Here is a 72089-nt window from a genome sequence, read left to right on the forward strand (position 1 = left end):
GTAGTCCGCAGGCCCGACGTTCTCTTCTATATATTTATATGTTATGTTTTCATTTGTATCCGAGACAGACTGTATTTCCTTTTTCAGACTTTTGTATGTAGTATTCATAGACAGTCCATGAATATTGTGACACTGGATTCCGGGTAGAGGAGTATATTGGCATTGTAGTACTGATTTTGATCCTTTTTAGTTGTTTAAGTCTTCCGCTTATTCTATTATCATTAATATTTAAATTGTAGATTTCCTATTAATTCAAGTTGTTAAAAAGATTAAAATGATAGAGTTAGAATTTCTGTATTTCGTGGCTTTCCTAGCTTCTTCAAGTATGCGCCATCACGACTCCCGAGGGTGGAAAATCCGGGTCATGACAAGTTGGTATCAGAGCTCTAGGTTATATAGGTCTCACAATTCATAGACAAACTTAGTTGAGTCTGAGGGATCGGTATGGAGACATCTGTATTTATCCCCCAGAGTCTACAAAGTTAGGAAAAACTTCACATTTATTCATTCCTATCGTGCGATTTGGTTTCTTGATGCTAATTGAATTTCTACTCTATTCTTTCGCAGATGGCAAGAACATGCGCTTCCTCATTTACTGACCAGCAGCCCGAGCCCCCAGCAGCATCTCCCACGAGGGGCAGGAGGCGAGGTCGAGGTCGTGCTAGAGGCCGAGGTAGGGGCAAAGCTCAGCCTAGAGCAGCAGCACCAGCGGCGGAGCCTCAAGTTGACTTTGATGATGAGGTTCTGCCCATGACAGTTCCGGTGGACCCAGCTCAGGTCCCAGAGGGGTTTATTGCTACCCTAGTTCTTCAGGATGCTCTGGTCTGTTTAGTGGACCTCATGGAGAGTGTCACCTGAGCAGGCATGCTTCCTGTAGCACCAGCCATTTCTCAAGCTGGAGGAGGAGCCCAAACAAATGCTACTCGCACTCTAGAGAAGATAACTCCCCAGTTTCAGACTCCAGCGGTTCAGCCGGGTGTGGTAGCTCAGGCTGGCGATGGAGCAGCTATGTTTGTCGATGCTTTGTGGAGGTTGGATAGGTTCACCAAAGTTTTCACTACTACTTTCAGCGGTGCATCTAGTGAGGATCCCCAGGATTATTTAGATAGTTGTCACGAGGTTCTTAGGAACATGGGGATAGTTGAGACCAATGGGGTCGATTTTGCCACTTTTCGCTTGTCTGGATATGCTAAGACTTGGTGGAGGGAGTACTGTTTGGCTAGACCATCCGGATTGCCGGTTTTGACTTGGGAGCAGTTCACTTAGCTATTTCTAGAGAAGTTTCTCCCCGTCACTCAAAGAGAGGCCTATCGGAGGTAGTTTGAGTGCCTCTAGCAGAGTTCCATGATTGTTACCCAGTATGAGACCAGATTCATCGACTTGGCTCGTCATGCCCTTATCATACTTCCCACCGAGAGAGAGAGGGTGAGGAGGTTCATTGATGGACTTATTCAGATAATTCGTCTTCAAATGGCTAAGGAGGCTGGGAGTGAGATCTCTTTCCAGGAGACAGCCAATGTGGCCCGGAGAGTTGAGATGGTTCTATCATAGGGAGGTGGTCATAGGTCGGATAAGAGGCCCCGTCATTCAGGCCGATTCAGTAGTACCTCGTTTGGAGGTAGGGATTCATATGGTAGAGGCCATCATCCTAGGCCTTTTCAGTCAGCACTTCAGGTTTCTCATGGTGCTTCACGTGGCCGTGGTTCTCACATGTAGTATTCTGATCAGCAGCCCTACGGTGCACCACCAGCTCCTATCAGTGCACTTCCGCTCTAGAGTTTTCAGGGTGGTCATTCAGGTCGCCAAGGTCAGCCTCAGTTTCCTCAGCCGCATCACTCAAGTAGATGCTATGAGTGTGGTGAGTATGGTCATATCCGGAGGGCCTGTCCGAAGTTGGTGGGTACTCAATCGCAGCAGCAGGGTTCCCGTGCTATGGTTCGGGCACCAGGTGTTCCACAGCCCACCCAGCCAGCTAGAGGTGGGGGTAGAGGCGCTAGAGGTGGAGGTAGATGTGCTAGAGGTGGAGCTCATACCACTAGAAGTGGAGGCTAGCCAGCTGCAGGCCGTCCCAAAGAGGTAGTCCAGGATGGTGGGGCCAACCCCGATGTTATGCTCTCCCAGCCATGCCCGAGGCTGAGGCTTAAGATGCAGTTATCACAGGTACTGTTCTGGTTTTGTGATAAAGTGTTATTTGATCCGGGGTCTACATACTCATATGTGTCATCTTATTTTGCACCGTACATGGTCATGCCTAGTGATTCGTTGAGTGCTCCTGTTTATGTGTCTACACCAGTGGGTGATTCTATTGTGGTAGATCGAGTCCATCGCTCTTGTATAGTTGTGATTGGGGGTCTTGAGACTCGTGTAGATTTGTTGCTTCTAGACATGGTCGCTTTCGATGTTATATTGGGGATGGACTGGTTATCACCTTACGATGTTATCTTGGACTATCATGCCAAGACTGTAACCTTAGCCTTGCCGGGTTTACCCCGTTTAGAGTGGAGAGGGACTCCTGGTCATTCTACCCGTAGTGTTATCTCTTATGTGAAGGCTCGGCGTATGGTTGAGAAGGGGTGTTTGGCATATTTGGCATATGTTCGTGATTCTAGTGCTGAGGTTCCTTCTATTAATTCTGTGCCCGTTGTTCGTGAGTTTTCTGAGGTATTCCCTTCAGACCTGCTGGGTATGCCACCCGACAGGGATATTGACTTTTGCATTGATTTGGCTCTGGGCACGCAGTCCATTTTTATCCCGCCGATCGTATGGCCCCGCCTGAGTTGAAAGAGTTGAAGGAGCAGTTGCAAGACTTGCTTGAAAAAGATTCTATTAGGCCTAGTGTTTCACCTTGGGGTGCACCAGTATTGTTTGTTAAGAAGAAGGATGGGTCGATGAGGATGTGTATTGATTACCGGCAATTGAACATGGTTACAATAAAGAATAAGTATCCATTGCGGAGGATTAATGATTTGTTTGATCAGCTTCAGGGTGCCAAGGTATTTTCGAAGATTGACTTGAGATCTGGCTACCATCAGTTGAGGATTAGGGCATCTAATGTCCCTAAGATAGCTTTCCGCACTCGGTACAGACATTATGAGTTCTTGGTGATGTCATTTAGGTTGATGAATGCCCCAGCAGCTTTTATGGATTTGATGAACCGAGTGTCTAGGCCTTATTTGGATTCATTCGTGATAGTCTTCATAGATGATATTTTGATATATTCCCGCAGCCGGGAGGAGCACAAGCAGCATCTTAAAGTGGTTCTTCAGACCTTGAAGGATAGTCAGTTATATGCTAAGTTCTCAAAATGTGAGTTCTGGTTGAGTTTAGTTGCATTCCTGGGTCATGTTGTATCATCAGAGGTTATTCAGGTTGATCCGAAGAAGATTGAGGCAGTCAAGAACTAGCCTAGACCAGCATCAGCTATAGAGATTCGGAGCTTCTTGGGATTAACAGGTTATTATCGTCAGTTCGTGGAGGGGTTTTCATCTATCGTAGCCCCGATCTAGGTTGACCCAGAAGGGTTCCTCATTCAGATGGTTGGATGAGTGTGAGGCGATCTTCCAGAAGCTCAAGATAGCTCTGACTACGGTACAGATATTGGTTTTGCCCACAGGTTCAGGGCCTTATACAATTTATTGTGACGCATCTCGCATTGGACTTGGTGCGGTGTTGATGCAGGATGGCAAGGTCATTGCTTATGCTTCACGGTAGTTGAAGATTCATGAGAAGAATTATCCGGTTCATGATTCGGAGTTGGCAGCCATTGTTCACGCGTTGAAGATTTGGAGGCATTATCTGTATGGCGTGGCATGTGAGGTGTTCACGGATCACAAGAGTCTTCAGTATTTGTTCAAACAAAAGGAGTTGAATTTGAGACAGAGGAGGTGGTTGGAGTTGTTAAAAGATTATGATATCACCATCTTATATCATCCAGGAAAGGCCAATGTGGTGGCCGATGCTTTGATAGGAAGTCAGCCAGTATGGGCAGTCTTGCTTATATTCCGGTCGGTGAGAGACCGCTTGCTTTGGATGTTTAGGCTTTGGCCAATCAGTTCATGAGGTTGGATGTTTCTGAGCCCAGTCGTGTGTTAGCTTGCACGGTCGCTCGTTCTTCTTTATTGGAGTGTATATATGATCGGCAGTATGATGATCCCCATTTGTGTGTCCTTAGAGACACGGTGCAGCACAGAGGTGCCAAGCAGGTTACCTTAGGTGATGATGGAGTTTTGAGATTGCAGGATCGAGTTTGTGTGCCTAATGTGGATGGGCTCCGAGAGTTGATTTTAGAGGAGGTCCATAGTTCCAGGTACTCTATTCATCTGGGCACCGCTAAGATATATCAGGATTTGTGGCAGCATTATTGGTGGCATAGAATGAAGAAGGATATCGTTGCATATGTGGCTCAGTGTTTGAATTGTCAGCAGGTTAAGTACGAGCATTAGAGGCCCGATGGTTCGTTTCAAAAGATTGAGATTCCTGAGTGGAAATGGGAGCGTATCACTATGGACTTCGTTGTTGGTCTCCCACGGACTCAGAGGAAGTTCGATGCAGTGTGGGTTATTGTTGATAGGCTGACCAAGTCAGTGCATTTCATTCTTGTAGCAGTCTCCTACTTTTCCGAGAGGTTAGCTGAGATCTATATCCGGGAGATTATCCGTCTTCATAGTGTTCCCGAGTCTATCATTTCGGACCGAGGTACGCAGTTTATCTCGCATTTATGGAGGGCAGTTCAGCGAGAATTAGTCACACAGCATGAGTTGAGCACAACATTTCATCCTCAGATGGATGGGCAGTCTGAGCGGACTATTCAGATTTTGGAGGATATGCTCTGAGCTTGTGCCATTGACTTTGGAGGCTCGTGGGATCAGTTTTTGCCCTTAGCAGAGTTTGCCTACAACAACAGCTACTAGTCGAGTATTCAGATGGCTCCGTATGAGGCTTTATATGGTAGGTAGTGTCGGTATTTGATTGGATGGTTTGAGCTGGGAGAGGCTCGGTTGTTGGGTACGGATCTGGTTCAGGATGCCTTGGACAAGGTTAGGATTATTCGGGATAGGCTTCGTACAGCTCAGTCCAAGCAAAAGAGTTATGTTGACCACAAGGTTCGTGATTTGGCATTCATGGTCGGTGAGTGAGTATTGCTTCGAGTGTCGCTTATGAAGGTCGTGATGAGATTTGGAAAGAAGGCAAGCTTAGCCCTAGGTTTATTGGCCCGTTTGAGATTCTTGATCGAGTGAGAGAGGTGGCTTATAGACTTGCATTGCCGCCGAGCTTATCAGCCGTGCATCCAGTGTTTCATGTGTCCATGCTTCGGAAGTATCACGGCGATCCATCCCACGTGATGGATTTCATCACTGTCCAGTTGGACAGGGACTTGTCTTATGAGGAGGAGCCGGTAGCTATTCTAGACCGGTAGGTTCGTTAGTTGAGATCGAGGAGTTTTCCTTCTGTTCGTGTTCAGTGGAGAGGTTAGCCTCCTGAGGCACTGACCTGGGAGTCTGAGCCCGATATGCGGAGTCGTTATCCCCATCTTTTTCCCGACTCAGATACTTCTTTCTTCGGTCCGTTCGAGGACGAACGGTTGTTTTAGTGGTGGAGTATGTGATGACCCAAAAGGTCATCACTTTCTTTAAAATTGAATTCCATGTTCTGAGGGCTTAAAAATCTCTCTTAGCATCACCTCGATTTGCGTGCGTAGTTCGGGCACGTAGCCGGAAAGCCTAAATGTGAAAATCTGTGAAAAATGATAAATTTTGTCTAATAAATGAATTAATTTGACTTTGGTCTATATTTTGGATAAACGGACCGAGACCCATGATTTGACGGTCTCAGAGGGTCTGTAGGAAAATATGGGACTTCGGCGTACGCTCGGAATTGAATTCTGAGGTCCCAAGCCCGAGAAACAAATTTTTTAAAGAAAATTATTTTTTGAAATTGTTTAAAGGTTTTGGAAATAAATTTTGATTAGAACATGTTGGTATCGAGCACATATTTTGGTTCCGTCCCCGGTACAGGTTTTATATATGATTTAAGATAATTCTGTGAAGTTTGGTAAGAAACGGAATCCGTTTGACGTGATTCGGATCTTAAATGCAAATTTGATTATTAAAGGAGTTTTGAGAAATTTCATTGATCTTGAGGTCTAATTCGATGTTCATGATGTTATTTTGGTGATTTGAGTACACGAGTAGGTACATATGATATTTTTGAGTTAGTAAGCACATTTGGTTTGGAGTCCCGAGGTTTCGGGTAGGTTTCGGGATATCGTAGGCTTAAAAAAATATAGTTGTTGCAGGTTCAGAGAAGTGGAAGGCCTCTGAACAAACCAGTACGGTCCGCACAAAGTGGAGTGCTACCGCGGAGGGGCTTGTGTGGCTGCACTGGATTTTGTGCGGACCGCGGTGGGGGCTTTGCGGCCGCACTAGTTTTTGTGATGTCCGCACTGGTGACTGTGCGACCGCGGTTGACTTTGTGCGGTCCGCACAGGTTCATGGGAGTTGTGTGGCCGCAGTTGATTCTGTGCGGTCCGCATAAGCGGCCTGAGAGGGGTATATTAAGACGGGATTTTCAGTTATTTTTCATTTTTCAAAACTCGAAAAACCTAAGAGGCGATTTTTCAAATACCTTTACTTCTCCAAAACATTGGTAAGTGATTTCTAACTTGTTTTCTTCAATCATTAACATCTTTTCACATGGTTTCAACTCAAAATCAATGATTTTCACGGGGAAAATTGGGTGTTTTGGGTAGAACCTAGGTTTGTCAAAGATTGGGGATTTGGACCTCGATTTGAGGTCCGATTTCAAAACAAATTATATATTCGGACTCGTGGGTAAATGGGTGATCGGGTTTTGGTCCGAACCTCGTGTTTTGACCAAATGGGCCCGGGGTCGATTTTTGACTTTTTGGGAAGAATAATTAGAAAGCTATAATTAGACATTGAAATTGGATTGCTTAGCATTTATTGATGTTATTAAGTCGATTATGTCTAGATACAATTGATTTGGAGTTGAATTCGAAAGGAAAGGCAGTGTTTGAGGATTGAGTTGGCCATGGAAGTTCGAGGTAAGTGTTCGGTCTAACCTTAGCTTGAGGGATTAGGAGTTGTGTCCTATTTGTTATTTGCTTCTTGTTGAGTACGATGTATAGACATGGTGACAAGTATCTATACGTTGGTGTCGAGCATGACCGTGAGTCTTAAATTGATAATTTATGTTCTTAAATGATACTACGGATTCTTTAATTAGTGATTCTCGATATTAAGCAAGGATTTAGTTTATTGTTGTGGAAATTACTTATGATTGAGTATTGGTGTTAGCTAAGACGAGTAGGAGTTGAGTTAAGATTGGTTATAGCTGCTTCTCCCTTGCCGGGACGTATATACTTTTACTGTTGAATTTCCTTGCGGGGATAGTGTAGTTTATTGTTGATCCCTTGCCGGGACTCGTGGTAGGATTGAGTTTAAGGTATATAAATATATTGGATCAGGTGGCACGCCGCAACAATATTATATTGGATCGGGTTGCATGCCGCAACAATGTTATAATTATCGGGTTGCACGCCGCAACAATATTATATTGGATCGGGTTGCACGCCACAACAATGTTATAAATGGATCGGGTTGCGCACCGCAACAGTGTTATTATTGCTTTGACGTAGATTTTGAATTGTTTCTCTCATATTTCTCTTTATTCCTGCTGGACTTGATATGTTCCCTGAAGCATGTACCCCTCTCCCATTTAAACTGCTTATTCCTGTTTATTTTCCGTCGTACATTATGTAATCGCACAGGTTTATCTGCAGTCTGGTCCTAACCTCGTCACTACCTCGCCGGGGTTATGCCAGGCACTTACCAGCACATGGGGTCAGTTGTGCTTATGCTACACTCTGCACTATGTGCAGATACCGTAGCAGCATTTAGATAGTAGCACTTGGGGAGCCAGCCTTCAGTCCGCCCAGAGATCCCGAGGTAGTCCTGCAGGCGTCCGCAAGTCCGGCGTTCTCTTCTATCTATTTATATGTTCTATTTCCACTTGTATCCAAAGCACACTTTATTTCCTTTTTTAAACTTTTGTATGTAGTATTCATAGACAGTCCGTGAATATTGTGACACCGGATTCCGGGTGGAGGAGTATATTGGCATTGTAGTACTGATTTGGTTATTTTTAGTTGTTTAAGTTTTCCGCTTATTCTATTATCGTTTATCTTTAAATTGTTGATTTCTTGTTAATTCAAGTTGTTAAAAGGATTAAAATTATAGAGTTAGAATTTCTGTATTTCGTAGCTTGCCTAGCTTCTTCTAGTAGGCGTCATCAGAACTCCTGAGGGTTGGAAATTCGGGTTGTGACAGTGAGCTGTCAGTATGATTTTGTGATCTGATGAGGGCACAGGATGCCAAGTATTAGGGTTGAGGTATTGAGACTCGTATTGTATGATTATGAGATGAGGTGTCATCAGGTGACTTATATTCGAAGGTTATTTATTTGAGAAGATTATACTCGAAAGGTATTTACTTTGAAAGAACTATTTTTATAAAATATTCATCTTAACGAAGTATATTTTGAAACATTTTTATCACTTAGAAAGATTTGACTAATCGATTGAAGTTTTCTAGCTAAGACCAAATGTGAAAAATAAAAATTGTCGTAGTTGTTGAGTTATGACTTGTCTTTGCTGTATTTGTTATTTCGGATTTGGGTTTTTTCATTCACTTTTCTGTGTTCTTATTACGGTGTTCCGCTGTTACTTGTTGTTTTCTTTCCTTATTGCAATTTCTGTGTAGTTAGCCATATCGCGTGGTCCTTATATAGATATTATGTTCTGCTATTCTACACTTATATTTGTTCAGTTTATTAGACCAGTAGGTGTCTCGACTGTTCCTCGTCACTACTCCATCGAGGTTAGTCTTGATACTTATTGGGCACCGCTGTAGTGTGCTCATACTATACTTCTGCATATTTTTGTGCAGACCCAGGTATTGTTCGTTAGTAGCTGTGCGGGCCGTTGCTGTGGAGACTCAAGGTAAACCTGCTGATGCGTTCACAGGCTTTGGAGTCACCTTCCTATATTTGTATTCACACTGTTGTACTTATTTCCATACAGTTGTATTTAAAAATTTTAGCAAAACTCTGTAGAGCTTATGACTTATACTATCGGGTTTTGGGAATATGTCCATTGTATAAAGGATTCATTCCAGAAGAATTTTAAGATGTTGCGTATTATTGTTGTTCTTCCGTAAATATTAGGCTTACCTAGTCCTTAAGACTAGGTGCCGTCACGAAACCCAACGGAGGGGAAATTGGGTCGTGACAAAAAAAAAGATGTCATATTTCTAATTTAATAAATTCTAGCATTCTCGTCTTAACCTTAATAACACTTTTTTATAGAAATATTATGTTATGTTTAAGATTACAAGATTTAAAAAATATTTTCATTGACACACATTTAATTTAAAATAATAAGATTTAAAAAATTAGCTTAAAGATTTAAAAAATATTTTCGACATGTGAGACACACATTTAAATTTAAGACCATAGAATTCAAAGATCATAATTACATTCTTAAACTACATAATTCGTATATAATCAAACTAAAATACATAAAATAAAAAAGAAAAATACTACTTACTAACTAGTTACCAATATCATATGGTTTGAATTATAAAATTAACTTAAAGATTTAGAAAATGTTACTGTGTTGATAATCATGGAAATAATAAATAGAAACAATACATAAAATTTGATGGAAAGTGGTTTAATAAGAATTCATATCTGATTTTTAACTAAATTAGAATATCTCTTATGCCAAAATGTATAATTGACCTTTCTTTTTTCTTTTTTCTTTTTGGGTTTTGGAAAGTGAAGTTCAAGATTGGAATTTGTCAGCTGAAAGTTATTGGAGACAAGAATGCTAACATTTCTCAGGCTCGAAATTTTATCCATGCTGCTGCAGAACAAGGCGCAAACCTTATACTATTGCCTGTGAGTTGTTTTGTCCTTTTACTAAATATTTAAATTCTTGGCTGTATATTCACAAATATTTAGTTGCTACTCTGATCCTGACTTTACATTCTTTTTCTCTTCTTTCCTTTTTCAAATGTTTTTTCTTTGCAAAATTCTTAGAACTTTTACATGTGTGTTATTTATGCTAACTTGCTTACAAGGGCGAAAACAGGATTTTTTATAAGGGAATTCAAAAAATAAAAAAAGTAAACACGCGGTAAAGCTAAAAGGATTCAACATTAAATATATATATATATATATGGAAAAAATTAACTTTATATACACAGTGTAATTTTCGGCGAAGGAGGTTAGGTTGAATCCCCTTCTGCTCACCTAGCTCCGCCCGCCCTTGCCTGCATACACTAGTTTAATTAAACTGTCATCATTGTTTTCTTCTTAAATATTTTTCACCATTTATCCCCTTCCTCAATTAAGAAGCTATTATAATTTTTGTCCTTGTTCATAGATAATAATATGTTTTGTATAGAGCTTTGATCAGAAATTGTCATTAGTGATTGCTTATTATTTTCGGACAAATGAGCATTCCTTGCTTATTATTTTCAGAATATTAAGGCAAATTTTCCCTTATTTGTCATTTCTGCTAAGGTAAAAGTTGGAGAACACTATCAATTTGGATGTGTTATGAAAGTGGGTTAAGAACATCCTGGATAACCGAGAAGATGAGTTGGGCTGCTAAAGAGTATGATATATATATATATATATATATATATATATATAGACTTTCTGGTGAATTGTCATTTTGTCTTGTATTATCGTCTAAGTAACCAAATTCAAGGAGCACCGTTTGTTAGTAATATGTATCCGAAAAATATTCTGGAAACTCAAACAACGTAAAACAGAAATGTGGAAGAAGCATAATTATATTTGAGCCTACCGAATTCACAGTATTTCCTTAAAGAACATAATCCCCTCCTAGTACCCGAATTTAGGATTATTTCCTCCCAGAAGAACAAACAGCACACTGGTGTAGCTGTACTTCAAACATCAGTATATAACGAACACAAATGGCGGCAATGAATCACACTTTGTTTTTATAAGAAAACAATGCAGAAATGGATAATTCAGAATTTTCGTAAGGAAAATCTAAGGAAATGGCCTGGTATTTATAGCCAACAAGTTGAGTTCAATGAAGAGGTGCAACTCTTCTGAATAGCCTTTCGCGTAAAACAGCTACAACAAAAACGGCTATTTACGCAAAATAAAATGGGAAAATAAAATCGTACAGAAACAATTGATTTGGATTAAAAATATTAATATAATTTTAAAATTTAACAAATGAATTTGGTTCAAAAAATTAATCAATCAATCAGATCCAACGACGATACAATGCTTGACTTTTTCTCAATTCTTTAAAAGCTACAAGAAGTGCAATTATATATATACCCAACAAATGAGGTTTCCTTCTCCAATACGGGACAATGTTACTTTGTAAAGGAGGGAAATTCAACATTTCATTTTCAAATTCAAAAGATATGATCAAGATTCAAGAATGAAAGACTGTCTCGTTAAATATAGCTTATTAGCAATGTCAGATGTGATGATTCAACGAATTCTCAACCAAATTTTTGTAGGAAATGTGGAACTGCCCATATTCAGCTGATCTGTTTGCAGAGTTTGCCGAGAACTTGAATGATATAAACAGCTCGCCTTCGTCTCTAATGTTATCTGAAGTGGCTTACTCTCTAGGAGTCACCATTATAGGTGGATCAATTCCAGAAAGGGATGCGAGTAGCAGTAGATTATACAATACTTGCTGTGTGTTTGGACCCAATGGAGAGTTAAAGGCTAAGCACAGGAAAGTAAGTTCTTTTGGTTAATTGGAATCAGGAAGCTCCATTATGGAAGAAGAAAATGGAAATGTTATTTTTGCTGTGTGTTTGTGCAGATACATTTGTTTGATATGGGTAAGCCATTACCAGGAGATGTTCACTTTAAGGAATCAGATAGTTTTTCAGCAGGTGAAGAGCCTACCGTCGTTAAAACAGGTAAGCAATGGCTTAATCTGTTGAGCCAGAGCTAGCATTTCAACTCTGTGAGTTCTAAATTTTGAAACGACAACTGCAAGTGTTACTAATTGGGTTCTAAATGTTGGGATATACTATTAACCATGTGGTTTAGACATAGTATTATATTTTATTCTTTATGGAACAATTGTTTATTTAATTTATTCAATTCAATAAAGTACTATTTTAAATAGATCATTTGTTACATGTGTGTCCTTTTAATTATGTAGTAGACAATTTAGTGTATGGAGTCTTAGCTCATGCATAGAAGATTAAATTATTGGTTCTCATAATTAATAAACTATGTTCACAATCAAAGATATTGTTTGACAAAATATCTTAATGATTGTAGCACAAGATTATAGTATAATTTGTCTTGATTATGGGAGTAGTTTTACTCCAACTTCTTGTGCTAGTATACTCAGTGTATATTGAACGGACCAAGTAGAGAAAAGATGTTTTTGTACTGAATACATAAAAAAAATTCTCTAATTCATTAAATGAGCTTATACTCCTAATCTTGATATAACTATTATGATCAATGTAATTTGTTTATTGTTTTGATTTATCAAAAGGTACGACTCTATTTAGAGTTAGTGTATGCCTAATAGATTGGACAATAACGAATAACATTTGTGAATAATAATTAGTTGATAGAATCCATGACTCGTTTTGAGTTTGATGATACCCCTTTTATGTAAGCTTATAAGTTTTCATGTGAAAACCCGACCGGTGGATTTTGTATCCATCACATGAAATGTTTTAAGCGGAATTGTAAAGGATTTAATTAGTTGATTAAATTAAATTTTCAGTGATTTAATTTAATTAACTGGTATTTGAGATCTTAACATGGGGAGTTAAAATAAGTGTTATTGAATTATCGAAATTCATATTGAGGAGTTCAATTGCAGTTTTTTAGTGGAAGAAAATTGCAATTTGTTATAGTAAGAATTAATTCATGCTAATTTCGAATTAATACTATAATTGGTAGCCTCTTATTATTTCTGTGGTCCCTGCTATACCTAGTAAAAACCTGGACAAGACTTGGGTAAAAAGTGACTTGGGAGAAAAGTCATCTAATAGAGTTGGAGTAGGATTCTACTTGGAGAAGGAGAATCCTACACGTTTTTGGAGGAGGATTTTCGTCCAAAAATAAGTCTATTAAAGGAAGACTAGTTTCACCTAATAACTTACCTTTCAGTTGTATTGTTCTTGCCCACCCAATAGCAAAATCGTCCAAAGGTTTTACTATAAATAGCAGAAGACTGCAGCCCTGGATTCTTGCTGCTTGGAAGGTTTGTGCAAATACTTCAAGAGGTTAGTGCTTCTAATCTCGTTATTATTGCGTTGTCTAGTTCACATGTATTTGATATCTAAGTTGTATGCTTGCTTCCGTTGCGCATGTTCTAACAATTGGTATCAGACGTCGTCTTACATATAGCTAGCTAATGTAATACAACATGCATAGATTAAATTAAAACGTGTTATTTATTGAAACATGTTTGGGATGATTATTCTATGTTAAAAACGTGATTGTATTTATTAGTATCTTAATTCTGTAATTATGAATTAATATACACATGTATAAACAGTGGTGTTATATTTAAATAACAATCTGTTTAAATTACGTTTTTTGCTGAATAGCAATTTTTTTTGATAAAACGTGACTGTTTTTGAATGCTATTACTGCTGTAATTATGGATTAATACACATATGCATAAATAGTGTATTAATATCATTAATCTATTTTAGTTACGTTCTGTCCATAATCACAGTGTTATATTAAAAAAACTTGACTGTTTTGTATGATATTAGTTCTGTATTTTTGGATTAATATACAGAATTATGAACAGTATAGTTTTTGACTAGTGAAAACATATTGTTTTTACAATTCTGTCTAAACACGTTTTTATTAAATAAAAAAATTATTTTGAGTTCTGAAACCATGTGTTAACAAACATCAGTATATTATGTGATTTGAACAAGTCAAAATAATTAAAAACCCTTAAAATGCCAAAAATAGAATTCTAGTCACGCGTAGAATTCTGAAATTCTGTCGAACCCCGATTGACCTCAAATTTGGTAGGTTCATTGGAAATGACCCAACTTAAAAAGAACACATCAGCTTTGCTGATGATGTACGTCGTTGTTTGGGCATTCGGGTTCGTTTAGATGGAGTTTTGGCCTTTTTTCTATTTTCTGGAATTATTTTTAATAAAAAAAATATTAATAGAAACCTGTGATGGTAGGGTTCAATTCCTATTGTTTTCAATCATGTTTTACAGTAATATAATGAATTTATATGTTGACATAGGTCTTCCTCCACATCGGATAAATTCATTATAGATGATTACTGTAGTTTTGCCTCTAGTTATTTCATTACTTGTATTAACTCTCCAACTGAGTTACATGTTGATTGAATGAAACTAGAGTTTATAAAAGTAATATTTACCTATCTTAAATTAACAGTTTACTCTCCATCTGAGTTGGTCCTGTTTAAATTTATGGGGTTAATATCTAACATCACTCATATATTTTGCATGAATCGTTAAGTTTCCCTAACGAATCTAACTGTTCAATGAGCATGGTTATATGTGTAACGTGCTGTTTTGAATGTAATCATTCTAAATACATAACTAATGATCTATTTAATGTGAATATCTCTCAAATTAACCATGTCTTCATTCAATCCACTTACCTTAATTTTGAACCAAAATAAGTTAGAAGGACTGAATTATGTTGACTGGAGAAGGAACCTTGATATTGTCCTAACTGCTGAAGGTTTGAAATTTGTAATCACTGAGGAATGCCCAGAAAAACCTAAAAATGCTACTGATGATCAGGTTAAGGCCTATGACAAATGGGTTAAGGCTGATGAGATGGTGCGATGTTACATTCTTGCCTCTATGGCAAATGTTTTGCAACATCAGCATCAGTCTATGGGGTCTGCTTATGATATGCTCGAAAGTCTTAAAGAGATGTTCAGTGAGCAAAATCGTGCAGCTAAGCAGACAGCCATGAAAGTCCTTTTGAACACAAAGATGGCTGAAGGATCATCGGTCAGGGACCATGTTCTGAAGATGATGAGTCTTCTAAATGAACTGGAGGTCCTTGAAGCTATGATTGATAAGGAGTCTCAAGTTGAGATGGTCCTGCAGACTCTGCCTGACAGTTTTCAACAGTTTCGCTTGAACTATAATATGAACAAAATGGATTTGTCACTAGCGAAATTGTTGAATGAGCTGCAAGCGGCAGAATCTATTATCAAACAACAAGCTCCAGTTGTGGCACTCAATGTTGAGAAAGCTTCGGTTTCTAAGTCGAAAGGCAATAAGAAAAATAAGAAGGCTCAAAAGGTTCCGGCACCTGGTGGTGCGGCTGGTGTGAAAAAGCCCAAAGGCAAGTGATATCATTGCAAACAACCTGGGTATCATAAGAAGCAATGCCCTGCCTATCTGGCAAAGTTGAATAAGCAAGGTAAATTCAAATTTAAATGTCGTTGAAACTTGTTTAGCGGCTGTTTCTACCATGTTTTGGTGTGTAGATTCGGGAGCCACTAATCATATCTGCACTACTTTGCCGGGGCTTCAGGAAACGCGGCGGCTAAGTGAGAATGAAGTTTGCGTTTTTCAAGCCAATGGCGAGCCAGCACCAGCTTTAGCTTTAAGAGATATTAGAGTTTCGTTTAGTAGTGATAGAGTTTTAGTTTTAAAAGATGTTCTCTATGTACCTTCTATTAGAAGGAATTTGATTTCGGTTTCGAAAATGGATGTTGGTTATAATGTTTATTTTGCTAATAACTCTGTTGTTATTAAGTTTAATAAACGTTTTATCTACATTGCTGCTAGAGTACATGACCTTTTTATTCTTGATATATCTCCTCATGTGCTACAACAACCAAAAGAACTAAATAACATTAATCTACCACATAAAAGAAAACGTATTTCTGAATTGAGTCAAACTTATTTATGGCACTTACGTCTAGGCCATATAAATCTAAATAGAATTTTGAGATTGGTCTCTGATGGACCTTTGAGTTCATTGAAAGTGGAGTCACTACCAACATGAGAATCTTGTTTAAAAGGCAAAATGACCAAGAGACATTTTCCCTCAAAAGGAAATAGAGCCAGTGATAAGCTAGAATGAATTCACTCTGATTTGTGTGGTCCAATGAATATACAAGCAAGAGGTAGTTTTAAGTATTTGTGACTTTCACAGATGATCACTCAAAATATGGATATATTTATCTGTTGCGACATAAGTCTGAATGCTTTGAGAAATTCAAAGAATTTAAGACGGAAACGGAGAAACGACATGATAAATACATCAAAACATTGCGATATGATTGTAGTGGTGAATACCTTTCTGCGGAATTCATAAATACTTATTAGATAATGGAATTACATCTCAATTATCTTCCCCAGGAACACCACAACAAAATGGTGTGGCAGAAAGAAGAAATAAGACCCTTATGGAAATGGTTAGATCAATGTTAAGTTATTCTGATTTGCCTTCTTCCTTTTGGGGATATGTTTTAGAAACAGCAAACTACATTTTAAATTTGGTTCCTTCAAAGTCAGTACCTTCAACTCCAATAGAATTGTGGACTGGGTGCAAGCCAAGTTTACGGCATATTCGGGTTTGGGGTTGTCCAGCACATGTGCTGAAAGGGAAAGCAGATAAATTAGAATCAAGGACAGAAGTATGCATTTTTATTGGATATCCAAAAGGAACAAAAGGCGGTTTGTTTTATTGTCCCAAAGAAAAGAAGGTAATTGTTACGACAAATGCCAGATTTTTAGAAGAGGACTATCTAACGAACCATATTCCTAGAAGTAAACTAGTTTTACAAGAATTAAACAATGGAGTAACTAAAGAACCATCTTTGGAACGTATCCCGGAAGCCAGTATTGACATACCACTGCATTATCGTGGTGGGAGAAATGTCAATAGGCAGCAGATTGCACAAGAGCAATTGCCTGACATCTCACTACCCCAAAGTAGTGGGAGTAATGTTGAGCAACCTCAGATTGTTGAACAACCTGAAATTATTATGCAACCTGCACTCCAGGAAGAAGTTAATGACATCCCAACATTGCAAGGTGTGGAGGATAACATTAAGGCTTCAGTTCCAGGAAATAATGATGTGATTCAACAACAAAATCAACCTTCACCTGCAGTGACTAGTCAGTGTGGGAGAATTATTAGAAAACCTCTCTGGTTTGCGCTCTTGGGAGAATCTTATGATAGAATCCCTGAAGAACCCAACAGAACCTATTAATTACGACGAAGCACTACATGATGCAGATGCTGATAAATGGGTTGATGCTATGAAATCTGAAATAGATTCCATGTACTCCAATCGAGTCTGGGATCTTGTAGAACCACCTACTGGAGTCAAACTCATAGGTTGTAGATGGATCTATAAGAAAAAGAGAGGAGTGGATGGAAAAGTGCAAACTTTTAAAGCTAGACTTGTTGCAAAAGGGTTTACTCAAAAAGAAGGGATCGATTATGAGGAAACGTTTTCGCCAGCAGCCATGCTTAAATCCATTAGGATTATCTTATCCATTGCTGCTCATTACGATTATGAGATATGGCAAATGGATGTCAAGACCGCTTTTCTAAATGGAAGTCTTTTTGATGAGTGCATCTATATGGCACAACCAGTTGGCTTCATAAAAAAGTGGCAATGAGCACATGTTGTGTAAATTAAATAAATCCATTTATGGATTGAAACAATCTTCTAGGGCATGGAACACTTGTTTTGACACATCGATTAAGACCTTCGGTTTTGATCAATGTGAAAATGAGTCTTGTGTCTATAAGAAGTGGAATGGAGATAAAGTTACATTTTTGGTTTTGTACGTAGATGATATTTTGCTCATAGGAAATAATGTGAGCATGTTGAATTCAGTAAAGGAATGGTTGTCCTCACGTTTCGATATGAAAGACTTGGGACAGGCAGCACATATCCTTGGGATCAAGCTTTTGCGAGATCGCAAGCAAAGGATATTAGGCTTGTCCCAAGCACTTTATATTAATACTATTCTCACCAGGTTTAGCATGCAAGATTCCACGAAAGGGTTTCTCCCCTTTAGACATGGAATCTCTCTGTCAAAAGATCAGTTCCCAAAAATGACTGATGAGATAGATAAGATGAAGGTGGTCCCTTATGCTTCTACTGTAGGGAGTCTTATGTATGCTATGCTATGTACTAGACCTGATATCTGCTTTGTTGTTGGCATGGTTAGTAGATTTCAGTCTAACCCTGGTCGAGAACACTGGCCTATTGTTAAGCATATAATCAAGTACTTGAAGAGGACTAGGGATTATATGTTGGTGTATCACTCAGGTGATCTTGCACCCATTGGCTATACTGATTCAGATTTCAAGTCAGATAGAGACTCTAGAAAATCTACCTCAGGATATGTTTTTACCTTAGGAGGTGGAGCCATAGGTTGGAGGAGCATCAAGCAATCATGTGTTGTTGATTCCACCATGGAAGCCGAATATGTGGCTGCATTTGAGGCAGCTAAAGAGGATGTTTGGCTCAGGAACTTTCTGAAAGAACTTAATGTGGTTCCTTTGGTTCAAGCACCAATTGTACTTTATTGTGACAATAGTGGTGCAGTTGTAAACTCGAAGGAACCAAGAAGCCATAAAAGGAGTAAGTATATTGAGCGTAAATATCACTTAATTCGGGACATAACTTAGAAAGGTGATACAAGAGTGTTGAAGATTGCGTCAGAGGACAATTTGGCAGACCCGTTTACAAAGCGCTTGACACAGAAGATTTTTGACAAGAATGTAGAAGGAATGGGTGTTAGAGTAGTAGACACATGGTTATGAGTCTAAGTGGGAGATTGTTGGGATATACTATTAACCATGCGGTTTAGACATAGTATTATATTTTATTCTTTATGGAACAATTATTTATTTAATTTATTCAATTCAATAAGGTACTATTTTAAATAAATCGTTTGTTATATGTGTGTCCTTTTAATTATATAGTAGACAATTTAGTGTATGGAGTCTTAGCTCATGCACAGAAGATTAAATTGTTGGTTCTCATAATTAATAAACTATGTTCACAATCAAAGATATTGTTGGACAAAATATCTTGATGATTGTAGCACAAGATTATAGTATAATTTGTCTTGATTATGGGAGTAGTTTTACTCCAACTTCTTATGCTAGTATACTCAGTGTCTATTGAACGGACCAAGTAGAGAAAAGATGTTTTTTGTACTGAATACATAAAATATTTTCTCTAATTCATTAAATGAGCTTATACTCCTAATCTTGATATAACTATTATGATCAATGTAATTTGTTTATTGTTTTGATTTATCAAAAGGTACGACTCTATTTAGAGTTAGTGTATGCCTAATAGATTGGACAATAACGAATAAAATTTGTGAATAATAATTAGTTGATAGAATCCATGACTCGTTTTGAGTTTGATGATACCCTTTTATATAAGCTTATAAGTTTTCATGTGAAAACCCTTGCTGGTGGATTTTGTATCCGTCACATGAAATGTTTTAAGCGGGATTGTAAATGATTTAATTAGTTGATTAAATTAAATTTTCAGTGATTTAATTTAATTAACTGGTATTTGAGATCTTACATGGGGAGTTAAATAAGTGTTATTGAATTTTAGAAATTCATATTGAGGAGTTCAATTGTAGTTTTTAGTGGAATAAATTGCAATTTGATATAGTAAGAATTAATTCATGCTAATTTCGAATTAATACTATAATTGGTAGTCTCTTATTATTTCTGTGGTCCCTGATATACCTTGTAAAAACCTGGACAAGACTTGGGTAAAAAGTGACTTGGGAGAAAAGTCATCTAATAGAGTTGGAGTAGGATTCTACTTGGAGAAGGAGAATCCTACACGTTTTTGGAGGAGGATTTTCGTCCAAAAATAAGTCTATTAAAGGAAGACTAGTTTCACCTAATAACTTACCTTTCAGTTGTATGGTTCTTGCCCACCCAATAGCAAAATCGTCCAAAGGTTTTACTAGGCAAATAGCAGAAGACTGCAACCCTAGATTCTTGTTGCTTGGAAGGTTTGTGCAACTACTTCAAGAGGTTAGTGCTTCTAATCTCGTTATTATTGCGTTGTCTAGTTCACATGTATTTGATGCCTGGGTTGTATGCTTGCTTCCGCTGCGCATGTTCTAACACTAAATTCAGTGTTTGTATATATTTAATGAATTTTTAATGCAAATACACTGTTTGAGCAAAAGTTACTGGATTAGGCCAAACCCGAATACGAACTTCTAGCTCCGCCCTTGAACATTGTAAGACATCTTTCAGAAGTCCTCCATTCTTTATTAGGGGAAGTGAACTTTGGTTATACTGCAGATTTTGGTTGCATTGGCATAGGAATTTGCCATGATCTTCGTTTCCCTGAGCTCGCGGTTCTGTATAGAGCAAGATGTAATGATAATTTTCATATTTAAACAAGTGTTTAATCTTGTTAGGCTATGTAATCCATCGTCCATATTTACTAGAAACTTGTTGCTGGTGACAATCAGGTGCTAATTTAATTTGTTATCCTGGAGCTTTCAACATGAGTACAGGGGAGGCTTTGTGGTAACTGGAACAGAGAACAAGGCAAGACTTTTGGCAAAATCATAGCACTTTCTAGTGTCCTTGTCTTGTTTTTTCAATGGTATTACATATGCATAATAAGAAGGCAGCTTTGGAGCAACGGTAAAGTTATCTCTGTGTGACTTGTAGGTCACGGGTTCCAGCCGTGGAAGCAGCCACTAATGCTTGTATTAGGGTAGGCTGTCCACATCACACCCCTTGAGGTGCGACCCTTCCCCGGGATGCCTTGTGCACCGGGCTGCCCTTACGTATGGATAATAACACAGTCAATCCCAATACAAGAAAGTGTCTTGTACTCTTATGCGTTGTTTGGATGGTTGTTTCCGGTTGTATTGTATTGTATTGTATTTTTCCTCATTTACAGATTTTCGTGGAGTTACTTTTCTGTCTGTTGAATTGTGTGGATTGAGTTCATCTAAAGGTTTACCTATATTTAAAAAAAAATGAGAATTAATTACAACAACAAGGAGATCTATAGGAATTAGTAATGGTTTCTCATTTGGATGTGAAAACAAAATGGAGAATGTTATTCACATGAATGCATGTTTTAGCATGTTCTTACATTTGTTTTTTCTATGTATACCTTGTTTAAAATAATTGAGGGTATTTAGTAAACTTAGCAGTGCAGTACAGTTAAACCAAACAATAAAGATGTTATTTAACAACAGCAAATGATACGGTCTATCCAAACATTGTATCCATCAAAACGATACAATACAGTACAATACAATACAATACATTATCAAACGATGGGGAACAATGATCCAAACACAGTGTTAAGGATCCCATTTTGTTGATTGAGATTTGAGATGTAACAAATTTCACTTAAACTTTTGATTTTGCAGGGCAGTCGATAACCAGGTAACTACACTTAAATCTCTATAAAGTTCAAAGTTAGAGGCTGTAAATTGACTCAAACTTGGTGATAGCTTTATGTGGCAACTTGCTCACCCTGTCAGAGACTCGAATGGTAGCTACATGATATGGGGTCATTCTACTGTGGTTGGACCAGTATGTCAACAAACTGTATCGTTCATCTGCAATTGTTACCTTCATAAGTTCAAGACTAACACTGTGATCTGTCTATGCAGATGGGTGAAATTATTGGAACCACAGGGCACGGCGAAACAGTTCTTATAGCTGAGATTGATTATGCTAAGATTCAACACACAAGGTGATCTGCATAATTTTCTGTATATCCCAAGTTGCTTCAGTATGAGATATTGCAGTTATCTTAACTTCATTAAAACCATTTGCAGGGACAGCTTTCCCTTAGAGAATCAAAGGCGCAACGATGTCTATAGATTTATTGACTTGCATCAAGAAAGTCCTTAAGGCTTTGATATATGATACAATAATCTGGTCATGTAATAAGTTTGAAATGTTAATCATTTTAAGGGAATTAATAGATTTGCTTACTAGTAAAGGGGGATCAATAAGGGCCTTGATTTTTGGTCGATATAAATTTGTCTATTCGCATGTTACAGGCTTCCTTGAATTCTGAAACTCTAATATGACCAAGTAATGGCGTCGAGAACAAGATCCTTGCAATTTTAACTTATTGAACCTCATGTAAATAATATACATATACATAGCAATGGTGTTGAACGTCCAAAACCTACACAATTACACAGTGGCAAACCTTTTAAAAAAAAGGGCAGCCCGGTGCACTAAGCTCCTGTTATGCGCGGGATCCGGGGAAGAGTCGGACCACCAGGGTCTATTGTACGCAACCTTACCCTATATATCTGCAAGAGGCTGTTTCCACGGCTTAAACCCGTGACCTCCTGGTCAGATGGCAAACCTTTAGCACCAAGTAAAAACTTCAATGCATAAGGATAAAAACACTAACCTCCAAATATAGAAAGCCAAAAACCTGGCACTGATCCATACTAATGTTACTTGTTTTGAGGAGCACTGATCCATACTAGTCTTGGTAATATGGAGTTGCAATACAAATGTTTGCCATTTATTCGGAGCTATCTGTGCTTGGTGGGGTTGCAACATTGGCCTACTCTCGGGACGGTAAACCACCTGATATCAGAATCTGGAAAGCCTTTGCTTCTCTTGTACGAAACGAGGACTATTACTCGTTTGAGATGATGAAATGCTGCTGCCCCTTTTCCGATAATGGAACATTTCTGAACCAAAAATAAATCTAAAACTTTAAGTTCTAGAAGGTGGGCGTTTGTAAGCTTAGCCCTCTTCTAATCTCATGCTTCTTCCTTCTTGCTTTAGGCTTAGAGAGTTAGAGGCAATGCCATGAACTTGTGCCATAGCTCTTCTCTTTGCAGTGTTTGTGGTGGCAGGTCTTCATTCTATTCTTCTGGAGATCCTTCTCAATATCAAGCATGTCAAGTGGCAATTCAATTCCTCGGTATAGCACCTTTGGGAGCCTACATCTGTCTACATAGTACATCAAAGTAGAGATGCAATTATACATCGCGACAATACCCTTAGGGAATTCTCATATCAGGACTAGTAGTTGATCTTTATTTTTAAGATCATGTTTGGGATATTTGACAAGATTATAAGCAAACAAACTACTGCCTCCAGTGGGAGCAATTTGTCCAAAAGAAATGGCAAAATGAGCACCTCACAAATATTCGAAGATAGACATAGTCATAGTTCTAACATCCACAAGCCTAATGGGTCTATATCTTCATCTGACATAGATGTGCTCTTCCTGAAACAGAGATGAAATTCATTCTTCTACAGAAACAGCATTTGCCTGCCCTGCCCTGCCCCCCTCCCCCCCCCACAAAAGAAGAGCATTCAGACACCCATCACCAGATTCCAGCAAGACAGACGGAAGCCATCATAAGCCTGCGGATTAGTGGCTATAGCTTCAACCATAGTCAAGATATTACTTCATTGTCCTTTCCACAAATGGCTTCTTTCAGCTGTATCAAATTATAGCTGAGAATGAATGCTAGGGCACTAATAGCCTGTTTGGCCAAGCTTCTTTTTGGCCAAAAGTGTTTTTTTTTTTTTTTGCGAAAAGCACTTTTGGCCAAAAATTGAGGTGTTTGGCCAAACTTTTGGAAGGAAAAAAAGTGTTTTTGAGGAGAAGCAGAAGCAGTTTTGGAGAAGCAGAAAAAAATAGTTTCTCTCCAAAAGCATTTATTTGAGAAAAAGGCACTTAGAAGCAGTTTTTTAAAACTTGGTCAAACACTAATTGTTGCTCAGAAGTGTTTTCAAACTAATTAGCCAAACACAAACTGCTTCTCACCAAAAGTACTTTTGAGAAAAGCACTTTTGAAAAAAAGCACTTCTCAAAATAAGCTGATTTTTGCAGCTTGGCCAAACGGGCTATAAGTCCACTATATCCACAAGATGAATGACATAGAAATGTGAATATTTAAAAAAGAAAAATAAAAGAAGTGTGACAATACAAGATTAGACAAAATCATTTGTCAGAGAGCAAATTTAGAATTTAAACACATACACAGAGCCGATGCAGGGAAATTAATCAAGAAACATAACTTCAGCCATTGTTGTTCAAGTGTTCAGGGGAATTGCCTTTGAAACTTTTAGCATAAACCTTAGGGAGCCTTCTAGCCTGTGCCTATCGTAGGAAGTCGGGCTGATGAAATCACAGGCGTATTTATACGTAGGCTAGGGACTCTTAGGCAAATACTTTAGCCTTAGGGACTTCTCATTAAATTATAATTACCCTAGGGACTACTAATATATGGTAGTTTCTTTCCATCAAAAAAATTATCATATATGCATAACTACAGAATATTATCTGATATATTATTTCTTTTGAGAGACCAAGTAAATAATTTATTATAAATTTCTAACATTCTCCCACTTGGCCCACATATTAAAATCAGATAATCCTTTAGGAGAGATAAACATATAATATGGCCATAGACTTTAAAACTCAACTAAAAATTATGCAACAATCACTTTAGCTAGAACATATCATTACATGAATCATGACGGTCATGCTCTTAAACAAATACTTCCTTCCATGGATTACTATGCACAATACATTCTAACAAAGTGTCCACAACTTTATGAATGAACTTAATATAAGTCATTTAGAGTCCAACTTTATTGATCCAATGATCACAAAATAATACATGAAAAACCAAAGTGTGCACTATCATGTATATCAAAATAAACATTATGACTAGACAATCTGTTAGAGAATAAAGCAAGGCTAAATTGAGCTACTAAGACCCATATGAGTTACATGATCCTTGAAAATATTAGTTGGCAGGCCTTTAGTCATAGGATCAACAATCATCAAAGTAGTACTAACATGCTCAAAACTCACATCTTGCTTCTTCACATAGTTTTTAACCATCAAGTACGTTATGTCGATGTACTTGCTTCGGCTGCCACTTTTGTTATTCTTAGAAAAGAATACTGCAGCTGAATTGTCACAGAAGATTCTTAATGGCCTTGAAATGGAATCGACAATCCTAAGGCCGGAAATAAAGTTCTTCAACCATAACGCATGTGATGTAGCTTCATAGCATGCTATAAATTCAGCTTCCATTGTGGATGTTGCAATAATGGCCTGCTTGACACTTCTCCAAGATACAACACCTCCAGCAAGAAGGAAAAAAATGTATCATGAAGTGGATTTACCAGTGTCTTTGCATCCACCTAAATCAGAGTCTGAATATCCAATCACCTCCAATGAGTCAGAGTATTTGTATGTGAGCTTAAAATCCTTGGTTCTTTGCAAATATCTCAAGGCCCTTTTACCAGCTTTCCAATGGTCAAGACCAGGGTTACTTTGATATCTGCCAAGCATTCCTACCGCAAAAGCAATATCAGATCTAGTACAGACTTGTGCATACATAAGGCTCCCAACAGAATTTGTCACCTTTAATTATGGGTGCTGCTATAGGTGAACAATTTTTCATCCCGAATCTTTCCAGAATTCTTTCAATATAGGCCTTTTGACACAGTCCAAATAATCTTTGGGATCTGTCTCTGTGAATCTCTATGCCAATGACATAAGAAGCTTCACCCATATCCTTCATCTCAAAATTCTAGATAAGGAACTATTTAATCTCGTGCAGCAATCCCACATCACTACTTGCAAGCAAAATGTCATCCACATATAGGACTAGAAAAATATATTTGCTCCCACTTATCTTAAGGTATATACACTGATCAATGATGTTCTCCGTAAATCCAAAAAAAGAAAGAACATTATAAAATTTAATATGCCATTGGCGGGAAGCCTGCTTTAGCCCATAAATGGATTCATTCAACTTGAAAACAAGGTGACCTTTGCCCTTTATCACAAAATCCCTCAGGCTGACGCATGTATACCTCCTCTTCAAGATTTCTATTCAGGAAAGCGGTTTTCACATCAATTTGATGCAACTCTAAATCAAAATGAGCTACTAATGCCATGATTATTCTCAATGAATCCTTCTTTGATGCTGGAGAGAAGGTTTCATGGTAATCAATGTCTTCCCTTCGAGTAAAACTCTTAGCTACAAGTCTAGCTTTATATCGTTCGATATTACCCGATGAGAATCTTTTAGTTTTAAAGACCCACTTGGAACCTATGGTAGAGGATCCCTTTTGGTAATTCGACGAGATCCAAGACTTTATTTTTAGCCATAGATTCTAACTATTCTTTCATGGCATCATACCAAAGTGTAGAGTTTTCTCCACTCATGGCTTGTGAACACGAGCATGGATCATCTTTTAGTCCAATATCATAATCAGACTCTTGGAGATATACCACATAGTTGCTAGAAATTGCTTAATTTCAAATTCTTGAGGATTTTCTCACTCGCACTGGTTTAGACACTTCTTCAGTGGGTTCAGGTACAGAGGGTTGATCTTCATGTGGCTCCTCAAGTGGTGGTGGCTCTTTAACTTGTTGTTCAAATAATTCATGAGAATATTTCTGAGCAACATTCAAGTTCCCGGTGTATAAAGGTACCACAGGTGGTTACCTTATTTCTTCCAATTCCACTCTTTGAGTCAAACCACTCCCACTTTCTTCATGTTCCTCAAGAAATTTAGCATTTCTAGCCTCAACAATATTAGGAGAATGAGAAGGACAATAAAACCTAAATCCCTTAGAGTTAACTGCATAGCCTATAAAATGACCGCTTATTGTTCTTTCATCCAACTTCGTTAGTCGTGGATTATAAACCCTCACTTCAGTTGGACATCCCCAAACGTGTAAATGGTTTAAACTACGTTTCCATCCTTTCCATAACTCGAAAGGTGTCTTGGAGACAGCCTTGGATGGAACCCTATTTAAAATATACACAGCAGTTTTTAAGGCTTCACTCAATAAGGATAAAGGTAAACTTGATCTGCTAATCATGCTTCTTACCATGTCCATTAATGTCCGGCTCCTTCTTTCTGCCACACCATTTTGTTGTGGTGTTCCTGGCATGGTATATTAGACAATTATACCTTCACTTTCAAGGAACACAGCAATTGGACCCTTAACTTATCCCTTATCTGTGTACCTACCATACTATTCTCCACCCCTATTAGATCTTACAATTTTGATTTGAGCACCAGTTTGTTTCTCTACTTCTGTTTTGTATACTTTAAAAGCATCAAGTGCTTCTGATTTGTTAAACAGAAATAGAGATACATATATCTTGAATAGTCATCAATAAATGGAATAAAATATCTCTCACCATTCAAGCAACTGAGAACTCCTTTTGGCACCTTTAGTTGATTTGTTGGTCTGCTTACCTTTTATACCATGCCAGAATAGACGTATTGTTCACTTCCTATCGGCTTTCTCTGAGTTAGAGAGCCCTGCGTGATTTTGGCAATGTAAATTGTAGCACCAAAATCAATCCACCATGTATTATCAGAAACTTCAGCAAAATTTGATTCATAACATACAAAGGTAAAATTACCTTTCTTCTCAAGTCATTTCTTGTATTTCAGGCAATCCTTCTTCCAGTGTCCCTTCTTCTTACAGAAACGACAAGCATCTTTGTCAAAGGTGTTTTTCTTCTTCATAGGAACACTTTTGCCCTTCTTTGCATTTCTCTTACCATGAGCCACCATATTAACACTTTCAGGTATCTCATGCTTCAACCTCTCTTCTTCTTGAACACACATCGTCAAAAGTTTATTGATTGACCATTTATCCTTATGTGTGTTGTAAGAAATCTTAAACGGACCATATTCCGCAGGAAAGGAGTTGAGAATGAAATGCACAAGAAATGGTTAAGACATATCAACTTCAAGGGACTTGAGTTTAGCATCAATATCTCTCATCTCCATAATGTGCTCACGCACTGTACGACTTCTGTCAAAAGTCATACTTGAGAACCTCTTCATAAGGATGTTGGGCAATGCCTTGTCAGAGCTTACGAATTGTTCATCAATTGCCTTCATGTAAGCTTTGACCTTATCGCTATTTAGGGATAGAACCCCTAATGCTTTGGCTTATATGGGCTTTTATGAGCATTAAACTTAAGCAATTGGATCGCTCCCACCGCTCATAATCAACATTAGCCGTTGGCATACTTGATTCCGTTGGAACAGGTGGTTCATCCACACGGAGTGCCAGGTCCAAATCCAAGCACCCTAAAGTGAGAAGGATTTTCTCCTTCCATTCAGTATAATTGTCACCAGAAAGCATTAGAATTCGAGCATTCTCATTAAAAATAGTGGTAGGAAAAGCGGTAAAGACAGAAAAACAAGGATAAACATACATAAGCTATGAAGTACAATCCATCAAAGGTGAATCGCGTAAAATACCGATTCTAAGTAAATTCTAAACCCTCCTGTGGGCAGAGGTTGCAACTTGTAACCCATGCATAGAATTTACTTTACTTTATTAGACTAGTAAACCAAAACACAGAAATTAATCCGTACCAGTGGGCATAAGATAATTTTCTAACTTAAAGGTTTACTGTCTCATTCCAATTAATTTCACCAAAACGGTTACCTCCTTGTAGGCCCAGGTTACCATTTTAATGAGATAATTGGACTAAATAGATGTCACTATAATTTTAATCACTAAACTTTATGTGATTGAACAACTTAATTTCTTTTGTATCAAGTACTCAAGATGTCGTGGCTACTCCTAAGTACATCACACAAAAGAAAACTCAAATATGACATCTCAAAATAATCAACTTAACGAAGATGTTGATTAGTTTCAAAACATGAACATAAAATATAAGCACAATGCCATTGTTCCAAAAACCAAGTCTCAATTCTTATAATTAATCTAAATATCTAAATATTACAAAGAAACAAACACGTCCAAAAGTGACATGATTGCTCTAAGTACTTAACTGAATAAATGTTTCCATTCACGTCTAAATATACAACTAGCAAATAATGATCATAATGATTCTGAACAAAACATGATTCATGTCATCATGTGTCTAGAAAGTATTACTTCCACGATTATCGTTTTCTAGGAACAAAGCATGACTCATAAAAAAAAAATTGATGAATCTAAACCAATGGAACATTAAAACTACAATACCAAACTTTATTCCAGTATTGCAAATGGGTAGGAGACAATATCATAGAGATGCGAAGAGTCTGGGGCAAACAACATGAAATAGTGAAACATATCACCACTAGTATATACTATTTATATCATGCTTTTATATGATCCACTCAGTCAAATTAATCGGAAAGCCCACAGAAGACCCAGAACAACTAGATTATCACCATATATTGCGACAAGAATTTCCCGAATAAATTAGCTAAAGGGAGGCTCTGATACCACGATGTAGAATTTAAACACATACACAGAGCCGACACAACGGAAATTAATCAAGAAACATACCTTCAGTCATTGTTGTTCAAGCGTTGTAGGAAATTGCCTTTGAAACTTTTAGCAGAAACCTTAGGGAGCCTTCTGGCATGTGTCTATCGTAGGATGCCGGACTGAAAGAGTCACATGCGTATTTATAGGTAGGCTAGGGACTCTTAGGCAAATATTTTAGCCCTAAGGACTTCTTATTAAATTATAATTACCCAAGGAACTACTAATATATGGTAGTTTCTACTTTAGCCCTAGAGACTTCTTATTAAATTATAATTACCCAAGGGACTTATATGGTAGTTCTTTCCATCAAAGAAATTACCACATATGCATAACTACAGAATATTATCTCATATATTATTTCCTCTGGGAGACAAGGTAAATAATTTATTACTTACCTTATATGTGGGCCACACTAGAAGTCTCTAGAAGAGACGGTGAATTTCTAACACAAATAGCACATGAAGAGAAGAAAAAGAGAGAAAGGTTGTCCAAGATGGTTTGATCATGTCCTACGTGACTGCACCTATCCGCAAGTGTGATACTATGAAAATGGGGTTGACCTAAAATTACATGGAAGAATGTTATTTCCAAAGACCGACAATCTCTTGGAATTCATGCGAAAACGAAGAATAGAAAGTCAGACTGCCAATCCACAGACATGGGGCTTTCTATCAACCATTAGGGCTCAGTTACCCTAATATTTACTAATTCATAAGCCATATAATACACCACTAAAAACAGTGCAATTCCGTCCACTATTTCCGACCAAAATCAGTCAGAAATTGATAATTTTCGACCGAATTCCGACCGATTTTAATTGGTCGGAAAAATGACGGTCGTAAACGTGTACTGACCGAAATCGGTCGGAAATTTCTGACCCAAGTCTGTCGGAAATTTCAAAGTGTTGACTGACTGTCAGACTTTAATTTCCGACCGAAATCAGTCGGTAACTATTAATTTTTTTTTTAATTTCTGAAATTGATCGGGAAATATAAAAAAAATATTTAATTAAATAATTAGTTGTAAATTTACTTAAAAAATAAATATAAATTCATAATTTCTGACCGAATATATTCAAAAAAATTGGAGAATTTATTTGAAATCTACGACTGAATTCGGTCGGAAATTATGAATTTCTGGGCAAAAAATTAATTTCCGACCTATTTCGTTCGGAAATCTGGGTAAAAACTAGGCAGAAAATGCCTATTTTTAAGCTACACTACCTGCCAATTACAACCAATATCAATCCTATAATGGCAGTATTACATTGCTGCCATTCAACCATAATTAATCAACAACAATGAATATACTAACAACAACAATTAACTAACACTAACAACCATTATCTAACAACAATAACTAATAACAACCACAACTACTAAAATGTTTAGCAATACAATCATCATTCAAAATTAGTTTCAACAAAATATTGACAAGTTCAATACTTTGTTTAGCAATACACAACATTCAATGAATGTTTTATCTATCATCCTCTCCATCTTAACTCCTAGAACCTTTATCGTCGGCACATGCGGAAGGCTCTCGAGACCTGGGAATGCGGAAAGCACCACTAGCAAGAAGATTGGTCAACTGACCTTGAAGGAGATTAAATTGTTCGTCCCTCCTTTCTAGTTGAACTTGAAGGGTACCAAATTGTTCATCTTTCTTTTTTCTCTAGCCTTTGTCTCTTCAAGCTCTACTGTCAGCTTTGCGATCTTCTGTTCCATAGACGATATAGCCGACCTATCAATCGCCTTACCTTGGGTCGAAGTCCCTATACCTTGCAATCCAGCCCTGTAGCGCCGAAATGATTTATTTGGAATCTTCTGTTCCATAGACGATATAGCCGACCTATCAATCGCCTTACCTTGGGCCGAAGTCCCTATACCTTGCAATCCAGCCCTGTAGCGCCGAAATGATTTATCTGGAAGGTCGTATGCTATCCCCTTTTAAGGACCACCGACAACATCCAACCATATCCTCTGTGCTTTTACGTCTGAAATGGGTGGTCGCCTTGCTCATTCGGTGGCAAGCTCTGAGTGTACTCCTCCACATTAATCTTGTAGCGATATTACTAACTATATAATATTATAAACATTTATAGTTATGAAACTTACATGTGTAGTCTCCGCCCGGTCCTCGACCCATCTAGTTGGATCTGTCGGTGCCTTCTTCTTCCAGATGTAAGTCTCCATGAAGAACTCATCATGAGACATCTTCCTCCCATATTTTTTTCCTACAAATATAATAAAACGTGTTAACGAAATTAACATATGTAAATATAGTTCGATAAAAATAGACCGAAATACTTTAAGGAATTACCAGTTGTCTCCTCGTATCCCCATCTCCTTGAACCCAAACAGTGCAATGAGCCACCCTTCTCAGATGCTCGGTCCTTCTTTCCCAGTTCACTCTACTTCTCGAATTTCTCGGTGGCCTAATACCTCTGCAGATCCTCCCATAAATCCGGTAGAACCCATGAAGGCTTCTTGTTAACCTTTCAAGCGGAGCAGAAGGAATTAAAGAGTCTCTTACGACATTTGTACTCCCAATTTGCACAAATTTCACGGTTATACCGGTCCTCCCAGGCATACTTAGTCTGCATATAAAGTATGTAACGTTAGATGAAAATATTAATAATATAATGCTTAAATAGATAAGAATTGTATTAAAACCTTAAATTAGTTGAACATTTGTTGCACGAGATCCTCTGGAAAGTCACTCCAAGTCGAATAGGATACATTATACAACCCGCCAAGAATATCAGTGATTATCTTTATAACCTGATGATTAGGAATGAACCTGCAACATAGCAATTACATTATATAAACAAGAGTAGCTATTATAATTCAACAAAAATAAAGAAGTAATAAATAAATCTTACCCATTACCTTCAGGCTTGATGATCATCATATGATAACGATCATAACGCATTTCATCTGGATCATCATCCTTCGATGAATCTGAAGCGTGCGCAGAAGTGAGGGCATCTGGCTCAGTGCTACTATCCCGAAGACGAAGTCTTGAAATGCTAGGAGACGTACTCCGTGGGGAAGGAGACGGGGTCCCTGATGAAGATGGATGTGATCCACACCCATGCATCGACCTAGACCCCTGCTGCGATCCAGTCGGCTGAAATCTAGATGGATGCGATCCAACTGGAGATGAAGCAAATGGAGCAGATGACGGGTGTACCACATCTGTGACTGGTGACTCGATGCACCCATGTAACTACTTGTAGGATCATGTGGAGGAAGCAGGGCACAGCCTTGTGGCGGAGAATGGTGATAATACTGCTGGGCGGGCGAATGGTGGGTAGTATGATGAGTAGATGGATGTGGTGGAATAGTTCTGTGCCTAGAAGATTGCTGCCGGCCATCAGCAGCAGAGGGATGCAAGTCTGGAGTGGAAGCGAGGATGTAGCACCATCATCATGAACAATAGGCCTTTTATCCTTCCTAGACCGACCTCGACCCCTACCGCCCTTTTGCATAAATTAAAGATAATGTTAGAATTGAGAATATAAATCTATATAAGTTGAGAGCGCTTGAAAAAACTAACATGCTAGTCGTCTTCGTCGACGTATCCTTCCTTTTCACTTATTTCATTTTCATTAGGTGATTCTTCATCCTCATTTGGATTGTTATTTCCTCCCTATCAACTTCTTCTAATATGCATTGAGGATGCTCCAAGTAATTTTCTAACTGATCATCTACCATTTGGTTAACACTTGAGGTATCGTTTTGGTAAGCAACATCTAGCACGTTCTCAACTTTCATCCTACTAACAGGCTTTGTTTTGATTACAACCAACCAATCAGCCGTATCCCTCCGCAATGGATATGGAGCATAGTACACTTGCCTAACTCTTTCTGCAATTATAAAAGGATCATACTCCCTCTTTTTATTAACCTCAATTATGTTGTACTACGAGTGTACATTTGTACCTCTTCTAGGTGTTGGGTCAAACCACTTGCATCGGAAAAGTATGCTCTTCTTATTTGGCCAGCCTGAATATGACAATTCCAGAATCTCTTTGATCACACCATAATAATCATTTTCTCCCTCCTGGTTGCCTTCACCACCTTTGACACACAACCCATTGTTATTGCTTTGTTTTATACTTAGAGCAGTCCTCGGTGTGAAATTTGTAACCATTCACATAATACATAGACATAGTCGTAACCGTAGGTGTAGGTCCCCAAGATATGTCTTTCAAAAATTGATTAACATCGTTGTTTGGATTATTGACCTACATGTAGCGTTAAATATAACACAAGTGAGCAAGTATATTCACAAGTATGTATATTCATATGTGAGAAAGTATGTAAGATGCACTTACACACTCTTTAAAACATGCCTCAAATGTAGAATATACAACACCATGACCAAATTGACTCACGAAGTCACTGAGCGACGCATTGAAAATTATTTGTTAGCTGCATCAACCAAATTAAATAGTAGCTCATGTAAATTAATCTTACGTCAACACTTACTTAAGAAAGGGTTGAACTTCCGGACAATTTAGCAACACATGATTTGTACTACATACTAGTTAGGCCCATTTTTGTTCGATCTTTAGAACCTCGGCCTGGTTGATTGAATATGGACATTGATGGATGTAATGGATCAATCACCACATTGTGCCGATTGGGCCTATTTCTAGCACATGGCACATGACTATCAAAGTAGTAAGAACAAAAATGGGCAATTTCCTTTCCAAGATAGGCTTCGCATATGGATCCTTCAATCATAATCCTCTGTTTAACAAATCGTTTACACTTGCCGATAGTCCTGCATGATCGTCTAATATGACAATGTGCATGACTATCGGCAAGTGTAAATAATTTGTTAAACAGAGGAATAGGATTGAAGGATCCTCATGCGAAGCCTATCTTGCAAAGGAAATTGCCCATTTTTGTTCTTACTACTTTGACAGTCATGTGCCATGTGCTAGAAATAGGCCCAATCGGCACAATGTGGTGATTGAGATTGATCCATTATATCCACCAATATCCGTATTCAATCAACCAGGCCGAGGTTCTAAAGATCGAACAAAAAGGGGCCTAAGTAGTATGGAGTACAAATCAGCTTCAAATCATGTGTTGCTAAATTGTCCGGAAGTTCAACCCTTTCTTAAGTGTTGACGTAAGATTAATTTACATGGGCTACTATTTAATTTGGTTGATGCAACTAACAAATAATTTTCAATGCGTCGCTCAGTGACTTCGTGAGTCAATTTGGTCATGGTGTTGTATATCTACATTTGAGGCATCGTTTAAAGAGTGTGTAAGTGCATCTTACATACTTTTTCACATGTGAATATACATACTTGTGAATATAATTGCTCGCTTGTGATTTATTTAACGCTAGATGTAGGTCAATAATCCAAACAACGGTGTTAATCAATTTTTGAAAGACATATCTTGGGGACCTACACCTACGGTTACGACTATGCCTAAGTATTATGTGAATGGTTACAAATTTCACACCGAGGAATGCTCCAAGTATTAAAAAAAAGGCAATAACACTGGGTGTGTGTCAAAGGTGGTGAAGGCAACCAAGATCGGGAAAATGATTATTATGGTGTGATCAAAGAGATTCTAGAACTGTCATATTCAGGTTGGCCAAATAAGAAGATCATAATTTTCCGATGCAAGTGGTTTGACCCAACACCGAGAAGAGGAACAAATGTACACTCGCAGTACAACATAATTGAGGTTAATAAAAAGAGGGAGTATGATCCTTTTATAATTACATAAAGAGTTAGGCAAGTGTACTATGCTCCATATCCATTGCGGAGGGATATGGCTGATTGGTTGGTTGTAATCAAAACAAAGTATGTTGGTAGGATGAAAGTTGAGAACGTGCTAGATGTTGCTAACCAAAACGATACCTCAAGTGTTAACCAAATGGTGGATAATCAGTTAGAAAATTACTTGGAGAATCCTCAACGATATTAGAAGAAGTTGATAGAGAGGAAATAACAATCCAAATGAGGATGAAGAATCACCTAATGAAAATGAAATAAGTGAAAAGGAAGGATACGTCGACGAAGACGACTAGCATGTTAGTTTTTTCAAGCGCTCTCAACTTATATAGATTTATATTCTCAATTCTAACATTATCTTTAATTTATGCAAAAGGGCGGTAGGGGTCGAGGTCGGTCTAGGAAGGATAAAAGGCCTATTGGTCATGATGATGGTGCTACATCCTCGCTTCCTTCCACTCCACACTTGCATCCCTCTGCTGCTGATGGCCGGCAGCAATCTTCTAGGCACAGAACTATTCCACCACATCCATCTACTCATCATACTACCTACCATTCGCCCGCCCAGCAGTATTATCACCATTCTCCGCCACAAGGCTATGCCCTGCTTCCTCCACATGATCATACAAGTAGTTACATGGGTGCATCGAGTCACCAGTCACAGCCATGTGTACACCCGTCATCTGCTCCATTTGCTTCATCTCCAGCTAGATCGCATCCACCTAGATTTCAGCCGGCCGAATCGCAGCAGTGGTATGGATCGTAGCAGGGGTCTAGATTGATACAGGGGTGTGGATCGCATCCATCTTCATCAGGGACCCCGTCTCCCTCTCTACGGAGTTCGTCTCTTAGCATTTCTAGACTTCGTCTTCGGGATAGTAGCACTAAGCCAGATGCCCTCACTTCTGTGCACGCTTCAGATTCATCGGAGGATGATGATCCAGATGAAGTGCGTTATGATCGTTATCATAGGATGATCGTAATGGGTAAGATTTATTTATTACTTCTTCATTTTTGCTGAATTATAATAGCTACTCTTGTTTATTTAATGTAATTGCTACGTTGCAGGTTCATTCCTAATCATCAGGTTACAAAGATAACCACTGATATTCTTAGCGGATTGTATAATGCACCATATCCGACTTGGAGTGACTTTCCAGAGGATCTCGTGCAACAAATGTTCAACTAATTTAAGGTTTTAATACAATTCTTATCTATTTAAGCATTATATTAACAATATTTTCATCTACGTTACGTACTTTATTTGCAGATTAAGTATGCCCGGGAGGACCGGTATAATCGTGAAATTTGTACAAATTGGGAGTACAAATGTCGTAAGAGACTCTTTAATTCCTTCTGCTCCGCTCGAAAGGTTAACAAAAAGCCTTCATGTGTTCTACCGGATTTATGGGAGGATCTGCAAAGGTATTGGGCCACCGAGAAATTCGAGAAGCAAAGTGAACTGGGAAAGAAGGCCCGAGCATCTGAGAAGGGTGTCTCATTGCAGTGTCTGGGTTCAAGGAGCATGAGGGATACAAGGAGACAACTGGTAATTCCTTAAAATATTTCGGTCTATTTTTTTCGAACTATATTTACATATGTTAATTTCATTAACACGTTTTATTATATTTGTAGGAAAAAAAATATGGGAGGAAGATGACTCATAATGAGTTCTTCATGGAGACTCACATCCGGAAGAAGGCACCGACAGATCCAACTAGATAGGTCGAGGACCGGGCGGAGACTACGCATGTAAGTTCCATAACTACTATAAATGTTTATAATATTATATAGTTAGTAATTTTCTATCTTCTAAATAAAGGGTCGCTACAAGATTAATATGGAGGAGTACACTCAGAGCTTGCCACCGAATGAGCAAGGTGAGCGACCGCCCATTTCAGACGAAGAAGCGTAGAGGATATGGTTGGATGTTGTCGGTGGTTCTAAAAAGGGGATAGTATACGACCTTCCAGATAAATCACTTCGGCGCTACAGGGCTGGATTACAAGGTATAGGGACTTCCGCCCAAGGCGAGGCGATTGATACGTCGACTATATCGTCTATGGAACAGAAGATGGCAAAGCTGACAGCAGAGCTTGAAGAGACGAAGGCTAGAGAAAAAAGAGAGATGAACAATTTGGTACCCTTCAAGTTCAACTAGAAAGGAGGGGCGGACAATTTAATCTCCTTCAAGGTCAGCTGGCCAATCTTCTTGCTAGTGGTGCTTTCCCCATTTCTCGGTCTCGTGAGCCTTCCCCATGTGCCGACGATGAAGGTTCTAGGAGTGAAGATGGAGATTATGCTAGATAAAACACTCATCGAATGGTGTGTATTGCTAAACAAAGTATTGAACTTGTCAATATTTAGTTGAAACTAGTTTTGAATGATGATTGTATTGTTATTTTGTTATTGAACATTTTAGTAGTTGTTGTTGTGGTTGTTATTAGTTGTTGTTGTGGTTGTTAGATAATGGTTGTTAGTGTTAGTTAATTGTTGTTGTTGTTGTTAGTATATTCATTGTTGTTGATTAATTATGGTTGAATGGCCATGGAAGCATATATGGAAAACCAAGATTCCCTATAAGGTAGCTTGTTTCACTTGGCTATTAGCATAAGATGTTGTCTTAACCCAGGATAATCTCATAAAGAGAGGAATCTCTTTGTGCTCAAAATGTCTTCTATGTGGGAAAAGTGCTGAGACAGTTAGCCATCTATTTCTACACTGCAAGATAACAAACCAACTATGGAAAATTTTTATTAATCTTAGGGGTATTTCATAGACAATGCCCCATAAGATCACTGAAGTTCTTTTTAGTTGGGAAGAAGTTGGAGCTGAAACAACTAACAGAGATAGATGGAGGATTGTCCCAGCATGCATCTGGTGGACAGTCCGGAAGGAAAGGAATGCTAGATGTTTTGAAGACAAAAGTAACTCAGTGCAGAAGATCAAACTCAATTGTATTCTTCTTTTTTGTTTTTGGTGTAAACAGATTTATACAGAAGATACATTGTCAATCATAGACATATTAGGATCTTACTAGGATTGCACACTAGTGCATCTAGTTAGCATTTACCTGTAAATATGGTTTTTAGTACAACCCATGTACTGATTTTATAATATAAACAAATGTTATCATTTAAAATTATGGTTGAATGGCAGCAATGTAATGTTGCCATTATAGGATGGATATTGGTTGTAATTGGCAGGTGGTGTAGCTTAAAAATAGGCATTTTCTACCCAGTTTTTACCTAGATTTAATTTTTTTTGCGCAGAAATTCATAATTTTCGACCGAATTCGGTCGGAAATTATGAATTTATATTTATTTTTTTAAATAAATTAACTAATTATTTAATTAAAAAAATTAATAGTTACCGACCGATTTCGATCAGAAATTAAAGTTTGACAGTCAGTCAACGCTTTGAAATTTCCGACCGAACACGTTTGCGACCATAATTTTTCCGATCAATTAAAATCGGTCAAAATTCGGTCGAAAATTATCAATTTCCGACCGATTTCGGTCGGAAATAGTGGACGGGATTGCACTGTTTTTTAGTAGTGACAAAAGCACATATCATGCAATTAGTTTCTTATCTTAACAAGTAGACGGCACAGGCACCAGCCATACTGCCAGAGATTAAGGATTATCACGTTCTCAAGCATAAACTGAAGAGAGCAGCACCATCCTTACTGATCAATAAATCAAACTAGTACATGAAAGTCCAGCAGACAGATTTTAAGAAGCCCAATCTTAAAAGAATGGGCTTGCAGGATATCTAAACAACTTTTTTCTTTTTGTTTTTTGACAAACAAGGACTTAAAGTATTTATCACCCAGCTAAACACCTCAAACCTACAATCTTTCAAGGGTATAGGTCTCCAAATGGAAAATCCTGCAACCCTATCAACCCAAAATCCACCTCCACACACAAGAATGAAAAGATGAAGGAACAAATGAGGAGATAAAGAAGGGAATTATTTGCTAAGCAAAGAAAGTTGCAAGTCTTTAAGAAGCTAAGGAATGTTGAAGTGATATGTACAAGAATTTCTTCAGACATATAGGAGTTGTATATGCCATATATCATGAGATTAAATGTAGGCATGAGAAATTAACTTGACCCTGAAATTTCACTCTGCAAGCAGAAAAGATAGAAAATACAACTTACCCTCAAAGTGACATCACCGAGATCCAATTTTAACGCAATACTCATATTCACACATTTCGTGTTTTGCTTATGTACATATTTCCAATTTTAACGCAATACTCATATTCACACATTTCTTCTAAGTTGATAAAGGTACATATATGGATACAAGATGCACATAAGCAAAACAAGGTAAACAATGACAAAACTCTGCAAAAGGCATTACAAAGATGACGATTCAGGGAAAAAAATATATGAAATTGCTAAAAGCAAATAGGAGATCGAGGGTAGGGATATACCTCCAGCAGCAAGTCTATGACACGTTTTATCTGAGGCCCCACGGGAGCTTTTCTTATGCTATGTATGTGTTGAAGCCTTTCTGAGTCATTTGAAAATTAAACGGCAGGGGCAGGAGGTTTAGCACTAGCTGTCACTGTTGCAGTTGGCAATGTATTATTTTGACGGAGTTGGCATCGGAGGTCCTGCTTTGGCAGCTATACTCTAAGTGTAGATTGGCACTTCTTCTGCTGCTTCTAGAACCTCTGCAAACTTTCTTCCAGTGAAGCCATCTGGTAAAAAATAGAGCTTACTTCAAAAGAAAAGAACACTGCTGCAGAATGAACTGGTACAACATCCTAATCTATCGAATTATTTCTGAAAGAACTATACTTCTCCGCAGAACTTAGAAGCTAAAATTTTCAGAAACTTGACAAAAATTAATAATTCTAGGGTCCTTTCTATAAAAAATAGAGTATGTTGCAAAAGAAACATCACCCAAAACATTTGACAGGGCTGACTCCACCTCTTCATGGTCCTCACAATACAAAGAATAAATTTCCAACATCTCTCTTATGATTATGAGAAATGGTAGTCCTTTTTAACCTCTTACCAAATGCATATTGCATGATATTACTATGTCTATTATCTCTATAATAATTATGAGAAATGGTCATGTCCCTCTTACCAAATGCATACATGATATCACTGTGTCTATTATCTCTATAATTATGAGAAATTGGTTCACGGGCATTAAATGGATGATATTACTGTGACTATTATCTCTACAATTATGAGAAATTGGTTCACGGGCATTAAATGGATGATATTACTGTGACTATTATCTCTATAATTATGAGAAATTGGTTCATGGGCATTAAATGCATGATATTACTGTGTCTATTATCTCTAGATTAGAACTTTGATCCTTTAAATTATTACTGGTTAACAACAATTAGGTGAACCATGAAAGACTACCATTATCTAAAACCAGTAAAATAGTAACTATCATAAATTATTCCAAAGAATTAATCACAAAAAAAAAATACAAACAGAAACAACAGATTTTGAAGCTTCCATAAAATATACAGCGCCCAAAAAGAAATTTTATGATAAAGCATAAAAAACAAGACACATTTAAACACTCTATTCTTGAGGGCATGGAAGGCAACTGTGGTGAACTGACCTTAACCAAATTAGAGAAAAATTGAACGCCGGTAGTAACCCACCAAGGCGGACGGCGGACGGCGGACGGCGGACGGCGGGGACAGCGGCGGCGACGAGATTGTTATTTGTATGGGATCAAAAAGAAGAAGAAAAGAAACAAGATAGGTTAATCCAAGCAAATAAGTTAGGGGCTTAAATACTCACTTAGACCCTTTAAGTTTGAAACCGACACTTCTACGCCATCTTGTTTAAGGATCGAACAACTTTAACCTTTTCAATAATAAAATGTAAAAAAATAACTAGGGGTTCATGGTTCGATTTAGATCGGTTTTTCTCTAAAAAGAAATCAAATAAAGTAAGTTGGTTCTTTAAATATTGGAACCAAACTAAATCAAATAAGTCGATTTTTTACCGATTTGATCTTTGTCGGGTTTTTGGTTTTTTGGTTATTTATCGATCTTTCCTTAAATATGAGACATACACCACCAAACACATATTCCGGCGATCACATTTTTAACGTAACACTGTCAAATCAATTGATTTTTGTGAAATCTATTATTTACCAAGATATATTGATGATAAATGAATCAAATAGTAATGAATAATTTAAATACTCAATTAAAAATCGATTATTTTTAACATAAAATAAATTCTTGTACTTAACAAAAGAAAAGTATCGGTCAAACTAGAATGTAAAAGCAATCAATTAGATTATTATAATAGTAAAGAATTAGACTAAAAATACAAATGATTAATATGTACCATAAATTTTAAAAACTTTATATAAAAATATGCATAGATATAAGTACAACAACAACAACAACAACAATACAGTATAATTCCACTAGTGGAGTCTGGGGAGGATAGTGTGTACACAGACCTTACCCCTACCCTGGGATAGAGAGGCTGTTTCCAAATAGACCATCGGCATCCTTCCCTCCAAAAACTCCTCACCTTGCTTTTGGGGTGACTCGAACTCACAACTTCTTGGTTGGAAGTGGAGGTTGCTTATACATAGATATAAATGTAATAATAAATTTAAATAGTTGCTTCTATAGTCGGTTCGGTTCAATTTTTGTCATTTTTTTATTAAACCAAAACCAGACCAAGCTTGATCGGTTTTTAAAATTCAAAACCAAAACCGTTCAAACCTAAAATATATCATTTTTTGATCGATTTGGTTCGATTTTCGATTTTTCCGGTTTTTATGAACACCACTAAAAATAGCTATCATGTTTATTTCCATCACGTTTTCTTTACATTAAAGGTACACACATATATAACATGTTCAATCTTTGTAATTCCTATTATACACGCGCTTACCTACTATTAGAACTATACTTTCTCACATATTTTTAAATTGATTGTACCCCAACTAATAGCTTGTTTGGATGGTTGTTATATATTGTATTGTATCGTATTGTTACTTTAAATACGATATTTGTTTTGATTGTTATTTAAATTTTATTGTATCGTGTCATTAAATCCGTTGTTATGTAGCGACGAAATGTGTCACTTTATGTAACGATCAATTTGGTGTGGTCGCGTCGCTACCTTGTCTTTTTCTCTCATCTTATTCTTCATTATTATTAAATAATTTTATTTTATCATTTACCCGATTTTTTATATAATAATTTTACCCCTTATCATAATATTTTTTTAAAATATTTCAAGTTTATTCTTCATATTGCTGGTGTGCGATATCATAGAATAACGGCAAACGATACAATATATCCAAACATTGTATTCATTAAACGATACAATACAATACAATAGATTATGAAACAATATGTTACTACCATCCAAACAAGTTGTCAATGAATAATTTTTTAAAAAGACTTACATAAATATTATTTAGAAAACATATTTCAGATATAAAATAAAGGTTAAGCTCTAGGAACATATTTCAGTTATAATAAAGATTAAGCTTTAGAAATTGAAAAATATTCATTATATATTGCGAACTCAATGAAAAAAGAAATTATGTCTCGTAGAGTCCTCAATCATCATTCAAATATATTCACCTTAAATTTTTGTTCCACTATTATAATTTTATCGGTATAATTTCACAAGTTATTATACTTCCTTTTTGTTTCAGGAAGAACACATCACTTTTGAAGATGTAAGAGTTTTTCTAAAATATATTGTATCAATTTTTTGAAGAAGACAAAAATAAAATTAGCTACTTTCATTAAAATTCTCAAAAATTTGTGAAATAACATAAATTGAAGAATTGACTCTTACGTCTCCTCAATTAATTTTCCTCAATGGTTACAATGTTACCTTTGTAGAGAGGCTTTAGTTACTAAAAAATAATAATTAATGATGATTCAGTTTGGATAAATTTGGTTTATACTATTTCATTCTTATTTGTTCAAGTTTGAGAATTAACTAAGTTAGCTCTTAATATTATGGGTGTGTTTGGTATGAAGGAAAATGTTTTTCATAGAAAATATTTTCACGGAAAATGAGTGGTTTTATCACTTATTTTCCCTTGTTTGGTTGGTGAATGGAAAATTTCTAGTATTTGGTTAGAGAGTAGAATTTTTTTTAGGAAAATATATTTTTATACTACTCTTCTCACCCCTCCCCCTTCCCCCAAGTCTTTAAAAATTCACATAAACCCAAGAGAACTAATGTGCTGCTTTACTTTTTTACGCAAAAATAATATTGAAATTTGTGCTCCATAACTAAAAAGAAAATACTTTTTTGTTGTTGAAAAAGAAAGTACTCTTTCTACAACATAAAATAAAGTACTCATTTTAGTGAAATAAAAGAAAATACTTTTTCTATATCATGAAAAGAAAAATACTCATTTGGCTGAAATGAAAAAAAATACCTTTGTTACATCATATAAAGAAAATATTTTTTTGTGAAATGAAAAAAATACTTTTCTACATAAAAAGAAAGTATTTTTTTGTAAAATGAAAAAAAATACTTTTTTATATCATAAAAAACACACTCATTTGTTAAAATGAAAACATAAATCTATCTACAACATGAAAAGAAAGTACTATTAATAATTTTTATTTAGGGAAGGGTGGATGGTCACGTGGGGATGGGGTGGGGGGTGGGGGTGGGGTAGGTTTGGGTAGGTGGTGGTAGGGTGTGGGGGTAGGTTGGTGGGGGTTGATAGGGAGTAGGGTGAGCAAGGTTGAGAAGGGGTTTTGAAAAATATTTTCCTCCAATGAGTTCTTGAGGAAAATATTTAAGCCGACCATACATGGAAAAATTGAAAAATATTTTCCTTCATACCAAACACGCCTTAAATTACAACTGATTTTGCTCTATTTTCTAATTTCTTTCATCACTGGTGATCTTTTCGAGGAAATAAATTTATGGTCCCGGGATAAATTTGACCTGATAGTATAACGGAGGTTAAACGTAGACAATACCTGAAAGTAGAGGGATATATTTAGCCCATTTCCCTTTTAATTGTTTAAGTATCCCTTCTATGATATTGGGCTCGGAATCAGCGCATAAAGAAAAGGAATTTTTACCTCCTATAGGAAAGGTTAACACCTTATTTATTTTAAATAAATACCATTTAAAAAAATTATATTCTATAGATACCTTTTAAGGGTTATAGTAAAATATTTAATTTTGGTTATCTCCTTGCCCTAAGCCACTAAATACGCTATTCAGTTACACTATTTTCTTTCTCTCTCTACTTTGATGCATCCCATTCTCTTCCCCATTCCCTGAAAACACGATGCTCCATCTCAAAATTCCTCTCACCCATACTATTTTCTTTTCATTCCGATCAATTCTTGCACCGAATTGAATATCACTAAACTCATGGTACTTCTGATTGCTCAATGCTTTCAAAGTTGAAGTATAAATAACTCTCTGCTTATCCCTAAATGCCATAGCGATTGCGTACCCGACGATAGTTGTTTTCCCGACGGAGGTATGTGCCAATACAAGAACTGATTCTTTACGTCCTAAGCACGCGACGGATACTTCCTGAAATGGGTCGAGCTTGAATGGGTAGGTTTTGGCCATTTCGCCGTTATAGGAAGGGTTTGAGAGGATTCCGTGGATTGTTTGGTCGTTGGTTGAAGTGTATTGCTACGGCGGATTCGCCGGAAATTAGGGTTTGTTCTTGAACAAAGACGACGGAGTTTGGGGCTGAGCAACTTGATTTTCTGTTAATATATTTCAATGTATTTTCATGTATTTCATTGTATTCATTGTCTTTTTTTCCATTGTAATTCAATGTATGTTGTTGTATTCGATGTATTTCATTGTATTCACTGTCTTTTTTTTCATTGTATTTCAATGTATCCTACTGTATTTTATGTATTTTATTGTATTCACTATCTCGCTATATAATTCATATATTTTTTAATTAATATAATTTATGTATTCATGTGTATTATATAATTTCTCTGAAGATTGCTATGTTTTGGGGTATTTTTCGGTTGAAAATCTTTTTTATAACTGAAAATACAATTTTTGTGTGTTATAATTGAGTTTGTTGAGTTATATTAGGAGTCTATTATGTTAATTGATTCACTTTCCGTTTTAAAAACAGTGTAATCCCCTATTTCATGCCGTGAATACAGTCGAATACAATAATCTGTCCAGCTATAATCTCATATTTTACTCCATGAATACAGTCGAATACACTCAAATACAACAACAACTGATTAGCTGGACTTCCCTGATTCACGCCTATTTTTGCTACTGTATTCATGAATACAATAACTTAAATACATCAGATACATCTTATAACCATAGAAAAGGTATTTATAATGCGTAATATAGCAAATGGTATCTATAGATGACTAATTACTACTAAAAGATAGTGTTTTATGTACTTTAAAATCTCACTAATGCATTTGCTTATCAAGGGATTGAACAACTTTAACCTTTTCAATTATAGAGGGTATAAGTCTCCTAGTCTCCTACATGATTTTTAAAATTTTCGGTATTTTGGTATACCGAATTGTCAAGATCCTAATACCGAGTACCGAACCGTTATACCGAAAATTTAGTACTGAATTGAACCGAAATACCGAAAAACCTGAAACCGAAATACCGAATTAATTCGGTCCGGTTCGGAATTCGGTTTTTCGGATTTTATGCTCACCCCTATAAATAGCTTTCATGTTTATTTCCGTCACATTTTTTTTTTTTGGAATTTTTTTATTAGTCAAAAACACGTTTAATCCTAGTTAATTCCAATTACAAAAGAAAATGAATTCTATTGGATGGAACTCTCTTATTACTATGCTTTACTTGCGTATTTTTGAAAGGATTACATCGAACGCAATATTAATGAGATAATAATACCAAAATCAAAGTAACCTCTTACTAATTTTTATGGGCCAAGCAAATACTCTACATGATAATTGCTAACATTTATTAAAAAAGGTAATTTAACACATATTATTAGTTAAGTTATACTCTCCTAGTTTGTTTTAATTATCGAATTCATAATTAAATATTTATATATATTTAATATAAATATAGAATCCAAGCAAAACTAGATTTGTCTATTCAAGAGTATTTTTGGCCCTTTCCCTACAACAAAAAAAACGTTATTAGTCACAACTGTTTTTGTCGCGTCATACTTTCCAAAAGTGTGTCCATTCAAGGATATTCATAAACCAACGGTGGCCTCGTGAATACGGTCTTTCTTATTCTCGTGTTCTTCCTAGTTCAAAGTCTGTCATTCACCATTCAAGAAAGTGTTTTCTGTTATTGTTCTTCAAATGCTTCAAGAAAGAACCAAATCCATGGAGAAGATTGCTTAATTTCGTACCTCCGACACTGATTTGATAATGCAATTGTTGAAATTTGTGGCTGGAAAATGCTTACCAACTGAAGGATTGATTGACTTTGCAGATGTTTACAGCAAAGAGCCATGGCAATTAATTGGAGACAGTTCCAAGAAAACCCATTACTTCCTCACTCAATTGAAGAAGAAGAAGCCCATTGATGCCAGATTTAACAGAACTACTGGTAATGGGACTTGGACACAGCAGAATAAAGGCAAGGAAATTTTTGATGAGGATGAGAGTCTGATTATTGGGTATAAAAGAAGTTTGAGTTACAAGAATAAGAAAGACTCCTTTTTGAATGGCCGTTGGTTGATGATGGAGTATTTCTTGGCTGACTTTGTTCTTCGGGAGTTGAAATCTAAGGAAGTGATATGGTGTCCATCTCATTCAAATGAGTTGGTAGCCAATTTTGTTGACTTGGTTTGGTAGCCAACCTTGTTGAATTTGTATAATTTGGTAGTCAATTTTATTGACTTGGTTTGGTTTGGTAGCCAACCTTGTTGAAATTGTGAAAATGGTGTGTAAATTGTCAAATATTGTAGACTTTAGAGAGTGAGGTTTTGGCTATAAAAGGAGAGCTTTAACTCTCATTTCGACACACCAACAAAGAGAGAAAAAAAGAGAGCAAGGTATTCCATAAACTATAAGAAAATAGTTTGTGAAGAAAAATAGAGTGTGAGAGATATTGTAGTGAGGTGGAAAAAGCAAAAGAGTGTTTATTTCTTTTGAGGGTGTAGTAGTCTTAGGAGTATTTTTTACTCGTTACTACACAGTGTAAAATTCCTCGCTATAGTGATATCAGTTGCTCTTCTTGGCCGTGATTTTTTCCCTTATTCAGAAGGGTTTTCACGTAAAATCTTGGTGTCATTATTGCTGCATTTCTATTCTTGCTGATTTAACCATAACTTAGTGTTCTGCGTTTATCACTAATACCGTGAATACTATTTTTATGGGGTTTATTCCCAACAAGTGGTATCAGAGCCAGGTTCTATCTGAGTATGCTATGTGGTTGCAGCACAGTCTGAACTTCCACATCAGAAAAGAATTACTTTGGTCTCCTAATAAATAGTATTTGTATTTGTGATAAACGATGGAAGCCAACACTAGTAGAATGGTTACCTTGAATGGCACAAATTATGCCATTTGGAAGGGCAAAATGGAAGATTTGCTCTATGTCAAGAATTTTCATCAACCTGTCTTCGCCACTGTAAAGCCTGATAATAAATCAGATGAAGAGTGGAATCTGTTACACAGGCAGGTTTACGACTTTATTAGGCAGTGGGTTGACGATAATGTTTTGAACCATATTTCTGGGGAGACACATGCTCGGACCCTATGGGAGCACCTTGAAATTTTGTATGCTCGGAAAACTGGAAACAACAAGTTGTTTCTAATAAAGCAGATGTTGGGTTTAAAATACCACGATGGTTCCGCGATGACAGATCATCTGAATAATTTTCAGGGGATCATGAACTAGTTATCTGCTATGGGCATTAAATTTGATGAAGAAATTCAAGGCTTGTTTCTACTTGGTTCCCTACCAGATTCTTGGGAAATTCTTAGAACTTCATTATCAAATTCTGCTCCGGATGGTGTGATCTCTATGGATCTTGCCAAGAGCAGCCTTCTAAATGAAGAGATGAGAAGAAAATCTCAGGGTTCCTCCTCATCAGATGTCTTGGTGACTGACTCTAGGGAGAGAAGCAAGAATCCAGGTTCTCAAAATAGAGAACATAATAGAAGCAAATCCAGAAGCAGACTTAAAGATATTGAGTGCTATCATTGCGGGAAGAAAAGGCACACAAAGAAATTCTGCTGGATTTTGAAAAAGGAGAATAGAGACAAGGAAGAACAGAAAGAAGATGGCAATCGTGTGGCAACCGTCACTACAGAAGATCTTGTTACATTCCTTGATGCAAATCTGATAAATATTGCTTGTGATGAGTCAAGATGGGTTGTGGACAGTGGTGCCGCATCTCATGTGACATCAAGGAAGGAATTTTTCTCATCATATACTCAGGGTGACTTTGGAACTCTGAGTATGGGTAATGAGACTATATCTAGGGTGGCTGGTATTAGAACGATTTGTTTGGAAACTAGTATTGGAACTAAACTAGTTTTAAACAATGTAAAGCATGCACCTGATGTTCGTTTGCACTTGATCTCTGTTGGTGTTTTGGATGATGAGGGATATGTCAGTACCAATGGTGCTGGAAAGTGGAAGCTCACTAAGGGCTCCATGATTGTGGCTCGTGGGGAAAAGCGTCGTGGTCTATACTGGACTACGGCCTCTACCTATGTTGATATGGTGAATGCCGTTGAGAGCCATAACTCTTCAACATTATGGCATAAGAGGCTTAGCCACATTAGCGACAAAGGACTAAATGTTCTGGCCAAGAAGAAATTGTTGTCAAATTTTGAAAGTGCAAAATTAGAAAAATGTGAGCACTGCTTGGCTGGAAAACAAAAAAGAGTATCTTTCCAGTCTCATCCTCCTTCAAGAAAGATAGAGTTGCTTGAGTTGGTGCATTCAGATTTATGTGGTCCAATGAAGACAAGAACTTTGGGTGGTGCACTTTATTTTGCTACCTTTATTGATGATTGTTCAAGGAAACTTTGGGTCTACATCTTGAAGACTAAAGACCAAGTGTTGGGTGTCTTTAAGCAGTTTCAGGCTTCAGTTGAAAGAGAAACTGGAAAGAAGCTGAAGTGTATTCGTACTGATAACGGTGGTGAATATTGTGGACCGTTTGACGAATATTGCAAACAACAGGGTATCAGACACCAGAAGACTCCTCCTAAGACTCCTCAGCTTAATGGTTTAGCAGAAAGGATGAACAGGACATTGATGGAAAGAGTCAGATGTTTGCTTTCTGAAGCAAAGTTGCCGAATTCCTTTTGGGGTGAGGCTTTGTTGACCGCCGCACATGTTATTAATCTATCCCCTGCGGTTGCTTTGCAAAGTGATGTTCCAAACAAAGTTTGGTATGACAAGGATGTCTCCTATGACCACTTGAAAGTGTTTGGTTGCAAAGCTTTTGTACATGTGCCTAAAGATGAGAGGTCAAAATTAACTGCCAAGACAAGGCAGTGCATCTTCATTGGTTATGGCCTTGATGAGTTTGGTTACAGGCTATATGATCCAATTGAGAAGAAGGTTGTGAGAAGCCGTGATGTTATCTTCGTGGAGGATCAAACCATTGAAGATATTAACAAAGTGGAGAAGTTAAAATCTTCAAGTTCTGAAGGTTTAGTTAATCTTGATCAAGTTCCTCATACAAATGGGGATGACACTGATGGGCTCAATGATGATGGTGATGCCCAGAACCATATTCCTGATCAACATATTGATGGTGATGGGGATAACAATGCTAATGTTGATGAGGTATATGCTCCTACTCACGAAGCTGTGGACGAGTTAGATATTCCACTCAGGAGGTCTTCTAAACCTCGTACTCCTTCCTCCCGTTATTCACCCAATGAATATGTATTACTCACTGATGGGGGAGAACCAGAATGTTATGCGGAGGCTATAGAAGATGAGCACAAGGATCAATGGATTGAAGCTATGCAAGATGAGATGAAATCTCTGCATGAGAACCATACTTATGAGTTGGTGAAATTGCCTAAGGGAATGAGAGCTTTGAAGAACAAGTGGGTATTCAAAGTTAAAGCTGAAGAACATAGTTTGAAGCCCAGATACAAAGCTAGATTGGTTGTCAAGGGATTTGGTCAAAGGAAAGGTATTGACTTTGACGAAATATTTTCTCCTGTCGTGAAAATGTCCTCCATTCGGACAGTTCTTGGTTTGACTGCTAGTCTTGATTTGGAGATTGAGCAAATGGATGTGAAGACTGCTTTTCTTCACGGTGACTTAGAAGAGGAGATTTATATGGAACAACCTGAAGGCTTCAAGGCAAAAGGTAAAGAAAATCTTGTATGCAAACTTAAAAAGAGTCTATATGGATTGAAGCAAGCTCCCAGACAGTGGTACAAGAAGTTTGAGTCTGTTATGGGGGAGCAAGGCTACAAGAAGACTTCTTCAGATCACTGTGTGTTTGTACAAAGATTTTCTGATGACGATTTTATCATCCTCTTGCTATATGTGGATGATATGTTGATTGTGGGCAGGAATTCTTCTAAGATTGACGAGTTGAAGAAACAGTTGAGTAAGTCTTTTGCAATGAAAGACTTGGGTCATGCTAAGCAGATTTTGGGTATGAGAATTACTCGTTCGAGAAATGAAAGGAAGCTTTACTTGTCACATGAGAAGTACATAGAACGTGTACTGGAGCGCTTCAATATGAAAAGTGCTAAGTTGGTTCGCACACCTCTTCCTGGTCATCTGAAGTTGAGCAAGAAGATGTGTCCAACAACAACGTAGGAAAAAGAGAGAATGTCCAAGATTCCTTATTCCTCTGCCGTTGGAAGTTTGATGTATGCAATGGTATGCACTCGACCAGATATTGCTCATGCAGTCGGTGTTGTTAGCAGATTTCTCGAAAATCCAGGAAAAGAGCATTGGGAGGCTGTAAAGTGGATACTCAGGTATCTAAGTGGAAGCTCACGTGAATGCTTATGTTTTGGAGGATCAAATCCAATTTTGAAGGGCTATACAGATTCTGATATGGTAGGTGACCTTGATAACAGAAAATTCACTACTGGATATTTGTTTACTTTTTCAGGGGGAGCTATATCATGGCAGTCGAAGTTGCAGAAGTGTGTCGCACTATCTACAACTGAAGTGGAGTATATTGCGGTTACTGAAGCTGGCAAAGAGATGATATGGCTCAAGAGATTTCTTCAAGAACTTGGATTGCGACAGATGGAGTATGTTGTCTATTGCGACAGTCAGAGTGCAATAGACCTGAGCAAAAACTCCATGTACCATGCGAGAACAAAACACATTGACGTCAGATATCATTGGATTCGTGAGCAAGTGGAGAACGAATCACTTCAAGTCAAAAAGATTCACACGAGTGAAAATCCTGCAGATATGTTGACCAAGGTGGTACCAAGAGACAAGTTCGAGCTATGCAAAGAACTTGTCGGCATGCACTCAAATTAGAAGACAGTGCTACCTCCTCTAGATGAATGAGGCTGGAGGGGGAGATTGATATGGTGTCCATCTCATTCAAATGAGTTGGTAGCCAATTTTGTTGACTTGGTTTGGTTTGGTAGCCAACCTTGTTGAATTTGTATAATTTGGTAGCCAATTTTATTGACTTGGTTTGGTTTGGTAGCCAACCTTGTTGAAATTGTGAAAAAGGTGTGTAAATTGTCAAATATTGTAGACTTTAGAGAGTGAGGTTTTGGCTATAAAAGGAGAGCTTTAACTCTCATTTCGACACACCAACAAAGAGAGAAAAAAGAGAGCAAAGTATTCCATAAACTATAAGAAAATAGTTTGTGAAGAAAAATAGAGTGTGAGAGATATTGTAGTGAGGTGGAAAAAGCAAAACAGTGTTTATTTCTTTTGAGGGTGTAGTGGTCTTAGGAGTATTTTTTACTCGTTACTACATAGTGTAAAATTCCTCGCTATAGTGATATCAGTTGTTCTTCTTGGCCGTGGTTTTTTCCCTTATTCAGAAGGGTTTCCACGTAAAATCTTGGTGTCATTATTGTTGTATTTCTATTCTTGTTGATTTAACCATAACTTAGTGTTCTGCGTTTATCACTAATACCGTGAATACTATTTTTACGAGGTTTATTCCCAACAGGAAGCAAGAGAATTTGTAATTTGTGCGGTTAAGAAGAATCCGAGATCAGAAATTAGAGGAAATTGTGTTGCTTCTCTTGTAGAGTATAAGATGTTCATTGACCGTGTTTTACAAGATGGGGTTCATCGCCAAACGTCAACTTCAGAACAGAGTACTATGATTTTGTCTAAGAACAGTCCTGTGATGGTGGAAAGTAACTCGGCTGATGTTTTCTCTATGGGACAACTAGAATCAAAAGATGGAATGTTGGTTCTTGTTAATCAGACTGATTCTGATGAATTCTTTGGAATGGTGAACGTGGAAAATCAAGAATGCTATTATCACGAAGGTGATGAGGAGAAAGTTGATTGGGAATCTATATTGGATTTTGGGGATCATGGTTCAGTGCAGAATGACTTGCTTTACTAATTCTGGAAAATTGGAACTTGGTAGATTTTTGAAAAGGGTATTTTTTGTTCGTGAGATATGTGTGAAATCTTAGGGATTCTGACATTGACTTATTGGATATTTAGATTATGTTGGTGTTACAATAACAACCAACACATTTTTTCATCATCGATTTTGTGCAATGTAGATGATGTTGTCGTTTTCTCAAGGTCTCGGTGACTCTTAGAGTTCATTCTTATTGTTTATAATGAACAGTTCAATTATGGAAGATGCTCTTTTTTATTTTGATTTTGCTCCTTTGTTGATGTCCAGTTTCTTTGATGTATTTGACATTTTCTCTTGATGTTCAGTTTTGTGTTTTCCTGTTTATAGAATTTTGTTGTTTCACTATTTTTGGGTTGTTGGTATAGGATCACTCTTCGTATGATCTGTAATATCAAGCTGCTAAAAGTAAGACAACAACAGCAAATGAGAGAAGTCGGATTAATTTAGTACCTTAAGACTTTGATGATGAGTCTTAAGAAGTGAAAACAGAATGCACAGACCATTGATGTTGAGCTACGCATTTTTTGGCATCTGAAAGCAATACTTCCTCCAGTTCACTATCGAATTCGACAGTTGGTCATTTTTGTATGTCTTGTTGGCTAAATGGCAAACTTATGGAATGTTTTCTCTTGTACACTTCATTTGTGCATCCTATTAGTCGCTTTGCTGGTCCCTGTATATGCTATTTCAGCTTCTTTGACTCTTCCCTGATACTCTTCTCAGCAACAATTTATAAAGCCATATTTCCTCTAGAGTAGCTTATATTAGATGGACTCTCTCTATCTTTCCCATCCCAATCCCAACCTCTACATCCTTACTTATTAGACCATTTTCTCCAACTTATTCATGTTTCTTCTGCACCAAACAACTGAAATCTGATTCCAAGGTAACATATAACAAGGATAAATTACCTCAAGTTAATCACTTTAGCAAGATAAAGGTGAACAATTATGTTGAAGCAGAGCAAAAGTCTCATTTGCCACCCTAATGCCTCCAGCTTTATTCCTACTATAGAAATTCTGAAAAAAATGCAGTGAACACAAAGCTTTTGTTGTCCGCTTCTTCTAACTGAATCATGATGGTGCTTCCCCATAGTTCCAAAAGCCCTTTTCTTCTTTTGAACTAATGTTTAACTCTGAATCAGTCTAATCATAACGCGTGTTGCTAACATGAAGTAGAATTTTGGAGTTAATAGGCGGCGCAAAAGATCCAAAGTGGGAGATATAGTTGGGAGCAAAACGGAGTGGCTTCACTGTTCAAGGTAATATGAACGCCTCAGTATTCTTTGGCTTTTCACTTGTGCTGTATACATGGGATGTTTGTTCAATAAGCAATTTGTCCATTGATTCAATGTTTTACTTTGTATCTTTCTTTGTGTTTTCGTGGATTGTGCTAATTCTGGTCGGTGGGGTTTGTGGGCTGCTCCCACCCGTGAAAAGAACAACCTTTGGAGGAGCATTTAAAAGACATGTTATAACTATACTAGTCACTAATGCTTTAATCGTTTTATAGCTTCTCATCCAAAGGAGGTAACAACTTTTTTCTTCCTAGACTTTTCTGTTATAGAGGGGGGTTGGGGAAGGGTATTGTGAGAATCAAACACACACCTTATGCATGGATACTTTGACGAGTAACGCGTGTTAAACCTTGGTGTTATGAGGGGCTAACATCTCAATCTGTCAGTCATGGTTTCCCAATTTAACTCGAAAGTTTGTAGTTTAGAAAGGAAGATACGTCTATGCCTTTCTTTATTTTAGTATAATGTTAGCAAAGTGCAGCAGATTAGTCAAAAGTGAAAAGCACAAAAAGCTCCAAAGTCTGCTGGAGCTTTAAGCACAATTAAAGTGTGGAAAAAAAATAAAAACTGAAATGTAATGCAAAAATATGTAACTACAAACACAAATAATAATTATTTGGACAAAAGAATAGAAAACTATAATCAAGCTATATATATGATGTTGTGCCCTTAAAGACAGAGCCCACTGGTGAAGGTGCAGACGCCTAACACCTTGACGCCTACACTAAAGCGCCAATTAAGTGAGCACGACCTGGGCTTTACCGAGCTTCAGGGCTTAACCGCGCTTTAAGCTAGCCTTTAACAACACTGAAGTGCAGTAGTTGAGTTTCCTGCATATCCAGTGGCATTTCATGAATTTTTAACATGAAGAGATTGTGGTGTCCGAGGTGTCCTATGTCCTTTCTTAATCTAGGTTTTATTTGCTTTGATCTTTTAACATTTTTCTGCTTTTTTTTTCTATTAGGATTTAGCCAAGATTTCAGCATATAGGGATAGAAGCTTTCCAGGAACACAGGAAGAATTTGAAGATGCTTTGCTGAAGTCGACAACTGTTTATGTGGGGAACATGTCCTTCTACACAACAGAGGAACAAGTGTATGAGCTGTTCTCTCGTGCTGGAGAGATTAAAAAGATAGTGATGGGATTGGACAAGAATTCCAAAACTCCTTGTGGTTTCTGCTTTGTAATGTATAGCTCGAACCTTGCTTTCAATCTCCAATTTTCATTTTGTGTTGTTAACCTTCGACTGTATAATTTCTTCTCCATTTACGGTATGCCTGCTACAGCTTTAACTATTTCCCTTTAGTTCTGTTTTTGTCTACTTGTTTAGTAAGGATATTGATATTATGCATTTGGCATTTGTTCACGCCGACTGGCAAATATAAGAATCATGTTCTCTACTCCTACAAGTATCGATCAACTCTTAGTCGCTGTGTCTTAAGAATTAGATGTCACATTTTACAGTCCCGACTATTAATACAAGGAACTATTAACTTAAGAAGTATTGTAAAGATTATTAAATAGGCTTATACCACAATCGTTTGATCTGATTCTGTCAAATGTCCTTGAAGTCTAGGTAGGAAATAGCAGGGACTTACAAAATTTGAAAGCATTTCCACTTCTTTCATGGATTCAACCCTATTGCAATTATCTATCTAATTCTCACATAATGATCACTGTTAAACTTTGTTATGGATTTTTTGGTTTTAAAGAGTCCTACAACAGGAAGGGATATGCAGGAGAAAAGAAAAGAGGGAGGAGAGGAAGGGGAGTATTTTTCTGCATTTATTTGGAGAAAATGAAAGGTGCGACTGTTATTCGACATTAATTGCCTGATATGTAGTTATTTTGTTCGTAATCTTGAAGGTCCTTATTGATATTACAAAACGTTTAGTTAAATGGAGTCTCCGTTCTCCATGTTTCCTCTACTTTAACTGAAAAGGAAATCTCCCTCCTACTTGGTAGAAAAGAAAAAGAAAATTTCCCTCATATTTTTGTCTTAATCCTTCAAATCCGGGGTTGGTTTATCTTTGGCATAGTCTAACAGGTCGTAACAAAAAAAGGGAGTAGTTTGGCTGTGCCGTCTTTGATGTTATCTCTTGTTCTACTCGGTTGTCGCTCATTGGTTACCTTCTTAATGATGGAAGACAAGTTCATTAATGAGGAAAGAGAGAGTCTCTAGCCTGAAAGTCAGAGAAAGATGGAATATCTGAAGTAAATTCTATTATAAACATCAAGATGAGATTAGGTGTATATTCTGGTTTGTTACATGTATACTTTTGCGTTTATCTCCCATTCAACCCCTGCCCTGTTCAAAGGAAAAAAGCTGAAGAAGAAGTAAAATAAAAAAGGAGGCATGGGGAATATCATTTGCATTTGTAACAACTGTAAAACTTTTTTCAGCTTCTACTCTAGGGACGACACCGAAGATTCTGTCAAATATATCAGTGGGACAATTGTTGATGATCGCCCTATTTGTGTGGATTTTGATTGGGGATTTCAAGAAGGTAGATACTGGGGCCGCGGTAGGAGTGGTGGACAGGCAATCTCCTCAGTGGTCATTCTCATTGTGATTGAACTTTCGACCCCAAGACTGGTGCATCAGCATCTAGTTGTCTTTCTAGGTTCTATGCCACCATCTACAAGAACCACAAGCCGCAAGGTAGTGCATAAATAAAAGCTTTTAACCTCTTGCGATCATAAGATTCTAGAGCATTCTTTCTCAAGGACTTAGTAACCTTGATTTTCTTTAATTGTGTTTTGCTTTGAGTGACTGAACCTAGTGGTCTCAAAAGCTTCAATTTTCTACATCCTTCCCCTGTGGTTGTAGGATAATCAACTTGACGAAAGATGTAGAATTTCCATCTTGTCGCCAATGGAATGATTGCAAAGTTTTAACAAGACAATGGTTTTCTTTGTTATTTATGTTACAAGGAAATACCTCGAAGTAGATCTTCATTTATTCGTTTGTCATGAATTGTTAGAGGAATCAGAACTTCTATGATGTGGAGCAGCAGTACACTTTTTAGTGCAAGTGACCATCCTTTTGTGAAGGTGAATATTGGATCATAGATATGTTAATCAAAAATAGGAAAGATGGTTGATATTGTTTACATGGTTTTCTAATTTATACATTTGAAGAATTACGGTTTTGTTCAAAGAAAGACTTCTGATCTAACCCATGAATGTGCACAGAAATGCTATACTTTATGTTTAATCAATTAAGTAAGTTTTCATCACCTTATCTGTCGAATGGTTGAAACTCTTGCATGATAGTCCAAGCAACAGGGTTTAACAAGTCATTATTTCCTTTCTTTCTCCATTTATACTTAAGAATTTTGGATTGTCTTTTAATACCTTAACTAGTTATACGTCGAGGTGGTTATGGAAAATTGGCCCAAAAGGAATTGGAACAAAGACAGCTAGTGGATTATGGTACAGGATCATTGGCGCTTACCCACCAGTTATGCCGTCACAGTAGTCACCTCACTGTAAGTTTAAGGGATCTTAATTAACTAATGCTGTAAGCATAATGACTACATTCTGAATGTTCTGGTTGAAATGAGTTTGAGCTTCACTCCATGTTTCTTTCATGTCTTTTAGATACTGATTTTTATGCCTAACATACTCAGTACATTATTCATACTGATACCCCTATTGGATGGAGGCCTGCGTTTCATGCCTGCTGGTTGAATGGCAAATTCTGGATGTTAATGTTTTATGGTTTTGTTCCAGTTCTAAATTTTGAGCTAGCCGTATTTCTTCCCTATAATTAAACTGTTCTTTTTCTAGTTAATGTTGTGTTTCATTGAAAATCAAATTTAACAAGGAAAAACTTTGAGATTTCTTTAACAAGGAAAAAGTGAAAGGAAGAGATTGAAACAACCCCTTTAGGATTTCAAATTAAGCTTCAAATAGCTGATTCACTGGACCTTCACTGAGTTTTTCTTGCACTTCCAATAACTTCTCATCATCAAAATTTATCTGCCATGCTCAAACTTGGTTATGCCTTAGGTTTTGCAATGCGATATGTTAATAAAAAGAGTTACACCTATAGACCTTTTACTGTGTCTATGGCAATGACTGATACAATAAAAACTGCAGATGGTAGACGTGGTGGAAATCATGGTCATGGAGGTTCTTATGGGCAAGGTAGAGGTATGTTTTTCAAAGCTTTTGATTCAGTTCTAATGCTCTACAACATTGTATTTTTCTGTCTACTGTTTCAGTAGAATAGATCTAACAAACAACTCTATCTTATGAGGAAAATAGACTATCATCGCAAGCGACACAGGGAATCTCGAAGAATCTCTGATCATGAATCTAGACCGGTATTCTCTTTTATACCTAAGCTACATCTTTTATTACTTTGGTCTTTTTCACCAGCATGTTCTGTTCCATCTTTTCATATGTAGTCTGTGCTCGCCACCATTTAAATTGAAATTATATAAAATTGGACAATGAAACAAAGTTTGTATAGATATCAAAAAGAGAAAATGCATAAAGACCCCATTAAACTTGTTCGGAAAAATTATTTACACACCTTAACTTTACGGGTGTCCTAAAACCCTACTATTCTTATCTAAACTAAATTTTATACCTCCTTCAAAATACCGAGCCAATCTTGTGGTGGGTTGTGTTAACACGCGCCATGTATCAAATACCGCACTATTTCCTTTTTCTTTCCTTTTTCCACTCTTTTTTTCATTTCATCTTCTCCAACTTCCTTCATCATTATTTTCGCACTCAGCCACCATGGAAGACAGTCACAACCATAACCTCCCTTAAACCCATAAACTCTATCTCTGAAAAATCAGAACCACCTCCCCTACCACTCCACTTTAGCACCTCTAATTTAACCATTTGTCCTTCACATTAATCTCACACACACCCTGATCTAAGTGAAAACAAGAGAAAATTTCTTGTACGAAAAATGGTATTTCAAGCTCTCCAATCAAGTATTAAAATTATTCCAACTTAAATCCATGACTCAATTTCTAAATCCACATCCCAAATATTATATAGTAAAAGAAAAAATGGGAGAAAAAGAAAAATGTGTGGAGAATAGGTAATCAACAAAGAAAAAATGGATCACCACTCACCGGTAATTACCATTAACCAAATCACCAGTATAAATATCAGGATTTTTTTTACTCTAATCTTCTTCCCTATTCTTCATTTCTAAAAATCACCACCAGGGTCTTCCGTGTACAGCGATCCAGGAAAAAATTTCCGTTATCCCTCCGCTATCTCCTTCTATCTCTGTATCTTTATAAAATTAAAATATAACACTATTCTTTATCTTCTTCAAATACTATTTTAAAAAAAATTCTAATCCGTATTATTGCATGGCGGTTAATTTTCTGAACCGGAATGTGTTAGATTTGTGCGTAGGGAAGCCGACGTTAAGGCCATTACTAGCGGCAACCAACGTAGCGGAGGTAGGTGAATATGGCGGAGGAAACATAGGAGTGGGAATGGCGATAAAAGAGAAGCAAAAAATAAACCGTGATTTAGTTTCAAAAAATGGGGAGGAAGATGGTGACAATGGTTCTGTTAAAATGAAGAAAGAGCAAAAGAAACGAAAAAGAAAAGAAAGATGAATAAGAAAAGAGAAAAAAATAGTATTAAGTTTAATTAGTTAGAGTATGCAATAGGAAAGTGACACTTGGACAAATAAATTAGTTTTAAGCTGTTTTTTTTTTTGCCTCACGCGCTTCTACGAAATGAACTACACTTTTCATGACAGTTCATTATTCAATGGGGTATTAAATTTAGTTTAGATAAGAATAGTGGGATTTGCTTGGACATCCTTTTTTTGTAATTATGGGGGACTTCACAATTTTAGTGAAGTCTTATATCAATATACAACTATATTACCTTTTTCAAAATAAATAAAATAATAGTGGGGTGTTAGGACACCCGTAAAATTTAGGTGTATAAATGATTTTTCGTGACAAGTTTAATGGGTACTTTATGCATTTCTATAAAAGAAAGAGGTTCCCTGATTTTAGCTTGTGATTCAACGAATAAGAGTTTGAGCTTCAAATCTTTTATCTCTAATTTTTGTCCCCTCTTCGGTTTTAGTGATATTTGTTGTTGCAATATGACGTTTTCTTTTGCTGCAGGAGAAGAATCCATGTTTCCTTGAGAGTGGTGATTCTGATGAAGAGGAAGCGGCGTACTTAGTTCTGATTATTGGATCGCAATCTTCTTTATGAAATGCCATCATGGAACCAGTATAGAAGTCGCAGTACTTGGGGTTTTATTACTCAAAATCTGTAATTAGAGGCGAATCTAGGAATTGAAGGGGGTGGGTGCTACATTTCCTTTAATGTATACCTTGTTTTGACTATAATTTTTTTAGAAACACATATCCGTTTTGATTCCGTCTCCTCTGATCTTATTTAGATCAATTTAATAGGTTTTTGATTTGCAAATATGAAAATTACTTCTCTTATATCAAGAAACAAACAAATTCAATATTTTCAACAAGAAATCATATCTTTATTGTTGCGGAAGCCAAATGTATATAGTGTGAATAAGTCACAACTACTATACCAAAATTATGACAGCCACCAAATAATAAATAAGACAATAAAGCAACAATAAAGGGAACACCAGAATTTACGAGGTTCGGCTAATTTTGCCTACTCCTCGGACACAACCAATATTTTATTTCACTCCAAAATACAAGTGAAATAATACTAAAGAGAGAAGATACAAATGCCTTAAACAGATGAGAAGGCAAATGAGAGGTGTGTTTCAATCCTAAACATTAGGCCTTCTTTTATAGGGGAAAATCCCCCCAAACTTAACTCCCAACCAATGTGGGACTTTGGCATTTTGCCAAACTTCAACAAATCTCCACCTTGGCAAAATTCCACATTTTCAATTCTCTCTCAATAACAAATTTTGGTTGTGTCTTCATCTTCAATCTTCAGTGTTCAACAATGTTGATCAAATCCAAACAATGTTGAAACTTGACCGCAGTCACCACCTTTGTCAGCATATCAGCAGGATTCTCTGTAGTATGAATTTTCTTCACCGTGACTCCACCTTCTTCTATGATTTCTCGTACGAAATGATACCGAACATCAATGTGCTTCGTCCTTGCATGATAAACTTGGTTCTTCGCTAATTGAATAGCACTTTGACTATCACAAAAAATTGTGATACCTTTTTGTTCAACACCAAGCTCCTTTAGCAATCCTTGAAGCCAAATTGCCTCTTTCACAGCATCTGTAATAGCCATGTACTCTGCCTCTGTTGTAGACAAAGCAACTGTTGACTGCAAAGTAGACTTCCAACTAACTGGTGCCTTTGCAAAAGTAAACACATAACCAGTAGTTGATCTTCGTTTGTCCATATCACCCGCAAAATCTGAGTCACAATATCCAACTACAGACTGATTGTCTTCCTGCTCAAAAACTAACCCGACATCTACAGTATTATGAATATACCGTAGAATCCACTTCACAGCTTGCCAATGCTCCTTCCCTGGATTGTGCATATATCTGCTAATAACTCCAACAACTTGTGAAATGTCAGGCCTTGTGCAAACCATTGCATACATCAAGCTACCAACAGCATTTGCGTATGGTACCTTTGACATATACTCTCGTTCAGCTTCATCCATTGGCGACATAGTAGTACTTAGCTTAAAATGGGAAGCAAGTGGAGTACTAACTGGCTTAGTCTTGTCATCTATGCCAAAACGTTGAAGTACTCTCTTCAAATATTCCTTTTGAGATAAACAGAGTTTCTTTGAACGTCTATCTCTAATTATCTCCATGCCAAGAATTTTCTTTGCCTCACCCAAATCCTTCATCTCGAACTCCTTCTTCAGTTGAATCTTCAACTTATCAATTTCTTCCAAATTCTTGGAAGCTATCAACATATCATCAACATATAGGAGAAGATATACAAAGGAACCATCTTTAAGCTTGTGCAAATACACACAATGATCGTATTTGCTTCTCTTGTACCCTTGCCGCAACATAAACTCGTCAAATCGCTTGTACCATTGTCTAGAAGATTGTTTCAATCCGTACAACGATTTTTCAAGTTTGCACACCATATTTTCTTTTCCAGCAACTTTGAATCCTTCTGGCTGAGTCATGTAGATTTCCTCCTCCAAGTTTCCATGTAAAAACGCAGTTTTTACATCCATCTGAACTAGTTCCAAATCCAATTGTGCTACCAAAGCCAACATAATTCTAATGGAGGAATGTTTTACAACTGGAGAAAACACTTCATTGTAATCAATTCCCTCCTTTTGAGCATATCCTTTGGCCACCAATCTTGCTTTGTAGCGAACATCTAATTGGTTAGGAAATCCTTCTTTCTTTGCAAATACCCATTTGCACCCAATTGCTTTCTTTCCCTTCGGGAGATTGGCCAATCTCCATGTATGATTCTGATGAAGGGACTGTATTTCATCATTCATGGCAATCCTCCACTTATCTTCTTCTGAACTTTGGACAGCGTCTTTATAAGTAGTAGGAACATCATCAGCTACAATTGAGGTTGCACAAGCAACCGTCTCTATGAGACGAACAGGTTTCGTTATTGTTCTTTTTGGCCTGCTGGTTGCTATTGATTCAAGTTGTTGTTGAGATTCCTGAGTTGGAATCTCCTCTACTGGCTCTCCTTCCAGAGGGTAATCTTCATTTGTTTCCTCCTCTGCTTCTTGTGTAGGAAAAATAAATTTTCCCTCAAACTCCACCTGCTTAGAAGCACCTTCATTTTGTTTGGTATCTTCTGTTACCTTATTTACCATAGCAAATTCATCAAAGGTAACATCTCTGCTGAATATTACTTTCTTTGTCATAGGACACCATAAGCGATATCCTTTGACTCCAGAAGTAATTCCCATAAAAATAGCCTTCTTTGCCCTTGGATCCAATTTTGACTCCGTCACATGATAATATGCAGTTGAGCCAAACACGTGCAAAGAGTTATAATCTACAGCAGGTTTTCCGTACCATTTTTCAAATGGTGTTTTGCCATCAATAGCAGCAGATGGTAGACGATTAATGAGGTGGCATGCATATGTAATTGCCTCAGCCCAAAATTCTTTGCCCAAGCCAGCATTGGACAACATACACCGTACCTTCTCCAGCAAGGTCCGGTTCATACGTTCTGCCACTCCATTCTGTTGTGGTGTATGTCTAACAGTGAAGTGTCGGACGATGCCATCATTTTCACAGACCTTATTGAAATGATCATTTTTGTATTCACCTCCATTGTCTGTGCGAATACACTTGATTCTCCTGCCTGTCTGATTCTCCACCATCGTCTTCCATTTGAGAAAAATTCCCAACACTTCATCTTTGCTCTTCATTGTATACACCCATACTCTTCGGGAAAAATCATCAACAAAGGTTACAAAATAGTGCTTCCCACCCAATGAAGGTGTTTTGGAAGGACCCCAAACATCAGAGTGTACATAATCCAAAATGCCTTTAGTATTATGGATCGCTGTACCAAATTTAACCCTTGTCTGTTTCCCTTTAACACAATGCTCACAAAACTCCAAGTTGCAAGCCTTTACTCCTTTTAACAATCCTTGATCTGATAGAGTTTTCAAGGATTTTCCTCCAGCATGTCCCAAGCGCATGTGCCATAGCTTGGTTGCTTCTGCCTCTTTGTCGTCACTGGATGTTACTGTCGCTGTCCCAATAACTGTACTGCCACGATAGCGGTACATATTATTATTCTTCCGATTAGCCTTCATTACCACTAGTGCACCGGAGCATACTCTCATCACTCCATTTTCTGCAATGATTTTGAACCCTTTTGATTCTAGGGCTCCCACAGAGATGAGATTCTTCTTCAAATCCGGTACATATCGAACATCTATCAATGTTCTGATCATTCCATCATGGTTCCTTAATCGTATTGAACCAATGCCATATGAGGTAAGAGGGCTGTTATCCGCTGTGTGGATGACTCCATATTCTCCTTCTTGAAATTCCACGAACCAGTCCCTGTTGGGACACATATGATAGCTACAAGCCGAGTCCATCAACCATATGTCTGATGATGTTGATGACTCTGTTGTAACTAATGAGAAGTCTGAATCATCACAATCAGCTACATTTGAATCCATAATAGCCTTTCCATTGTTATGTTTGGCCTTATTCTTCAACTTCGGACAGTCTTTCTTCCAGTGCCCTTTTTCTCGACAAAAGGCACATTCATCTTTGCTGGGTCTGGATCTTGACTTGGATCTTCCCTTCTTTGTCCTCGTTTGATTTTGAGGACGACCCCTCACAAACAGTGCTTCTCCTTCTCCGCCCTTCTGTTTTTCTCGCTTTCTTTGTTCATAGCTGTACAAAGCTGAACAAACTTCTCTGAGAGAAATTTCGTCATTTCCATGGAGTAGAGTAGTTTCAAGGTGCTCGTACTCATCAGGAAGTGACGCCAACAACATTAAGGCCAAGTCACCATCATCATAAGTTGTATCCATATTTTGCAAATCTGTGACCAACTTATTGAAACTGGTGATATGTTCATTCATCGTGGTACCAGGAACATAGGTGAAGTGAAACAGTCTCTTCTTCATGTACAATTTATTTTGACTATTTTTCTTCAAAAATTTATCCTCCAGTGCTTTCCATAATTTACTTGCAGAAGTTTCCTTTGTGTATGGATATTTCTGCTCTCTAGCAAGGTAGGATCGAATGGTACCGCAAGCAACACGGTTGATAATTCTCCAATCTTCTTCTCCAATAACATCTGGTTTCTTTTCTTCAATGGCCAGATCTAGCCCTTGTTGAAAAAGGACATCTAGAACCTCGCCTTGCCACATCCCAAAATGTCCGGACCCGTCAAAAATTTCTACCGCAAATTTCGCATTTGACACAATTCTTGTCATAAGCGAAGATGCCAATGATGACGTATTGTTGACACTTGATGTAGATTCTTCTTGTTTATTGTCCCCCATATTTGACACAAATATTATTTAATAGCTGACGACACAAATCAAGATTATTTCCTTTCTGATGTAGAAGATCAGACTAAGCTGCAACTACAGAGCATACTCAGACAGAACCTTGACTCAGTTACCAAGATAAATCTTTTCTGATGTGGAAGATCAGACTATGCTGCAACCACAGAGCATACTTAGACAGTACCTTGGCTCTGATACCAATTGTTGCGGAAGCCAAATGTATATAGTGTGAATAAGTCACAACTACTATACCAAAATTATGACAGCCACCAAATAATAAATAAGACAATAAAGCAACAATAAAGGGAACACCAGAATTTACGAGGTTCGGCTAATTTTGCCTACTCCTCGGACACAACCAATATTTTATTCCACTCCAAAATACAAGTGAAATAATACTAAAGAGAGAAGATACAAATGCCTTAAACAGATGAGAAGGCAAATGAGAGGTGTGTTTCAATCCTAAACATTAGGCCTTCTTTTATAGGGGAAAAATCCCCCCCAAACTTAACTCCCAACCAATGTGGGACTTTGGCATTTTGCCAAACTTCAACATTTATTACTAACAACGCAAGTCCCAAAATCAAACCATAAAGTTCTGTTTTCTCTGTGCAATGATAACGAATAACTCAAAGTAAAAAGATTTAGATTAAATACAACCATAGAAAAGAGAATAACTCAAAGTAAAAAGAGAGTAACTCAAGTAGGAAGTTTGTGAACTCTAGGCGTATGATGTTTTCTGGAGATGGGGCTGGAATATTTTGGTTAGAATCAGATGAGCTACTAGTATTATGTGGGCTATAAGAGCTGTTAGGACTATGTGGGTTGTTTTGATTCTGGAGTTGTGGAAATGGGATACTAGGTTCAATTAGATCATGATCACTTCTAGTGTCACAATCTCCTGATACAAATATTGGTAACACCATATCGTGACTGTAAGGTGATGCAGTGGGAGATGCAACAGAATCGTTTGAGTTAAGGTCAATTGGTGCATGATTTTCTACACTCAGATGCATTTGAGGTAAAGGGAAGAAGGGAACATCAAAGTTAGAAGATAGATCATTAGAATTTGATTTCAAGCTAAATGGAAAAATATTTTCATGAAACAATGCATCTCTTGAAATATGTATTCTTTTTGTGGCAAGAGTTAATACCTTGTAACCTTTTATCTCGAAAGGGTATCCCATAAAAATATGTGGGGCTAATCTAGGTTCAAACTTGTCTTTGTGAGTTTTGAGTGTGGTTGGAAAGCAAAGACAACCAAAACTCCTAAAGTTTGAATAAAGTAGTTTTTCTAGTAGAGTAGTACATATGGACACTTGTTTTCAATAGAGGATGAGGGAAGTCTGTTTATAAAGTAAGTTAAGGTGGGGATACATTCACCCCAATATTGTAAAGGCATTTTTGATCTATACAACAATGCCCTAGCTGTTTCAAGGAGATATTTGTATTTTCTCTCCACTATGCTATTTTGTTGAGGTGTATAAGGGCAAGTCTTTTGGTGTATGATTCCAAGTTTCAACATTGTTTGGATTTGATCAACATTGTTGAACACTGAAGATTGAAGATGAAGACACAACCAAAATTTGTTATTGAGAGAAAATTGAAGATGTGGAATTTTGCCAAGGTGGAGATTTGTTGAAATTGGCAAAATGTTTGTCCCACATCGGTGGGAAAACAAAAGTTGGGGGGATTTTCCCCCTATAAAAGAAGGCTTAATGTTTAGGATTTAAACACACCTCTCATTTGCCTTCTCATCTGTTTAAGGCATTTGTATCTTCTCTCTTTAGTATTATTTCACTTGTATTTTTGGAGTGAAATAAAATATTGGTTGTGTCCGAGGAGTAGGCAAAATTAGCCGAACCTCGTAAATTCTGGTGTTCCCTTTATTGTTGCTTTATTGTCTTATTTATTATTTGGTGGTTGTCATAATTTTTGGTATAGTAGTTGTGACTTATTCACACTATATACATTTGGCTTCCGCAACAATTGGTATCAGAGCCAAGGTACTGTCTAAGTATGCTCTGTGGTTGCAGCATAGTCTGATCTTCCACATCAGAAAAGATTTATCTTGGTAACTGAGTCAAGGTTCTGTCTGAGTATGCTCTGTGGTTGCAGCTTAGTCTGATCTTCTACATCAGAAAGGAAATAATCTTGATTTGTGTCGTCAGCTATTAAATAATATTTGTGTCAAATATGGGAGACAATAAACAAGAAGAATCTACATCAAGTGTCAACAACACGTCATCATTGGCATCTTCGCTTATGACAAGAATTGTGTCAAATGCGAAATTTGCGGTAGAAATATTTGACGGGTCCGGACATTTTGGGATGTGGCAAGGCGAGGTTCTAGATGTCCTTTTTCAACAAGGGCTAGATCTGGCCATTGAAGAAAAGAAACCAGATGTTATTGGAGAAGAAGATTGGAGAATTATCAACCGTGTTGCTTGCGGTACCATTCGATCCTACCTTGCTAGAGAGCAGAAATATCCATACACAAAGGAAACTTCTGCAAGTAAATTATGGAAAGCACTGGAGGATAAATTTTTGAAGAAAAACAGTCAAAATAAATTGTACATGAAGAAGAGACTGTTTCACTTCACCTATGTTCCTGGTACCACGATGAATGAACATATCACCAGTTTCAATAAGTTGGTCACAGATTTGCAAAATATGGATACAACTTATGATGATGGTGACTTGGCCTTAATGTTGTTGGCGTCACTTCCTGATGAGTACGAGCACCTTGAAACTACTCTACTCCATGGAAATGACGAAGTTTCTCTCAGAGAAGTTTGTTCGGCTTTGTACAGCTATGAACAAAGAAAGCGAGAAAAACAGAAGGGCGGAGAAGGAGAAGCACTATTTGTGAGGGGTCGTCCTCAAAATCAAACGAGGACAAAGAAGGGAAGATCCAAGTCAAGATCCAGACCCAGCAAAGATGAATGTGCCTTTTGTCGAGAAAAAGGGCACTGGAAGAAAGACTGTCCGAAGTTGAAGAATAAGGCCAAACATAACAATGGAAAGGCCATTATGGATTCAAATGTAGCTGATTGTGATGATTCAGACTTCTCATTAGTTACAACAGAGTCATCAACATCATCAGACATATGGTTGATGGACTCGGCTTGTAGCTATCATATGTGTCCCAACAGGGACTGGTTTGTGGAATTTCAAGAAGGAGAATATGGAGTCATCCACACAGCGGATAACAGCCCTCTTACCTCATATGGCATTGGTTCAATACGATTAAGGAACCATGATGGAATGATCAGAACATTAACAGATGTTCGATATGTACCGGATTTGAAGAAGAATCTCATCTCTGTGGGAGCCCTAGAATCAAAAGGGTTCAAAATCATTGCAGAAAATGGAGTGATGAGAGTATGCTCCGGTGCACTAGTGGTAATGAAGGCTAATCGGAAGAATAATAATATGTACCGCTATCGTGGCAGTACAGTTATTGGGACAGCGACAGTGACATCCAGTGACGACAAAGAGGCAGAAGCAACCAAGCTATGGCACATGCGCTTGGGACATGCTGGAGGAAAATCCTTGAAAACTCTATCAGATCAAGGATTGTTAAAAGGAGTAAAGGCTTGCAACTTGGAGTTTTGTGAGCATTGTGTCAAAGGGAAACAGACAAGGGTTAAATTTGGTACAGCGATCCATAATACTAAAGGCATTTTGGATTATGTACACTCTGATGTTTGGGGTCCTTCCAAAACACCTTCATTGGGTGGGAAGCACTATTTTGTAACCTTTGTTGATGATTTTTCTCGAAGAGTGTGGGTGTATACAATGAAAAACAAAGATGAAGTGCTGGGAATTTTTCTCAAATGGAAGACGATGGTGGAGAATCAAACAGGCAGGAGGATCAAGTGTATTCGCACAGACAATGGAGGTGAATACAAAAATGATCATTTCAATAAGGTCTGTGAAAATGATGGCATCGTCCGACACTTCACTGTTAGACATACACCACAACAGAATGGAGTGGCAGAACGTATGAACCGGACCTTGCTGGAGAAGGTACGGTGTATGTTGTCCAATGCTGGCTTGGGCAAAGAATTTTGGGCTGAGGCAATTACATATGCATGCCACCTCATTAATCGTCTACCATCTGCTGCTATTGATGGCAAGACACCATTTGAAAAATGGTATGGAAAGCCTGCTGTAGATTATGACTCTTTGCACATGTTTGGCTCAACTGCATATTATCATGTGACAGAGTCAAAATTGGATCCAAGGGCAAAGAAGGCTATTTTTATGGGAATTACTTCTGGAGTCAAAGGATATCGCTTATGGTGTCCTATGACAAAGAAAGTAATATTCAGCAGGGATGTTACCTTTGATGAATCTGCTATGGTAAATAAGGTAACAGAAGATACCAAACAAAATGAAGGTGCTTCTAAGCAGGTGGAGTTTGAGGGAAAATTTATTTTTCCTACACAAGAAGCAGAGGAGGAAACAAATGAAGATTACCCTCTGGAAGGAGAGCCAGTAGAGGAGATTCCAACTCAGGAACCTCAACAACAACTTGAATCAATAGCAACCAGCAGGCCAAAAAGAACAATAACGAAACCTGTTCGTCTCATAGAGACGGTTGCTTGTGCAACCTCAATTGTAGCTGATGATGTTCCTACCACTTATAAAGACGCAGTCCAAAGTTCAGAAGAAGATAAGTGGAGGATTGCCATGAATGATGAAATACAGTCCCTTCATCAGAATCATACATGGAGATTGGCCAATCTCCCGAAGGGAAAGAAAGCAATTGGGTGCAAATGGGTATTTGCAAAGAAAGAAGGATTTCCTAACCAAGTAGATGTTCGCTACAAAGCAAGATTGGTGGCCAAAGGATATGCTCAAAAGGAGGGAATTGATTACAATGAAGTGTTTTCTCCAGTTGTAAAACATTCCTCCATTAGAATTATGTTGGCTTTGGTAGCACAATTGGATTTGGAACTAGTTCAGATGGATGTAAAAACTGCATTTTTACATGGAAACTTGGAGGAGGAAATCTACATGACTCAGCCAGAAGGATTCAAAGTTGCTGGAAAAGAAAATATGGTGTGCAAACTTGAAAAATCGTTGTACGGATTGAAACAATCTTCTAGACAATGGTACAAGCGATTTGACGAGTTTATGTTGCGGCAAGGGTACAAGAGAAGCAAATACGATCATTGTGTGTATTTGCACAAGCTTAAAGATGGTTCCTTTGTATATCTTCTCCTATATGTTGATGATATGTTGATAGCTTCCAAGAATTTGGAAGAAATTGATAAGTTGAAGATTCAACTGAAGAAGGAGTTCGAGATGAAGGATTTGGGTGAGGCAAAGAAAATTCTTGGCATGGAGATAATTAGAGATAGACGTTCAAAGAAACTCTGTTTATCTCAGAAAGAATATTTGAAGAGAGTACTACAACGTTTTGGCATAGATGACAAGACTAAGCCAGTTAGTACTCCACTTGCTCCCCATTTTAAGCTGAGTACTACTATGTCGCCAAAGGATGAAGCTGAACGAGAGTATATGTCAAAGGTACCATACGCAAATGTTGTTGGTAGCTTGATGTATGCAATGGTTTGCACAAGGCCTGACATTTCACAAGCTGTTGGAGTTATTAGCAGATATATGCACAATCCAGGGAAGGAGCATTGGCAAGCTGTGAAGTGGATTCTACGGTATATTCATAATACTGTAGATGTCGGGTTAGTTTTTGAGCAGGAAGACAATCAGTCTGTCGTTGGATATTGTGACTCAGATTTTGCGGGTGATCTGGACAAACGAAGATCAACTACTGGTTATGTGTTTACTTTTGCAAAGGCACCAGTTAGTTGGAAGTCTACTTTGCAGTCAACAGTTGCTTTGTCTACAACAGAGGCAGAGTACATGGCTATTACAGAGGCTGTGAAAGAGGCAATTTGGCTTCAAGGATTGCTAAAGGAGCTTGGTGTTGAACAAAAAGGTATCACAATTTTTTGTGATAGTCAAAGTGCTATTCAATTAGCGAAGAACCAAGTTTATCATGCAAGGACGAAGCACATTGATGTTCGGTATCATTTTGTACGAGAAATCATAGAAGAAGGTGGAGTCACGATGAAGAAAATTCATACTACGGAGAATCCTGCTGATATGCTGACAAAGGTGGTGACTGCGATCAAGTTTCAACATTGTTTGGATTTGATCAACATTGTTGAACACTGAAGATTGAAGATGAAGACACAACCAAAATTTGTTACCGAGAGAAAATTGAAGATGTGGAATTTTGCCAAGGTGGAGATTTGTTGAATTATGTCAAATTTCCATCCCACATCGGTGGGTTAAAAAGTTGGGGGGATTTTCCCCCTATAAAAGAAGGCTTAATGTTTAGGATTTAAACACACCTCTCATTTGCCTTCTCATCTGTTTAAGGCATTTGTATCTTCTCTCTTTAGTATTATTTCACTTGTATTTTTGGAGTGAAATAAAATATTGGTTGTGTCCGAGGAGTAGGCAAAATTAGCCGAACCTCGTAAATTCTGGTGTCCCTTTATTGTTGCTTTATTATTTTATTTATTATTTGGTGGCTGCCATAATTTTTGGTATAGTAGTTGTGACTTATTCACACTATATACATTTGGCTTCCGTAACAGTGTCCATGTGGACCTGCTGTAATCATCTATAAGGATAATGAAATACGTACAACTATCATGAGTTAGAATGTGATAGGGACCCAAAGGTCTACATATATTAGCTCAAACGTTTTAAGTGTGTTTGTGGTTCTTTGTGGAAAGGGGGATCTGCTTTTGTTGGCCGTTGGATAGACATGGCACAAAAATGGTTGTTTGTATGCAAAGGTAGTTGGAATGGATAAGATGCCCCTCATTTTGACAAAAGGCACATGGACCAATTTATTATGCCACAAAATGTCTACATTATATTGTTCAGAAGCATATGCATTTGGAACAGAACTACAAAGTTTATGGATTTCAGAATAAGAGTAAAAAGAGTCATTTGAAACAAAACATTCATTTTTATTGCTTGAAACAGTAGTTCCTACAATGGACTACACATTGTTTCTGTTGTGTGTGGAAGTGGTGGTGGATGCACAAGGTGCTGTGCGAAAACTATGTGATGAAACAGTAGTGTCAAGTG

The 72089-nt window shown here is 37.4% G+C and overlaps 2 long non-coding RNA genes and 2 pseudogenes across 2 annotated transcripts; 2 read left to right on the plus strand and 2 right to left on the minus strand.

Moving 5' to 3' along the window:
- Positions 1 to 22173: 22173 nt before the first annotated feature.
- Positions 22174 to 40930, minus strand: LOC104245501 (uncharacterized). Its single transcript, XR_715752.2, has 3 exons — positions 40777 to 40930; positions 39614 to 39883; positions 22174 to 23054 (listed from the first exon to the last, which is right to left on the minus strand). It is a non-coding gene; the product is annotated as an uncharacterized lncRNA (long non-coding RNA).
- Positions 23559 to 35517, minus strand: LOC104245500 (uncharacterized). Its single transcript, XR_715751.2, has 5 exons — positions 32295 to 35517; positions 32079 to 32205; positions 31726 to 32002; positions 31521 to 31639; positions 23559 to 31438 (listed from the first exon to the last, which is right to left on the minus strand). It is a non-coding gene; the product is annotated as an uncharacterized lncRNA (long non-coding RNA).
- Positions 40931 to 46477: 5547 nt separating the features above from the next.
- Positions 46478 to 52674, plus strand: LOC104235334 (uncharacterized; annotated as a pseudogene).
- Positions 52675 to 53301: 627 nt separating this feature from the next.
- LOC104235336 (nuclear cap-binding protein subunit 2-like) lies at positions 53302 to 60216 on the plus strand (annotated as a pseudogene).
- The last annotated feature ends 11873 nt before the right edge of the window (positions 60217 to 72089 follow it).

Source organism: Nicotiana sylvestris, chromosome 3 (genome assembly GCF_000393655.2).
Source record: "Nicotiana sylvestris chromosome 3, ASM39365v2, whole genome shotgun sequence".
In the NCBI taxonomy this organism is placed as follows: domain Eukaryota; kingdom Viridiplantae; phylum Streptophyta; class Magnoliopsida; order Solanales; family Solanaceae; genus Nicotiana; species Nicotiana sylvestris.